Consider the following 72,089-nt stretch of genomic DNA (forward strand, 5'->3'; position numbering starts at 1 on the left):
TGTTAAGTTCGGTAATTGGATTGCCTGAAACAACAACGGGAAAGAAAGAACATCGAGCATCACTTGGAGAGCTCTTTTAGAGAACTAAAATGGAAGAAAAAGAAACTGTTGGACCTAAAAACAATGATGGAGAAAAGAGAAAGGAGAAATTTGTTGTCAATTTGATGAAAAAGATACTAAAAGGAAGAACCCTTTATCCTGGTTCGGCTGATAAAAAACCAAAACCAGGCAAGGTATGTACATTAATCTATTGTTTTAGTAAAAAGTGTTAAGTGATTAGTTGAGTATATATCCTTGCATGTTTTTTTAAATGTGGATGGGGCTTTTTACAGCTCCAACCAATGTTCCATAGGAAAGTTCACCCTGAAACTGCTGCACCTAAGTCTGACCATCTCACATTATTTCCTCTGGTGGATACTTCTGTTTATGGTAATGGGTTTCAACAGGTGAGTCAAAAACTGAAAATGTGGTGCTTTTAGAATCTCTAGCTATTGTGGTTTCTTGATGGATTTATGGACCTTTGTAGGTTGAAAGTCAAGCACATAGGCGTGGTCAAACTAAAGTAGTCAATGTTTATATATTTTGTGCCAAGGTGAGATACATTATTTACTCGTCTATCCATATAGTTTTTGGTCCACTTATGATTAAGTGTTTTGAACTATCAATGACTGTTTTTTATTTTTATTTCAGAACACTCCAGATTAGTCTCACTGGAGAAAATTGAATAGAAGTCTGCATCGTACTTCATCTAGTATAGATGGGAAGTATGATTCATTGAAGGAGATCATGGTATGGTATCTTTTCTTTATTATATTTTGGAATTTACTTTTAGGATTACATGTTGATTCATCTTTAGGAGTTAGTGGACCAAATACATTTAGGTTGCTGAGAAATTTTAAAAGAGAAAGGAACTGTCACATTTTAAAGTGAACACTCTCTTCAGAACTCACAGATCACTTGTTTATTTTGCATGTTTTGTGGAACATATCTACTTTTGAAACTTGATATTCACTTTGTTAGATAGTTTATCATATGTTTTCTTGTGTTTCTGCAGGTCGGCAATGTTTCTTTACTTGAAACAGTTGAAGAAAGAGAAGGGGATGAATATTTGTTCATTTAAGGGGAATATAATGATGAATCTTATGGCAACGAGCTAGTGAGATGCTCTCAGTATTCACATAGTGGACAGATTCAGCAGATTCTTCACACACTTCATGAGAAGGTGAGACATGTAATTTAATAGAAAAACCAAGTGAAGAGGGCCCTGTTGTCCAGGATGAAGATGAAATAGGTTGCATCTCATCACATTCTCTTCGCTTTGAGGTAAAGAACTGATATTAAATTCATAGCCCAAACGAAAAAAGAAAAAGGAAATGGTAATTGTTTGTAGTTGATTTGTTTTTTTCCAGGTCAGCAAATACACAGGAAGAATCCACTTGTATTCAAGTATCCAAGGAGTAGAAACATGGCCTGCCTTATTGTTTAAAAATTTCAAACCGGAGGAACTTGAGACAAAAGATCTAGACAAAGGCAGTACACAAACTTTAACTAGAGGGGCCTAAATGTATGTACGCACATAGTTGAGGGTGGTATTTAAAATTATTATTATCCAACAGGGTTTGCTAAAAGGAGGAAGTAAAAAAAAATTTATTTAAAAAAAATGATAAATCCTTTCTGTGATTTTGTGTAGACTTGAAAAGCTCATCAGTGATCCTACAGAGGGGAATGCATGGCATGCAGACCACATTGTGCTAGTATATCGAGGGGGAGGTAAATTGAAATCTTCCACAATTTCTTTTATGGCTTTCTCTCCTTAAACCCTGAAAAAGCCTCTGTTTCTGGGTTTTTTGGAAGATGTTTAGGTTATTACTAGTGGCTCTTCATTTGATTGAGGTAGGTGAGTATTTTACAATCCCTCTCAACAAGATAGAAGACTTTGGTGCTCATAATACAAACAGGTGAGTCATATGGAGAACTGTATTGAGTTCATGTTTTGATTTCTGTTTTTGGTCAAATTATTGGGAAAACTAACAATATCGAGTTTAAAGGTTATAGATTAAGCCAAAAGTAAATTAGAGAACACATGTTGCTACTTTTGCAGTGTTGATTGGAAGCAAAATGATAATCAATCCAAACAAACAAATCTAAAGACATCAACAAATCCGCTCACATTTTCTTTTATATAGAATAAATTTTTTGAGTTAATACACACTCTATATTCTCATAATTGCACTTTCTTGAGAAAAGGGGGGGGGGGGGGAAAGTTGGATGAGTTGGATGACTTTGGGAGTTAATACACACTCTATATTGATGGTTGGCTAAATACATGTGAAGAAAGAATTGACACCTTATCTTCCTCTGTTTCAGAACAGAACTGCTACTAGATGCAATCCGTGAAATTGAGGAAGAAGATAGAGAAGCTGTGATATTAGTTCTAGACTTTGACATCCAAGTAATCTATTTTCTATGAAAAAGACATGAATGCCCTTCTCATGTTCATGTTTGTCTGTTTTGTTTTGATAACATGTGATTGGGTTGCAGATGCTACCATGGGAAAATCTACCAATACTAAGAAACCAGGAGGTGTATCGCATGCCTTTTGTTTCAAGTATTTCTTAGACATTTGATAGATGTTGTGAATATCAAGAAAAGTCTGCATTCTTTCCTATGATTGATCCACTGGATGCATACTATTTGCTCAATCCAGGTGGCGACCTTCCTAGCACACAAGCTGCATTCTTTCCAACATTCTTTATATATGAACCAAAGGTTGCATCTAGGGTCATCGCCATGTGGAACATATGTGGATGATTATGATGTTGTATGTTTATGCTGACGGTTGATAAACACATTTTCGATCCCTATCTTATTTGTAACATCAGATATATAAGCAACAATAATTTACTACAAAGCATGGGCCCCTTATCTAATTATTATTATTATTATTATTATTATTATTATTATTATTATTATTATTATTATTATTATTATTATACTGTCAACAATTACTATTTTCTTAAGCATGTTCTTATTTTCTTTCTATATGACAGGTCACCATGCTCCCGAAGAAACCTATAGATGGAGCTCATGAGATACAAAGTTAATGCCTTGGCCATACAGAGTGAGTGAGTTACTGGAAACGCCATAGTTGATTGCTCAATAAGTTTGACATGGTTTATAAACTTTGACATGATGTGTCTATTATTGTTAAAATTATACTCTTGTCGTTTAATTAGTAGTGATGGTGGGCCACCTAGGTGGTTTTGCCCTGTTGCCTATAACAGGCCTTTAAAAGATTCTCATGTTCATATGTATTTGCCTGGTAATTTGTGTTTGGTTATAAAATTACACAATTACCATTTTACCCCTGCAAGATATGTTTATATTTACTTACTAATTGGATGTGATACTTTGTGTTGGGTTTGGACATTCTTTCTTATAAAATTTTGTTTTATAGAATCTTTAATAGGAGTATGTAAATGTTTGCTTAAAATTTTGGTGTCTTGGGACTTCCTGCGGATCATATTCAACATTTCAGCTTGTTACCAGGTAATTAATTAACTGTCTCTATCTACATGCTCTTTCACTTCACCATTGTATCTATTTTTCTTTAGTAAAAAAATATTAGGTAAAATCATGGTGTGTTGTTATGAAACAAATAGGCAGGACAAACATACGGATGAAAGTGGAAATCCCACAAGATACAGAGCTTGTGGAGCCGCTAGATGAAGCTTGTATATGGCGCCAAACAAGAGGCACTGCCACTGAAACTTTAGGAGCAGAGAAGGTTCAATTACAATTTACAAATCTGCCCTTCTGTTTTCTTAAATATTTTATTAATCCAAAATTATCATATCTGTGAAACTTAACATCAGTTGCTGGTCTTCCTCTTGGTGATCCATCAATGAAGTGGCCAACTTGCATCATGTAATAACATTTTAGGCGAAGATGTATGTATATGTTTTTTTAATGAATAATGTAATCATATGTATTAATATGAAATAAAGTTTGTTATTTAGTATGTGATAATCATGTATAGGGAGAAAACAACTTTTATTGATTTGTTTTATCTTTCCATGGATCGACTATTTGTATGACATTAAATTTTATGCAATGGATTGTATTTTTTGTATATTGTAATTTATTTTTTTGTTACGAGACATTAAATGCAAATTTAATTTGAAAATTAGTAAATCTATAAATAATATTTTTTTAAACATTTAAAATTACGGTACGCAAAACTGTGTGTCATCTTCATTTATGACATGGCCTTTCTTGACAGGGGCTTCCTTGATACGCATTGCGTGTCATAAACACGCGCGTCGTAAGGTTACGAAACGCAATTGCGCGTCGTCTTCCTTTATTACAGGGCCTTCATTGATACGCATTGCGTGTCAGAATTGTGCGTCGTAAATGCGCGTCGTAAATGCGTGTCGTAAATGCGCGTCGTCTATAGACGACGCGCAAAAGCGCGTCGTCTCTCTTTATGACAGGGCCTTCCTTGACGCGCATTTGCGCGTCGTCTGAGCGTTTTACGACGCGCAATGAGCGTCGTAAAAGGCTGTTTTTCTAGTAGTGGGGGGGGGGGGGGATACAAGTTAAAACATGCCAGTTATCATATCAATCACATGTGATTGATAACCCGCATGTACAAGGATTTATTACATTGTCAGCTGTTTTATCAAGTATGGTACTATAAATGGTTTTCCAAAACGTTTTTACTTATTTAAATCTTTTCTCAAATTATCTCTCGCGCTGTGTGTTTTACTTCAAATTCAGTTACAGCAGTACTTTAAACAAAGGTTTTCTTTACTTATATTGTTTTATCAAAGTTATAATCTAAACTTGTTTATGAATGATTTTCTTAAGTATAAAGGTTTTCCAAAGTTTTTCATCGAAGTTTTTCTTCTATGTTTTTATACCCCTACTTTGTTAGATACTACTGCTTCGTTATACTTCCACTTAGTTAATGCTACTACTTCGTAACGCTTTTACTTCGTAATACGCTCCTACTTCACAATACGCTCCTACTTCACGATACGCTTCTACTTCACGATACACTTCTACTTGTTAAACACTTCAACTTCGTTAAATGTTCCTATTGGTTAAATGTATGCCTGTGCTTGTATAGATATATATAAATAATGTTTAAAGGACTTAGGAAGGCTTATTCGCCCTATTTCCTTTTCTTCGTTAAGATGTGGTCTGGTGGGATCGGATATCCGTCCGAAGGTCGTTTGATCATTAGTTATATATTATGTATATAAGCATAGACATATAGGATTACATCGATCAGTTCACTTCCCTTGGGTAGCAAGGGCATCCTCCCACTCATCAATCATAGATCAGAGACACTAGTAACTATTATAGGAATAGTTAAGAGACTCTATCTCTCTCTATATATATCTTTCTCTTACTTTAGAATGTGACACACTATTTCCCACTACGGCGCTTCATTGCGCCAACGCCGTGTAACCAGAGTCTACGGGAAGGAGAGCGAACATCATGTGTATAGATCTATACGCGACTGACACTCCCACACCCTGACTACTAGCTACAGTCTGCGCCGGTAAGGCCCATGGGTGACATGAAGCCACTACCTCTATGCGTGACCCGGAGGGTCACCGGATACTCTATTGTCGATCAGCATGGTTACATATGAGTTCACATTCACTCTTTGTTTTAGACCTTGCTAGACGTATCATTCAGTTGATACTGTCTGGGGTCTGTGTTCACTGTTTTTAGGCCTTGCTAGACGTATCTTTCATTTGATACCATCTGGGGCATGTGTCTCCTTTTTTTAGACTGAGCCAGGCGTGTCATTCACTCGATACTCTCCTGGAGTCTATGATTTCTTTGCCTTAGTCAGCAGTATCTTCTGCTGAGGCATATGCTATTTTCCATTGTATTTTACTAGTGATATTCTTCTACTTCCTTTAAACTCAAATACCGTATTTTGGTAATGATAATATTTCAAGGAAATTCTCTTTAAAACATAACACTGTCGGGTCTTGGTAGAAGACTACTTTTATTTAAGAAAATATAGGATTTTATGGAAAGGACTCTAATACACTCTTGATTCTAAACTACTACTACTTTTATACAGTTATTTGAATAAAATGACACTAAATACTTATGGACTCACCAGCATTTATAAAAATGCTGATACTCGCTTTCAAATAACTTTATTCTCAGGTCAGCTTTAGACAGGTACATTCCAGGAGCTTTTGGATGAAGATAGTTTAGTACCAAGCTGCACCTATATTATTACTTGTATTACCTGATGTTTTCTATGTAATGTAAACCATGTAAAACTATTACTGTTAATGAATTAATGGTTGTTGTACTTTGATTACTATACTGCATATGTTGTGATACTTGACATGATGTCATCCACCCCAGAACGTTTCTGCCGTTCCGGTTTTGGGGTGTGACAGATTGGTATCAGAGCATTGTTTATAGTGAGCTAAGTATATCAATTCATAAAAGATATACATCCTATAAATACATAGGGATAAAACACTCTGACCAAGAATTATACTTTAAAATATAACCATATTTTACCAAAGTATAAGAACATCCAGAATTTAAACACTTGAACACAAGTATCACACGAAGAACAAGAATAAAAGTCTTCGGATGTTGAGCATTACCGTCAAACCTGGGCAGTTATGTAATCGTAAGCTGGAATAAATGTAACCTGATCAATTACATTTATTCGAGATGCGATGAACGTGTGCTTGGGAGTGATAGTGGTGTTGCAACAGGTCTGAAACTTACCAACTAGGAATGATAGAGCCAAGCATAAAGTTTAAAAATACTATAGGAGTATTTTGGAATACTAAAAGACTCACACTAATCCCAGAATCATATTTAGAAGATAAGAAACAAGCAAGAAATTAAAATACCATAGGGGTATTTTAGGATTCATAGACAACCTTGTGTGTAAAACTAAAAAGATCCTTATTGATATACCTACAACAACAGCCATCATTCGAGCGGACAATTCAGACGCTGGAGGACATGCTTCGAGCGTGTGTGTTAGACTTCAGGGGTAGCTGGGATGCGTATTTGCCCTTGGCAGAGTTTTCCTACAACAACAGCCATCATTCGAGCATTGGTATGCCACCTTTTGAGCTGTTGTATGGTAGGAGGTGTCGGACCCCCATTTGCTGGGGAGAGGTGGGACAGAGAGTGATGGGCAGCACAGAGATCGTGCTTCAGACGACAGAGCAGATTCAGCAAGTTAGACAGAGGTTATTGACCGCCCAGAGCCGACAGAAGAGTTATGCAGACAGGCACCGATCCGAGCTTGAGTTTCAAGTCGGCGACTTCGTTCTCCTGAAGGTCTCTCCTTGGAAAGGAGTAATTCGATTCAGGAAGAGGGGCAAGTTGGGGCCCCGGTATATTGGGCCATTTTGTGTGATTGCAAGGATAGGCTGGGTAGCCTATCGTTTGGAGTTGCCAACAGAGTTGGGGCAGATCCACGACACCTTCCATGTGTCGCAATTGAGGAAGTGCATAGCCGATGAGTCGGCAGTGGTTCCATTAGAGGACATTCAGGTGGATGCGAGCCTGAATTATGCTGAGAGACCAGTGGCCATCAGGGATCGAAAGATCAAGGTTCTGAGGAACAAGGAGGTACCTCTGGTGTTGGTCCAGTGGCAACACCGGAAGGGATCGGAAATGACTTGGGAGCCGGAACGTGAGATGCGGGAGCAGCATCCGGAGCTATTTTCAGAGTGAGACTTCGAGGGCGAAGTCTAATCCTAGTGGGGGAGAGTTGTAACAGCCCGGAATCTCAGGTATTGTTAAATTATGTTTTGGGGGTGATTAAGAGGGGACTCGGCGAGTTGGAGCCTAGACTCGCCGAGTAGGATCGCAGACTTGGTCGCGGGATCGCGACTGGACTCGACGAGTCCAGATATGGACTCGGCGAGTCTACGCTGTTTAGCGAAAACCCTAACCGTTCAGGTTTGGGACGTATAAAAAGGACTCATTGGCCGTCATTGTTCATTTTAGCCTTCTGAGAAGAACCCTAAACCGATTGTGTGCATCTGGAGCAAGGATTATAGGCCATTGTTGATCATAGAAGAGTGGTTGTGCAAGGAAGAGAAGGGATTGGCTAAAGGAGCAGCAAGGGAGTCACATTCTGAGGATTGGGGACACAGAGGATACATCATCCAGGTAAGAATTCGAGTAAACTCTGCTATGTTGATGTGATTATGGAATTAGGGTTTATGGAACCCTTTTGTGAATAGATGGAATGTTACCCTAGTCCCCTAATCGATTGTAACCCTGTATTGAGACCTTTGGAGGTCCAGAATGTCCCATGTCTGTGCATTTCGGGAATTGATGAAGGTTTTGGATTGGAATCCTTATGCCTTAGGTCAAAATGTAATTTATGAATCATAGGGTGTATCATGAGCACTGAAATGAGGACTTTACGTGATGGATCAGCCTAGGAAGGCCAGACCTAGGAATGGTCGAAGTAGTTCTGACCTTAGGATGCAGTTTGAGCGGTTGCATGGCATGGACTCGCCGAGTTCGATGAACAGACTCGGCGAGTAGCTTGAAGATTAACTGGGACTCGTCGAGTTGTTCTTCAGACTCGGCGAGTTGAGTCGGGGTGGCCCCGCGATTCTTCCAGGAGTAACTCTTCGGGTTAAGGAGGATACTCGACGAGTAGATAGGGAATCTCAGAGAGTTAGAGGACGTCTAGACTCGCCGAGTCGCCATGGCACTCGCCGAGTCTGGTCGAGTTGACCGTTGACCGTTGACCAGAGTTGACCTAAGTCTGACTCCTTAGGGATAGTCACACTTAGAAGATGTAAGTGTTAATGAGAGTTATGTGATGTTATAGGGAGGTTGTAGCTCGTCGGATTGTGCACGAGTGATTTCAGGATTTGCTAGCTTTCAGCATTCACGAGGTGAGTCTTCTCACTATACTGTACCCGGAAGGGTTTGACTGTGTGACCGGAAGGTCAGATATGATATGTGATATGTATGCTATATGTGGTAAGATATTTGTTATATGTGCTATGTATGTTATGTGGGCCGGAAGGCAATATATTATGGGCCGGAAGGCGTTGGGTTGAGGACCGGAAGGTCAGGGCCTGGAAAGGCGTATGTGCGTAAGTGTATATTGGGGAACTCACTAAGCATTTATGCTTACAGTTGTTATGTATGTGTTTCAGGTACTAGCGAGGACCGTGGGAAGGCGCCGGCGTGATCGGTACACACTGAAAGATGTTTTTATGATCTTGGGATTTAGACAAATTGTATTTGACCTGACACTTAAATTATTTATGCCTTGTTTTCAATGGAAACACTTTATTTTAAAATCAAAAATTTGTTTGAAAATTTGCGTTGTCACAATTGGTATCAGAGCCTTGGTTTGAGGGATTCGGGTGCACCTTCGGGAGTAACTGAACTCAAACCGAGGATTTGAGGCAACTTTTTTTTAAATAAAGGCATAAACTTTTGTAAATGGTTTTGTGGTAAGCAAGAAAGAAGCAGTGTGTACGATCAGTCAGCACCCGAACAGTAAAGATCCCCAAAATACCTTACAATATTATATGATATGAATTGTTATGCATGCTAGAAGACTAGGTATTCATGATAGGACTAGAGTGGCCTGATTTGTGATGCCTTAGTCTAGGGAAGTTTGCCGATATGAGATGCTTTGCTAGTGTGCGGGTAGATAGTGCATAACAGAAGTAGAGTACTCACTATCCGGGGTTTGGGGAGGAAGACTTGGGGTGAATGCTGATGCGGTGTGGTCGGTAGTATTGGGCCCGTACTACCGAAGACACCGGGTCAGTAGGAGACTCAAGTAAGAATCCCTGGATATCGGAGATTGAGTAGGGTTGCGTTATCGAGTGCGATTACACTCGAAGGAGTCTCTGATAGTTTTATGTTGTATTTCAGAGACATCATGGTTAGACCAGGCCACGGAGCGAGTTCGAGCGGTGTGAGTGACGAGGAGATTCGTCAGATGATTCACGAGGAGGTAGCGGCGGCGATCCGGGCCGAGATCCCGGAAATGTTTGGGTCTATTAAGACCACCCTGATGGAGACGTTTGATGAGCGGTACGCCGCATTGACTGAGGCTGCAACCGCTGCAGCTACCGCAGCTGTGGCCGCTGCTAGGCCACAGGGGGGTGACTCGTTGCTGTTCCGAGAGTTCAGCAACACGAAGCCACCAGAGTTCGATGGGACGCAGGATCCGATTGCTGCGATGAGGTGGATCGCGGATATAGAGGGGTGCTTTTACACTTGTTCATGCCCGGAGCACCTGAGGGTACGGTTCGCTTTGAACCAGCTCCGTCTGGGAGCGAAGGACTGGTGGAAGTTCGTGACGACGAACTTCACTTTGGCAGAGATTACAGCAGTGACTTGGGAGGGGTTTACTGCTATGTTCAGGGATGAGTACGTTCCCCCGGTGGAGAGGGAACGATTGGTTCAGGAGTTCTTAACCCTCAAGCAGGGTATTGATTCGGTGGCGGCGATCACGCGGAAGTTTCATGAGAGGGCGATGTTCTGCCCCGAGCTGGTGTCCACAGAGTAGGCTCGGATGAGCCGGTACTTGGGTGTCTTGAGGAGGGATATCCGGGAGTTTGTGTCGAACTCCACCTATCATACTTTTACTGAGCTTCAGGCGAATGCCAGGAAGCGTGAGATCGAGTTGGAGACTCAGGCCAGGGAGGAGGCCGAGTCTCAGCAGGTGGACCGGCGGCCGACTCAGTCTCAGCCGGCAGCCAAGCGGACCAAGTCCGCCGATTCGAGGACGGGAGGTTCGAAGGGCCGCACTTGCGGAAAGTGCGGCAAGGGTCACGATGGGGCGTGTCGAGCTGGTGCTTGCTACAAGTGCGGCAAGGAGGGGCACATTGCTAGGGAGTGCCCCAAGGGGTTTATGGTTTGCTTTCATTGCAACCAGACCGGCCATCGGAAGGCCGAGTGCCCTCAGCTTCGTCAGGGATCTGCACCTACTGCCAGGACTACTGAGACTCGACCGGTGAAGGTCGAGGCCCCGAGGGCTCGTGGGAGAGCCTTTCAGCTGACTGCGGAGGAGGTCCGTGTTGCGCCCGATGTCGTGGCAGGTATGCTGTAATTCATGTATTTATTTTAATGTCGAGATGTTATGCTTATGTTATTATATGCGTAGGTACTTTCCTTGTGAACTCTGTGCCTGCCTTAGTGTTATTTGACTCGGGTGCGAGTAGGTCCTTTGTGTCCTTAGCCTTTAGTCAGCATATCAGCATTAGTCGTGAGTCGTTGAGTCGACCTTTGAGAGTTTCTATAGCTGACGAGAAAGTGATTTGTGCCACGGAGGTTCTTTGGGGATGTGTACTAGAGATTTTCGGGGTTGAATTCCCGATTGACCTGATTCCTATTGCGATGGGTGATGTATGTGTCATCGTGGGCATGGACTGGTTGAGCCGATTCGACGCTGTCATCGACTGTGAGCGTCAGCTGGTGACTATACGAGACCATAGTGGGGGAGTTCTTTCGGTGTACGGCGAGGGTACCCGTTCGGGATCAGCTTTTTGTTCGGCCGCTAGGGCGAGGCAGTGTCTACAGCAGGGTTGTAAGGGTTTTGTGGCGTATGTGATGGATACGCGGGAGGTTTCCGAGAGACCGCAGTCAGTTGAGGAGGTCCCAGTGGTGCGTGAGTTTCCAGATGTTTTCCCCAAGGAGCTGCCGGGAGTACCTCCTGTGAGGCAAGTAGAGTTTGGTATCGATCTGGTTCCGGGGGCCGCGCCTATTGCTAAGGTGCCTTATCGTCTTGCACCTCCAGAGATGCAAGAGTTGTCCTCGCAGCTCCAGGAGTTGCTGGGGAAAGGATTCATTTGGCCGAGCAGCTCGCCGTGGGGAACACCTATTCTGTTCGTCAAGAAGAAGGATGGTTCACACCGGATGTGCATTGATTACCGGGAGTTGAACAAGTTGACGGTCAAGAATCGTTACCCGTTACCGAGGATCGATGATTTATTCGATCAGTTACAGGGAGCATCTTGGTTTTCCAAGATCGATCTGAGGTCAGGGTACCATCAGGTGAGAGTGCGGAATGAGGACGTCCAGAAGACGGAGTTTAGGACGCGATATGGGCATTATGAGTTTGTGGTGATGCCTTTCGGGCTCACCAATGCCCCGGCTGTGTTCATGGATCTCATGAACAGGGTATGCAGGCCGATGTTGGATCGGTCAGTGATTGTATTTATCGACGACATCCTGGTGTATTCGAGATCTAGAGAGCAGCATGAGGAGCATTTGAGGGAGGTCCTTGAGGTATTGAGGTCGGAGAAGCTTTATGCAAAGTTCTCCAAATGTGACTTCTGGTTGCGGGAGGTCCAATTTCTAGGACATGTTGTTAATCAGAAAGGGATATTGGTCGATCTGGCCAAGGTTGAGGCGGTGATGAGTTGGGAGGTGCCGAAGTCACCCTCTGAGATCAGGAGCTTCCTTGGGTTGGCAGGGTATTATCGGAGATTCATTAAGGATTTCTCCAAGATCGCAGTGCCGCTCACCAGATTGACCCGGAAGGGTGTTGCATTCTCATGGGGGCCCGAGCAGCAGACCTCCTTTGAGACACTTCGCCAGAGGTTGTGCGAAGCCCCGGTATTAACTCTCCCGGAAGGGATGGAAGATTTTGTAGTATATTGCGACGCATCGATTTCGGGACTGGGTGCAGTGTTGATGCAGAGGGGTCATGTGATAGCTTATGCGTCGAGGCAGCTGAAGCCTCATGAGGCGAGATATCCCACGCATGATTTAGAGTTGGGGGCAGTAGTGTTCGCTCTCAAGATTTGGCGTCACTACCTGTATGGGGTTCGATGTACGATATACACGGACCATAAGAGTTTGAAGTACTTGATGGATCAGCCCAACCTAAATATGCGTCAGAGGAGGTGGTTGGATGTGATCAAGGATTATGATTGTGAGATCCTGTACCACCCAGGCAAGGCTAATGTGGTAGCCGACGCGTTGAGCCGCAGGGCGGAGAGCACTCCATTGCGAGATGTATGCTTGAGATTGACTGTGATGACTCCAGTATTGGATGCTATTCGTGGGGCACAGGCCGAGGCTGTGCGACCAGAGATGCAGAAGAAAGAGCGGGTCGTTGGGTTAATTTCAGAGTTCGTTAAGGATGGATGAGGGCTTCTGACGTTTCAGGGTCGGATCTGGGTACCGTTCGTGGGCGGTACGCGTATTACTTTGATGGAAGAGGCTCATAGATCGAAATTCTCGATCCATCCCGGTGCCACGAAGATGTATTTGGATTTGAGGAAAGAGTATTGGTGGCCCTGTATGAAGAGGGACGTTGCATGGTTCGTTAAGAGGTGCTTGACCTGCCGTAGGGTTAAGGCCGAGCACCAGAGACCGCATGGCAAGTTACAGCCATTGGAGATCCCCGAGTGGAAGTGGGAACAGATCACTATGGATTTCATCACCAAATTGCCGAGGACTGCCAGGGGAGTTGATGCAATTTGGGTGGTTGTGGATAGGTTGACGAAGAGTGCACACTTCCTTACCATCAGCAAGAGTTCTTCAGCGGAGAAGTTGGCGGAGATATATGTGAGAGAAGTGGTATCTCGGCATGGGGTGCCTATCTCGATTGTTTCAGACCGTGATGTGCGCTTCACTTCCAGGTTCTGGAAGAAATTCCATGAGGAGCTGGGTACTAAATTGCATTTTAGTACTGCATACCATCCCCAGACAGACGGTCAGAGCGAGCGGACAATTCAGACGCTGGAGGACATGCTTCGAGCGTGTGTGTTAGACTTCGGGGGTAGCTGGGATGCGTATTTGCCCTTGGCAGAGTTTTCCTACAACAACAGCCATCATTCGAGCATTGGTATGCCACCTTTTGAGCTGTTGTATGGTAGGAGGTGTCGGACCCCCATTTGCTGGGGAGAGGTGGGACAGAGAGTGATGGGCAGCACAGAGATCATGCTTCAGACGACAGAGCAGATTCAGCAAGTTAGACAGAGGTTATTGACCGCCCAGAGCCGACAGAAGAGTTATGCAGACAGGCGCCGATCCGAGCTTGAGTTTCAAGTCGGCGACTTCGTTCTCCTGAAGGTCTCTCCTTGGAAAGGAGTAATTCGATTCAGGAAGAGGGGCAAGTTGGGGCCCCGGTATATTGGGCCATTTTGTGTGATTGCAAGGATAGGCCGGGTAGCCTATCGTTTGGAGTTGCCAACAGAGTTGGGGCAGATCCACGACACCTTCCATGTGTCGCAATTGAGGAAGTGCATAGCCGATGAGTCGGCAGTGGTTCCATTAGAGGACATTCAGGTGGATGCGAGCCTGAATTATGCTGAGAGACCAGTGGCCATCAGGGATCGAAAGATCAAGGTTCTGAGGAACAAGGAGGTACCTCTGGTGTTGGTCCAGTGGCAACACCGGAAGGGATCGGAAATGACTTGGGAGCCGGAACGTGAGATGCGGGAGCAGCATCCGGAGCTATTTTCAGAGTGAGACTTCGAGGGCGAAGTCTAATCCTAGTGGGGGAGAGTTGTAACAGCCCGGAATCTCAAGTATTGTTAAATTATGTTTTGGGGGTGATTAAGAGGGGACTCGGCGAGTTGGAGCCTAGACTCGCCGAGTAGGATCGCAGACTTGGTCGCGGGATCGCGACTGGACTCGACGAGTCCAGATATGGACTCGGCGAGTCTACGCTGTTTAGCGAAAACCCTAACCGTTCAGGTTTGGGACGTATAAAAAGGACTCATTGGCCGTCATTGTTCATTTTAGCCTTCTGAGAAGAACCCTAAACCGATTGTGTGCATCTGGAGCAAGGATTATAGGCCATTGTTGATCATAGAAGAGTGGTTGTGCAAGGAAGAGAAGGGATTGGCTAAAGGAGCAGCAAGGGAGTCACATTCTGAGGATTGGGGACACAGAGGATACATCATCCAGGTAAGAATTCGAGTAAACTCTGCTATGTTGATGTGATTATGGAATTAGGGTTTATGGAACCCTTTTGTGAATAGATGGAATGTTACCCTAGTCCCCTAATCGATTGTAACCCTGTATTGAGACCTTTGGAGGTCCAGAATGTCCCATGTCTGTGCATTTCGGGAATTGATGAAGGTTTTGGATTGGAATCCTTATGCCTTAGGTCAAAATGTAATTTATGAATCATAGGGTGTATCATGAGCACTGAAATGAGGACTTTACGTGATGGATCAGCCTAGGAAGGCCAGACCTAGGAATGGTCGAAGTAGTTCTGACCTTAGGATGCAGTTTGAGCGGTTGCATGGCATGGACTCGCCGAGTTCGATGAACAGACTCGGCGAGTAGCTTGAAGATTAACTGGGACTCGTCGAGTTGTTCTTCAGACTCGGCGAGTTGAGTCGGGGTGGCCCCGCGATTCTTCCAGGAGTAACTCTTCGGGTTAAGGAGGATACTCGACGAGTAGATAGGGAATCTCAGAGAGTTAGAGGACGTCTAGACTCGCCGAGTCGCCATGGCACTCGCCGAGTCTGGTCGAGTTGACCGTTGACCATTGACCAGAGTTGACCTAAGTCTGACTCCTTAGGGATAGTCACACTTAGAAGATGTAAGTGTTAATGAGAGTTATGTGATGTTATAGGGAGGTTGTAGCTCGTCGGATTGTGCACGAGTGATTTCAGGATTTGCTAGCTTTCAGCATTCACGAGGTGAGTCTTCTCACTATACTGTACCCGGAAGGGTTTGACTGTGTGACCGGAAGGTCAGATATGATATGTGATATGTATGCTATATGTGGTAAGATATTTGTTATATGTGCTATGTATGTTATGTGGGCCGGAAGGCAATATATTATGGGCCGGAAGGCGTTGGGTTGAGGACCGGAAGGTTAGGGCCTGGAAAGGCGTATGTGCGTAAGTGTATATTGGGGAACTCACTAAGCATTTATGCTTACAGTTGTTATGTATGTGTTTCAGGTACTAGCGAGGACCGTGGGAAGGCGCCGGCGTGATCGGTACACACTGAAAGATGTTTTTATGATCTTGGGATTTAGACAAATTGTATTTGACCTGACACTTAAATTATTTATGCCTTGTTTTCAATGGAAACACTTTATTTTAAAATCAAAAATTTGTTTGAAAATTTATGTTGTTACAATATTATTAAGTAATCCATAGCCCAATTGCAATTATCTTATAATTACAAATCCAATCCCCTAAGTTTAATTAATCTCTTTTAGCCACAAAATTAATTCTTAATTAATTCTTGACTAATATTAATTAAACATGATTTATCCTTTAATATATTATTCTTATAATATATTAATAAATCATAATTAAACCTTTTTCTCCTTAATTCATCTCACATATTGCTATGGTGAAGGCAACCCAAAAGGACCATGCACAATCGGGTCAAGTACATACCAAAATAGTTATGGACTTAGACACTAATCTAACAAGGTCATGGATCCATAATCATATTACTTGTTGCAATCTCTTTGAGGTATCAAGTTCATATCTTGGCTTGTAGATGTTTAGATCTCCTCATTATTGGTTGTGTTATGCTTTTGGTCCCATTTTAGGTTGATTGTAGAGTTAAGACGTTTTAAGGGCTCGTTCTTTTAGATCTGAGCTTGTGGTGGACTCCTTGAGCATAAAGGTGCAAGCTTTTTGGGATTTTTGGCCACATGCATGTATTAAGTCACTTGTTAAGTCCTCTATAAGCTTAAGAGCTTCATTTAGCCATACATGAACGTAAAGCTAGCAACTTTAATGTGATAATCCAGTTCAAGGAAGTCATATATGTCACAATAATAAAATCTCAAAATGTCAAATCATCAAATCTCCTAATCAAAAACTGTATATATATCAAACTCCAGGATCCTCTCAAATAACTCAATCTCTGATGTGTGTACAATCAAGTCGAAGCCTTCCCGTGATCCTGAGAAGTACCTGAAACACATAACACAAAACATAGTAAGCACGAAGCTTAGTGAGTTCCCCAACATATCACATACAACTCTTTAGCCACTCGAGGCTATAACTATGTAACACCTTCCGGTTAATGTGTCTCAGTGGGACCTTCCAGTCCCACAAATCTGATGGACCCTCTGATCCTAACTCTGTGGACCATCTGGTCCTAACTCTGTAACTCATAATAATACATGGCATAAATCACACAATGCAGGATTTCACAGTATTCAAATAAATACGTAAGACCCTTCGGTCACACACAACTCATATCACCACTCTAGGTATGTATAGTGAAAGATTCACCCTGTAAGCTAGCAAGTAAAAGTCTCGTAATCGGAAATCTCGAACTAGCCTCCGCCTAACACATATGATAAGCATCTCTAATTAATACTCTACTCATACTCAATTATTCCAAAGGTTGTTCTCTCTTTCTTTCTAACTCTTGGAATGGGTAAAAGACCATTTTACCCTTCCATGGTCTCCATTACTCATGTTGACCAAACCCTAAAGTCAACAGAAGTCAACTCGAGTCAACAGTCCAAGTTTGACCTGACTCGTCGAGTGCACTCATGCGACTCGTTGAGTCCACTCGTTCCTCATAAGTCTCGTGAAAGTCTAGCTCGTCGAGTTAACCCCTAACTCGTCGAGCTATCGCATGGTCCAGCTCATCGGGACAAACCCTAACCGACTCGTCGAGTCGGCTCATCGAATCGACGAGTCCCTTTGATCTGATTTCTCATTCAGATGATTTAAGGCAGATCTATCACTCTAAGCACTAGAGCTACCATCCTAAGGCTCAATTGTCATGTAAAGCTTCGATCTTTACGCTCATGCATGGTGGTTTTGCTCTAATCTACCAATACATGTTCTCACAAGGTGTTAAACAACATACTCTTCACATGGATGACTAAAGTTGGGACCTTTGGGCTCTAGGGACCTCACAAGGTCCAGATCTGATGTTTAAACCTCTAGATAACTTAGTATTCTCGAAGTCCCAAAAAAATGATGAAAACCCTAACTTCTTAAACTCATGAAATCTAACCAAATAAAAGAGGAAAGATTCAAGATTTTTACCTTCCTCTTGATGCTCTGGACGAAATGGCCTGAACCCCAACAACTCCTACTTGTTCTTTGCTAAACAAACTCCTCTTCCTCCTCAAAGATACACTAAAATCCTTCAAGGTTATCTTGGAGGTTCTCTTAGCTCAGTACACTCGTTTAGGGTTTCACATAGTAAGGTCAAGCAGCTGATGAGCCGCAAATGAGGCTATAAGTGCCTTTATATAGGCCCCAAACTCGGGTATTTAGGGTTTCACTTCCCAACGTCTACTCGGTGAGTCGACTCTCTGACTCGTCGAGTAGATGATAAATCCCACGTGGCACAATGCAACTCTACTCGACGAGTTGTAGCACCAACTCGTCGAGTTGCTCAATGGTCCTTAAAATAAATAAATAGATAATATACCTGGGAGTCCGAATGTTACATTAAATAAAAGGTGTTTTATTTATATTCAAAAGTTTTGAGACCATATTGGATTCGATTATTCTTGTGTTTCACTTTGCATGTTTTGACTTCCTGAATAACTAGATTATTCAAACTATCCACAGTTGATCATACTTTGGAAGTAGGTATTGAAGTTAGACTGTCATGAATGGGTCTGTAGATTGTCTAAAGGTGTTTAGACATAGCACAACTTTGCTGTAGTATTCATGAGTACTCCTATAATAAGATTTAGTATAGGACTAAACCCACGCTCATTTGAATCACTTCATGGATTTTATCACGAGTGATCATGAGACGATAATATCTTATATTCTTGAAACCAAGACATGTGAGTTGTAGTTTACAAGTCGGTTGCACATTGATATATGTAAACGCACCAATAACTTGGTGTTATAAAACATATTGTTGTGTGTAATTTGATGAGTAAATAGAGCAAGAACATGAGTCGAAGTTTATCCATTCCTTTTACCCTAAGAGGGATAAAAGCGATATTTATGGCGCCCTCGATGATTTAGTGATAACAACCCTAAGCGCGTGGCCAAGACTAGGCTGATTTGATTTTTTCAATTAGTCGGTCATCATAAATCAGAAATCGGGAAACAACACATGGACAGAGAGAATGATTATAATCCATGTCTCATGTGCATACAATATCTAGAATGAAGGAATATATGATCCCTTATCTAAAGGACGCGTCAGAGTTCGACAACGGTTTTAAGAGCTACGATTGCTAGTCGGGTTTTGGAGTTGTACTTGTAGTTATAATTATTAGACTTATCCAAGTGGGACACTGTTGGATTAGGTGTCTAAGCTCATAACTGTAATTGGTATGTACTTGACTCAAGAGTAGCATGGTCCTTTTGGGTTGCATTCACCAGGACAATCTGATTGGATGTATATTTGAGAAATAGGTTATTTATGATTTACTAATATATTATAAGTATAATATATTAATATATAAATCATATTATTTAATTAGTATTGATCAAGAAATTCGAATTAATTTAGTGATCAAAAGAGACTAATTAAATTAACAGGGACTGGTTAAGTCAATCAGTAATATTTATAGTTTGGACCAATGATCCATATTGATTAGGACGGACTAATTATGTGTGGGAGTCCATGAAGAGTTATTCCATAAGGCCCATCATATGGATTATTAGATTGCTTAAAGGTTTAAGTAAATGGACAAGGGTTTGCAAGTTAAACCTTAACAATTCCAAACTATATATGTGTAACCCCTTTAGCCAAAATCGGACCTAAGAGTGACATTGCAAGAGATGGACGATTTTGAGCTTCATAACTTCTCTCTCTTTATTCTCCGATTGTTCATAGTGTCCTGTGATTCCATTAGAGGTGCAACATTTGAGGCACTAAGCTCTTAAATGCCAAAATACAACAAGCCACAACAAGAAGTAATCTTTTAACTTACTTTTATGATTCATATGTCAAATTGTATGCTATTTGTAGGTTTCATGCTTTGGAAATCTTATGTATAACTAGAGAAAACTTAGATCCAAAGCTATTAGGGTTGTATGTGCACCATAGGAGTGTTATAGTACACAAAACCCAACACTTGGGAGCTAGAGTCCGAGATGCGGGAGCGTTACCCAGATCTATTTACTACAGCAAACTTCGAGCACGAAGTCTAGGTCAAGTCGGGGAGAGTTGTAACATCCCGATATTTTGCAGGTATTTCCGAATCCTCTCTTATATTATTATTTTTTTTCATTTATAGTCCCTAAGGTTAGAAGAGTCGACCCATGAGGAGCCTAAGGGCTAAAGTTGCAGCTTTGAGATTAAGACTAGTACACTAAGCGTACTAGGCGTGCCCTAGTACGCTGGACGTACACTTGTGTACGCTAAGTGTACTCGCGTCGGATGCAAACCCTAATATTTAGGGTTTGAGTGTTATATGAACGTCCTTATGAGCTCATAACCCTCTCTTACCTCAGCCTCCATAAATTTGAGCCGTTTTTCCCAAATCCTAACCTCTTTCTTGAGTGTGTGAGCTAAAAGAGTGTGCTTTGAGTAGTTAGAGAAGAAGGTGTTGCATCAAGAAGTTAGAGAAGGAGGACAAGCTTGTAGATCTGAAGTTTCTTTGTGCTCTAGAAGCTTTAGAAGGTAAAAAGCTCCAAACTTTATGCTTGTATGATGTAGATCTTGCCATACTAGCTTTATGGAACCATTTCCTGTCCCAAAAGTCCTAAGTTGGTGCATGTTATGATTTGAACGAGATAAGATGTCCTTTCAGACCCTAGAAGGGGTCCTAAGTGATAAAAATGATGTCCCAATGGCTGAAAGTGTCCCATGCATGTAGTAGAAGGGTCTTAATGGATTAAGACCATGTATTAAGAACTTTTTGGATGTCCAAAGTATTAAAGTTTGAGACTTTATGAGTCTTAGGCACATTTGGTCGATGGATCTGAAGTTTGGGCTTAAGTGCTTAAGCCATTAAGCACTTATTAGAGTTTTGGTAAAACTCGCGTACGTCCCGTGTAATTTCTGTATGCCCAGTGTATCGAGTCAACCACCCCGATGGTGGTCAACGCAAAATGGAAGTACGACCAATGTACCGGAGGAGTATGCCCCGCGTACGCCCTTTGTTGGACTTTTGACGAATCGGGCTTCAGAGTTTGGGCTGCCTTTGGACTAATTGGACTTGGGCCTTGCTGGACTTTCTGAATAATGGAGTTTTGGGCTAGTTTTGATAATGGATCCTAGAATAAGGCCCAATTAGGAAGTTGGGCCCAGTTGGGAAAATTGGGCCATTAATGGGCTTTGGACACATGGGCTTTTAAGATCATGGATTTGGCATTTGGGCCTTGGCCTAATAGAGAGAAAAGACAAAATGGATTATGTGGACCCTTAGTCAAGATTGATATCCCATGTATTGACTTAGTATTCATTATTTTGGATAGTTCGGGATTTTCGGTGAGACAGAGATCGAAGACTTTCAGTTCATTTCAGCACTACTTGCAAGGTGAGTTATCCTCACTGTACTAAGGGGTCGAAGGCACCAATGCTGGCCCAATGGATTTGATATTCCAGTAGTTAATGATATGTTGAGTATGAGATAGTTATACATGTTAGTTTTCTGTCCCAGTTTGGTAGATCTGTAGGACTACTTGTGTTACTATTTGATTATTTGTATGTGCAGCTAGCTGTATATGTAGACATGTTGTGTGGGTAAGGTTAAGGTTGCACTGCTTCGTACGGTGACCAACAAACCCTGGAGTATGCCAGATCTGAGTTGAGGGTTGGGAAGACATACCAAACTCATACTGAGGACTCATTAGCATACCAGATACCAGCTCAGGACCGAGTGGTATGCGAGACTCGTACTGAGGGATTTAGGGTATTAGAACATTCCAGTTGTGAGCTGAGGGCTAGGGGAGCATGCTAGACTCGCACTGAGGGTTGATCAATTACATTTCAGTCTTAGGACTGAAGGGGGCAAGCCAATCATAAACTGTGGGCTTGAAAGCAAACTAGACTTATATTGTAGGCTCAGAGGAAAGCCAAATGTGAGCTGTAGGCCCGAAAGGCAAGTCAAACTCACACTATGGGCCCAGGAGGTAATCTAGTCTGTAGAGTTATGGACCCATTACATGCTGTTATTATGAGAAGGCAAAGGCGTGATCGTACAACTCCTCACTTTTATGACTTTGTGTACTGGGATACTCTGACGGAGAACTATTTTGATAACAAATTTGTAATAACTGTTGGTTTCTAAATGTTTTAAAAAGTTTAAAATTTGCATGGTTTTTATGGATGTTACATTATAATTTGATACTTTTATACTTTTTATTTATATTAATTACAAACTTAACTGTTTGCAATTTGATTTTTTGTTTTTTTTGTTTTCTTACTAAAAAATTTATATTAATATGCTATTAAAAATATTTAAAATAACTCAACTATAAACTTATATATATATATATATATATATATATATATATATCAAAAGTGATGAAAATAAAATTTATCTAACACACATCGATCTTCTAAACTTAAAGACACATGCTTATTCTTGTTATGTATATCAAACAATAATAAATTAATATTAACTAGGGAAGAACCCCACTTTGCGGGGTAGAATACACCAAAGAAGTGGTTAGATAACAGATTTAATCGGACTTGTTTTAATGTTTCGTTTTGTTATGATGGATTTGTCTATGTATGTACTTCTATGGTTCCCAATGTCATGAGTTGTTCCATTGTACATAATAAGCTTGAGAATATTATTGGAAAATATCAATAATCTTGTGCATGGATAACAAACAACACGCCAAACCCAAATTACTAAAAGTTAAATAATTAGATTATAGATATTGGTAAATTACCACATAAGCTTGAGTTGAGGACCAAATGGTGACAACAAACAAAACAATGGTTGGAATTGGAAACAATTTTCAGTTTCATAAAAGCATCTAACTATAGAATAGATTCACCAAGTTTAATTTATAAAAATAGAAGATATACATAAATAAAGTACTTGATATTGATCATCGACACCTATGTCCTACTCAAGATAGCAATCGACTCCCATTCCAAACTGCATACCACATCCTATAGTATATACAGTATTTGGTAAATTTCACCATAAAAAGAATTAAAAAAAACAGTTAAATGTAAAGAAATACTCCCTCCATCTCAAATTAATTGTCCACTTTTGACTTTTGAAGTCTTTTTTCTTCAACTTTGACCTTAAATATTTTTATTGGTGTTATATATTACTTGATGAAACTTATAACATTGAAAATACATTTAAAATACAATCCATTCATACATTTGCATCAAATATTATCTATCAAAAAGAAAAATATTTAAGGTCAAAGTTGAAGAATAAAGACTTGAAAAGTCAAATGTGGACAATTAATTTGGGACGGAGGTAGTAATAAATAGGGTCTTCACTTATTTACATAGATCAACATCAAAACTATTTATGTGTTTGGGCTTAAAGTATAACTCCAGAGAGTAAAAATTAATAAAAGTAAAATATTTATACCTTGTTTAACAATAGCAAGAATCCCATCTTTAGAGCACATCATAACAGGTAAGACTCCTTGATCAGATGAAATATTAGCATTGATATACATCAATAGTAACATGATAAAGTATCAAACATAACTAAAATTTACAAAAGCACCTTAACAATTATATAATCTCCAATCATGTTTATTCATCCAGCATCGCAGATACATAACAATTATTCAAGTTATTCCATAGTGAAGACCACAAATAGAAGTGTTATTGTTGAGATGTCATAGAAAAATACATGTATACATAGTCAAATTTACACTGATACATATTGAGAGATGAGTGTAGTAAAGTTGGGGCAAACTTTCTTTGAGGCATATCATCAAACATTTGTTGCGCATGTTTTGTAAACTTGTAAATAAAACAACAGTAACCCCATTTTTCTATTAGTCTGGCAATAAATCAGCAAATCTAAGGTTAAAAAATCCTAAAAAAATTAAAAAGGGAAGCAATGAATGAACATAGGGTTAGTGTAATACTGTAAATAAAGCTAGATTTACCTCTTACTTAATAGTTTGTGAGCTTAAAAGAATAGTTATGTCATTTTAAGCTATAAGGTCTTCCGAAGATTATATTCAACACATACAGCCGAACTCAGAAATCGAAATCAATATGCCATCAATAAGAATGAAAAAACTATAAAGATTCAATCATTATTCATTCACATATCGTATGACATAGTGGCCAAGAAAGATATAGAACTCATATAAACATAAAAAGAACCGATATCAATGTTGAATTCTCATAAATCAAAATATATAGTTATATACAATCAAAGACATATTTTTCAAACCTCATGAAGATGATGCAACCTTAATTGCTCTCTGCAATTCACTCTCCACATCTATCGAAGTCAAATTCTTCTTAGTTTCTCTCTGCCCATTAGGCTTACCACTGCCGCCACTCTTCTTCATCCTCCACTGCTCAAATCCATCGAAATTTTCAACCACCAGCACTGGCCTCTTTCCTCCACCACCACCTCCACCAGTGGCAGCAGCGTATCCATTGTAATTCCTCATTGACTATAGCGATTTCATGTCCTCCAATGTGTGTCTCATCTCTTTGTTTTCCTTCTGTAAATAACTCAATTCTCTGCTCATCCAAGAATACATGCCCTTCAACATCTCAAACTCCGGAATCACCTGAATTCCCTGCTTCTGATTCCCTTTCTCTTCCACCACCTCATCAATTCAAAGTATCTCCACATAATAAGGTTTGAAAGATTGGACAGATTTGAGAAAAAGCTCAAAAAAGATAAGGATCTTAACCTGTTGATCGATGTTAGAGACATGAACAGTTCTCCTAATCACATCTTTTCGTTGTGCCATGGTGGTTCTGTTATTCATCCTTCGTTTCCCATGAGTAAAGTTACCCTTCTTCTAACCATTAACATAAGAAACTCAGAAGAGGTGTTCGTTTTGGAAATGATAATCGAAGAAAGTAAATGAAAAGAGAAGACAAAAGACATACCCTTCTGGTGGAAACGCCATTGATGTTTGGGAAAGGGATTTAGTTAGTTTGAAGGACGAAATCGTTGACGATAGAATAACCAAAGTGAGCAGCAGCAGCAACAGATGGGGGAAGAATTAGAGCTCCGGTGTAATTGTTGTTGGTGAGTGAAGAGGGGACAAATTCTTCAACCATTGGATTTAATTTTGATGATTCCAATCTCATTGCAAAAATCTGAAATCAACTTATCGTCACATCTCTGCATCAAGCGCAATTCAGAATCTAATTAGAATCCATCATGCCAAAAAAAATTGGCATGGTTCCAGCGGTGGATTCATGTTAGGAGTCGCCGATTTTGGAGGAGGAACAATCAAGAGAGGACAATGGAAAGGGAAGGATATGGTTTATGTCAAAGGATCGATGATGTATACAGATGAAGGCGGTGGGAGATACCTGGAAGGTAGAAGGAAACGACACGTAAGGACGCGTGGAAATAACAAAATAAAATAATGAAAAGTAGACCAAAAAGAAAAAAGGAAAACAAAAAAGAAAAAACTCATCAATCACAGAAAAGTATTGTTTATCTGGTACTTCTAAACTAGTATATATATATATATATATATATATATATATATATATATATATATTCAACTTGGAAATAACTTTGTTTACTATGATGTATTTTTCTTATATGTGATCATAAAATTAATTTACTACAAACAAGTTATTTTTTGTGAGATCAACATTGTTAAATTAAATCAGTAATATATGCCAACGAAAGAATTAAAAAGATATTTAAAATCTATTAAGAGAGAGAGAGAGAGAGAGAGAGAGATGGAACGTATAACCTATGTATGAGTTTTAATTAATTATCTTTTTAAAACGGTAAAATTACAAAACAAAAAAAAAAACATATTTAAAATATTTAATTTAATATTTTCGACATCACCCTATATAACATATGATCAATATATTAACGATTAAACTACAATATACGACTGTATTACAATATCCAAAAACGAAGAAAATATAAAAACGAATCAGTATAACACACTTACAAATTAAAAGCTTTAATATAATATTATATCTCCAAAAGTGGTCATAAAACCTCAAACCAACACAAAAAACTTTAAGTTTGTTTTTTTTCCTGAAATTTATATATTATTTTTATGCATGTCTTCCAAAAAGATTGAATTTTTTATAGTAAACTTTTCACTAAATGTTAATTAAACATAATATAAATTATAAAAACTTTGATTGTTAATTCATAATTAAGAAAACTTTTGATTTGCATTAGTTAAAAAAATAGGGTTTCAAATGAATGTAGTTTGAGAAAGTTAAAAAAGAGGGTTTCAAATGTATGAGATTCAAGAAAAAATGTTAGCTTTATATATATATATATATATATATATATATATATATATATATATATATAAAACAAAGATTGAAAACTAAGTATTTTAAAATTGATAGGGATCTAAACAGAAAATGCATAACAAATATTATTGAAAAGTATGAAATGTATTTAAACCTAAAAATATTACTGAATTGTTTGTTACTAATTACTTTAATATAATTAAAATTATGATTTATTATATATATATATATATATATATATATATATATATATATATATATATACAACAAGATTGTAAATAAAATATTTCAAATTAAATAAGGATTTAAACAGAAAATGAAATATAAAGTAGTGAAAATGACCTTTGAGGGTAATAAAGTGTTCGCCTTGTATTCATTAGGTCCCTTATCTTTTTTTTGTCTTTATTATACCATTGAACTTAGTATTCCTGCTCACCAAAATCATCGCGACCGGTTGTTGTAGGTTATTGCTTATGTGGATATTACGTGACATTATGTGGCGTACACTTGGCTTATTAAATGCAATTCATACAATATTAAGCTACAGTATATGTCATTCTCATCAATTGTGCCCTAGATCAACATGGATGCTTCTTCTTCTTCTTCTATCTCTTCCAAACGAAATGTTGAATTTCAACCTGAAAATCCTTATTATTGTGGGTTACCATCTCGTGTACGAATTTCACGAACTAAAGACAATCCAAGAAAAAAATTCAGATTGTCCCCTAACTCAATGGTAAATCAAATGTTTTATCTTTTTGGTTTAATGTTCTTTCTTTAACCAATTTGTTACTTTTTCAAGAATGAAGGACCAAAATGCAAGTTATGGGAATGGTTGGAGCCTGAAACCCCTGATAATGAAGTCGGTTCTGGGAAGGACCAAAAAGAATTATGCAATTTAACCCTCAAATTTTCTACATTGGAAAACCAGATCAGCATATGTAAGATGAAGATGGAACAAGAAAATTTGGTTGTTAGACAAGAGTTTGAAAAAATCAAATGGAAGCTATTTACTCATACAGTTCTGATGATTGTGTTCTTTCTGTTCTTTGTGTTTAAGAAGTGGTTAGTGAAGTTGTATTCAAAGTCAATGCTGTATTTTGTTTGATGTATTAAGACTAAATCTTTTTAAGTAATAACAATTTGATGTTTTGAGTGGTTTCAAAGAAATATTAATGTGTTTAACAGGTTAGTGAATTGTACATGATGCAGGGGTAAAATGGTTTAGATTAAGTATAACATCAATCAATTGTTAATGTGTTAATGTGATCCAACGGTAAAATGGTCCAGATTAACCACAACAAAATCAAACATTTATTAATGTTTTAAGACTAAATCTTTTTTACTAATGATAGTTTGATGTTTTGAGTGGTTAAAAAAATATTAGTGTCTTTAACAGGTCAGTGAATTGGACATTATGCAGGGGTAAAATGGTCCAGATTAACCACAACAAAATCAAACATTTCTTAATGTTTTAAGACTAAATCTTTTTTACTAATGATAGTTTGATGTTTTGAGTGGTTAAAAAGAAATATTAGTTTCTTTAACAGGTCAATGAATTGGACATTATGCAGGGGTAAAATGGTCCAGATTAAGTATAACACCCAAGCATATAACATACATAAAGACAAACTTGTAAGATTCCATTAGCATGTGCACCATTACAAAAGTTGTGCCCACATTTGTCCTAATATGTCAAAAGATGTGCCATGACTAAAAGTTTTCCCAATTACATAATTAAAAGACTAAAAGTTTGTCTTCCCAAAAATATTAAAACATAAATTCATTCCAACACCATTGGTTGATGATCAATGCTTCCATCTTTCTTCAAAACCTTCCTCTTCAACCCAATCTTGGTAATTCTTTCTGAGTATTTTTGTGTCCTCTTCCCAGTTGCAACAGGTTGAGCAGGGACATCATTAACAGGATCAACATGTGGAGCAGGATCTACTTGAACATCATCAACAGGTTGTGCAGGAGCATCCACTTGAATTGGATCTACTTGAACTGGTTCCACAGTAACTGCTATACAAAGGTGTAGTTAATGAGTTGGATATTGCAGTATAATTATATTGTTTTAATGACATACCTTTCTTTGTTTTACATTTTTTAGCTTTCTTCTTTTTTGGTAGTAAAGTGGATGCTGCATCTTCTAGTCTTGTAGGACATGTTGATCTATTGTGGCCTGTTTCTCTAGAAATGGTGCATCTCATAATTGCACCTGCTTTTGAGATAGTATGCCTTGTTTTCCCCTGGCTTTCCATCTCAGATTGATCCCTTTTCCTTTTAAGGGTTGGCCTTCCTGGTAACCTTCTTTTTGGGGAGGCAATGGCTTCATGTAGGGAACTTCAGGCCACATGGAACTACCATTAAGTGGATTAATGGTATGGTTGTAACAAGTCAAGAACATGGCTGTATGGAACCATGGTGCAACATAATCCTCTGCATTCCTGTTGAGGTATGAAATGGTTGCCACTGCATGCACATATGGGATAGCTGATACTTGCCAAGATCTACATCCATATGTGTTGTTGTTAAGGTCTACACCATATCCATCATTTCCAGTCCTAACCTCATATTATTGTATCCCAGAAGGTATAACTCCCCAAAATCTGCCCACAAAAATAATAAGTTCTATTAATCTTATAGATGAAAAAATAATACTTATAAAATAGAAGTTATATCATACCTTTGTTGTTTCTTTATCTTTGATATCTTTAATCTTATAGATGGACATATTTTTAAATTCCCCCAACTTTGTCCCTCTAGCAACATTTTATACGTCCTCTCCATTGCATAAATCCTAATCTCTTCCAACATGGTGAGGAGTGGCCTCTTCCTAGCAAGATCAATAACAGAGTTGAAACTTTCTGATATGCTATTCTCATAAGCATCACAAGCCTGTCCACTTCAAATAATGCCCTGCACCAACTTTTAGGGTCCCTTTCCATGAGGTGTTCATAAGCTAAAGGGTCAATTTTTTTATGGAATTCAGTTCTGCCTCAAATTTAGGTTGAGTAGTACTAGCAGTTGCTGCCCAAAACAACTTCCTATATTGTTCACCTTTGAATATTTTCTTGAAGTTAGCATAGATGTGCCTAGCACATTGTCTATGATTTGCTCCTGGAACCCTTTCTTTGATAGCCTCTATTAATCCCTGAAAAAACATGAAATAGATGACATAACAAAAACATTCAACTCAAACAAAACAAAAACATAAATATACCTTTTGTTGGTCTGATATGAGGGTCAATCCATGACCAATTCCCATTTTAGTGACATCCAGAATGAGGTCAAGAAACCACTTTCATGTTTCCTTATTTTCAACTTCCACCATAGCCCATGCAATAGGGAAGATGTGGTTGTTTGCATCCCTACCCATAGCTGCTAACAGTTGGCCTCTACATATACCCTTTAAAAAACAACCATCTGCCCCTATTACCATCCTACATGCTGCAATCCAACCATCCTCCACACCCTTAAAACAAACGTACATTTTAGAAAAGTATGTGGTGGAATCAGGCATGACATTCACATCTATCTTTACTGTTGAACCAGGATTTGTCCTCATTATTTCTTCTCCATAACTCCATACCTTACCATAATGTGCTATCAAACTAACCTCTATCTCATCCAAAGCATATCTCCTAGCATTTCTACATTGAGTGACACTAACAATCAAGTTAAAATTTGTACTTACTTTGGCTTTCATTTTCCTTATGTTCATTTTGGGGTTCTTCAAAAGTTGATTCTTAAAATGCTTTCCAATCCATTTATATGTTATAATGGAACCAAGTTTGAAGACTCTTGAACAATTATGGTCATCAACTAAGGACTTAATCTGGAAAGACCTTTCACTACTCATCCAGGAAGCCCACAGTCTAAAAGGACAAGAGGGGTTCTTGTTATCTTTGCAACATCTCACTAATAACCTTTGACTATCATTTTTCTCAAAATAAAGGTTGTACCCATTCTTCACTGCATAGTTAGTCAAACAAATTTTCAATTCCATGGGGTTAGAGAATCTAATACCTAGAATTGGCACCACTTTGTCCCATTTCTGGTTCTCATTATGGACAGGGTACACTGGTTTGTCATCCCCATTCTTGGTTTCAACCTCATCAGTTTCAGCCTCATCATTTATATCCTTACACATACCTGACACCCGGTGTAAGAATTCATCACCAATAGTCTTGTCAAGAGAAGGAATGTAATCATCTGCTTCATGCTCATATGGAATATCATCATAAAGTTGTGAATCATTATCATCATTCGAGTCTTCCTCAGAATAATGCCCTTCATCATCTTCTACTACTTCCATATCAGCCCAATCAAGTACAGGTTCATTTTCGTGGTCTATATACACATTGATTCTTAGACCACCTTCATCACTATAACCCGTTTCAATAAACTCAAAGTAGTCAGCATCATTCCCAATTCTCCTAATACCCTCTGCCAATGGTTCGATTCTAGTGCAGTAATATACAATATCGCAACTGCCTTCAATCAACTTAGTAATGAACAACTTAAACTCTTTGAGATCCATTGAACCAAAATCGACATCACAGATTGAAATAGAGGTGTCAATCGGGTAAATTTTTCGGGTTTCGGGTAATTCGGGTCGGGTAATTCATGTTAAAAAATTTACCCGTTACCCTACCCAAACTAAATTCGGGTAGTGGGTCGGGTAAGGGTAATTCGGGTATTACCCGATTTTTTTTTTTTTTTTTTTTTTTTTTTTTTTTTTTTTAATGGGACCTAAAAGTAAATTTAATGAAATAAATATATCGTGCTCAAATTTTGAATATTGAGATTTTTTACTCAATAATATTTGAGATATCAAGTATTCGTTTAACGATTTAATCAAATCTAATAAGATGCTAAAAAAAATACTTAAAAGAAATAATAACAACCAAAGTCAATCATTTAAATTACTTGATATCAATGTATATGCATATATTTTGCATTTACCAAAAAAACTCACGTCGTAAATCTAGAAAACATAGAAATCCATTACATATTACGAAAATAATAACATTCAAGTTCCAAAAGACATTCATAATATACTCGTCTTCTTGCACCTACTCGTTCTTCTTGCACATTCACTACTTCGTCTTGCTCAATTCTATATAAAAAAAGTCACATAACGTTATTATTAAAAGGAAAATATATAAATTTACAATAATTAAAATAATGAACGATAAACAATTACCTTTGTCAATTTGTTGATTTTCTTCCCAATCTTTTTCATAATCAATTGTGTCACTTATGCTACCCCGAATCCAATCTTGTGTACAAATTAAACTTTCAACAATCTTAGGAGTCAAAGAACTCCTAAACGGATCCAACACCCTCCCACTAGTGCTAAAAACGGATTCCGAAGCTACGGTTGAGACGGGAATGTCAAACACATCTCTTGCCATCAATGATAGAATCGGGAATCTGAGACTATTCACTTTCCACCAATCTAGAATACTAAACATTTCTGAGTCGTCTTCAACACTTTCTTGCAAATACTTTTCTAACTCCCCAATTGATTCAACTATGTTCGTCTTCATCTTTTCTCTTAGTTTATTTCTCAATGGGGGATTAGGTGCCATAAAATCCGGGTTTTGGCGTTTCCCTAGTATCGATGATGAAGTGGTAGACTCAGCAGTATTTGAAGTAGAACTTGAAGAATGAATTCTTATATAATCATTATATAATTCATACATAGAATCCATGATATATTTCTTTTTGGCCTCCACCCCCATTTCTCCATAACGATCCTCAAGTAGTATAACCAAATACTTTACTTTGTTCCTCGGATCAAGAATCAAAGCAAAGTAGAGCAATAAATTCATTTTTTCTATGTCGCCAAAATACTTATCAAACTTCAACTTCATGGCCAATGCAATATCACAAAGACTAGAATCGGAAATAGCATCATCCAAGAGCGTACGAATGGAATATATATCTTCAATGCATGTGTTTGATGTTACATAAAGTGTCCCGGAAATCCTCAAAGTAACATCATGAAAAGGTTTTAAAAAATGACATACATTCCTAACCCTTTCCCAATCGCTTGATGAAGGTATAGACAAACCCGCCTTTCAATTTCGTACCGAAAATCAAATTCCTCAAGATCATATCTATCAAAAGTTTTTTTCGTAAGCTTGGGCAATTTCCAACATATGGTAAGTGGAGTTCCATTTTGTTGGCACATCTCTCTTCAAATGTTTTGTTATACCGGGATTAGCAACCTTAGCAAACTCGGTAAACTTATGAATTCTAGAAGGTGATTGCCTAATACATTTAACTGCCCATCGAACTATCTCAACCGCCTTATCAACTTTTTTTATGCCATCTTGCACCACTAAATTTAAAATGTGGGCAACACATCGAATGTGCATCCATTTCCCATTTAGAAGACACTTGTTGGAGTTTTGAATTTTTTTTTTTCAAGAATTCAATTGCCACATCATTCGCATTTGCATTGTCAACAGAAATTGTGAAAACATTTTCTATTTCCCACTCCATTAAACATTTCTCAACCATTTTTCCAATATCAACCCCACTGTGACTCTCTTGAGATGAAAAACACAACACTTTTTTTTTTCAATTTCCATTCGTTATCAATAAAATTGGCGGTGAGACACATATAACATGATTGTTGTTTAGAAGTCCACGTATCAGTGGTCAAACATATTCTACCAACATTTTTTTAATAAAGTTACAAATTTTTTCTTTTTCGTCTACAAACAATTGGTAGACATCCGTTGTGCTTATACTTCTACATGGAACTTTAAACAATGGTTGATTAACACTATTGTAATACCTAAAGCCCGCACCTTCTACAAAGCTAAAAGGAAGTTCATCAACTACCAACATGTGAGCTAGAGCTTTCCGACTCTCATTTTGATCAAATTTCCAAGCTGACAATTTGTTTTCATCACCATGTTGGAAAACTAGTTGTTTTTGTCCACTATTAACTTTATCCAAGTAAGCTTTACATCTAGTTAAATGATAACCTAGATTTTTGGTCCCATAACTACCCGATTCGCACTTGTAATTACCGCCACCACAATGCTTACATTTGCATCTTTGAACACCTTTTTCGTCCTTATACCTTTCAAATTCTTTCCAAACTTTCGATCTTGGATTAAATTCTTTAGTTTTTTTTTTCTTTTTCTTGTGGAACTTGATCATTGGTTGGGTTGTCAACTTCAATCGTCTCATCTTCCACTTCAATATAGTCTTCGTTTTTGACATCTAAAACAAAAAAAAAATAATAATAAAAAAAACAGAAAAACTCTTAAAAAACAGAAAAATCAAGAAAAAAAATGATAAACAGAAAGAAAAAACAGACATATAGGCTAGCAACATATTTTATTTTCGTTAAAACTTAAAAGTATTTGTTACATATTTCATTAACAGTGAAAAGATGTAACTATGTTAGTATGTTCAACTCTCCTTTATGAAGCTCAAGGTATGTTTCAACAACAATCATATATACACACATATACATAGTTATATACATGCACAAACATATAAAATATATGATAGTCATATTTAAAAAGTACTTCACCTAGTCAATTAGTGGTTAATTTTTTTATTTTTTTATTGTTTTTGATCAACACAACAGTAAAGTTAATGTAATTTCCATAAACAAGGTTGAGTTTCACTTGCACAAGCACATCAAAACACTTGAAACACGGACAAAAAAAAAACATTGCATCAAATTTAACAGTATAAACCAACAAACATTTATGCAGAGAGGGCATTTGGTGACAACTAAGTGGATCTGAATAGTTGTTTGTTTGACCCAGTTTTACTATTTTTTAATTGATCTGATAACTTATGATAAAGTTGGGGATTCCATATGGAAGTTTCTACATATACACTCATATTATCATATTCCTTCTTTGCCCCTTCCCCAACATTTTGGTTCCACATCACTATTCTTCTTTTCACATGCTGTATTTTTGAACACATCACTATTCTTCTTTTCACATGCTGTATTTTTGAACGAAGAATTTAATTATGTCAATTAATGTTCCATTTTCATTACTTCATTTTGTGGGGCTTAATCTATGTCTCTTGATTACTTTTGTTTCCAAATAAGATTTACAAAAATGAAGAACTAAAGCCAAATTGATAATTCAGTAATAGACCAACCTAGACATCAAAATTTACTCTACGAACCCTTGATACTTGGTGCTTCTGTTTTTCACTAACCTTTGAACAAATGATAATAGTTTCTCAAACGCACACAGGCATGCCGCCATTCAAGTAATGCTTTTGCTTTTGCTTTTTCTTTAAAGCGACAAAAGCCTCATTCAAAGTTGCAACAGATTTCTAATTTTCTATGTCAAAAACAGAATCAAATCAATTGGTTGTTATCACTTACATTCAAGTTTGAAGTCCAAATCCAAGATTTTTGCCTGTAGTGGTGATGAGTTGATGATTGCGACGCGAGCAGACGACCGACGAGGCAGCGACGAGCCGACGACCAATAGACCGGCGAGGGGGCGGCGACGACTAGCTGAAGTTGATTGATCGGTGATGAAGGAAGTCACGTATGAAGAGCTAGAGGGTTTTTTGCCTGGAGTGGTGATGAGTTGATGATTGCGACGCGAGCAGACGACCGGTGAGGCAGCGACGAGCCGACGACCAACAGACCGGCGAGGGGGCGGCGACGACTAGCTGAATTTGATTGATCGGTGATGAAGGAAGTCACGTATGAAGAGCGGGAGGGTTTTTTGACGTAGAGTAAATAGAACGACGGATGGGATTTGGGAATAAGGAGTTAGGGACGGATGACAGATAAACTTATTGGGCCATTATTTGTTGAATATATTTCGGGTAATCGGGTATACCGGAAACCCAAAAACCTTACCCTTTACCCGACCTGAAAAAAAATCGGGTTACCCAATTACCCGAAAAAATTTACCCGATACCCGAAAAATCGGGCGGATAATTCGGGTAACGAGTATTTTCGACAGGGCTAGATTGAAACAACAACAACGTTCAAGTACACTAATGATTTTGGTGCGAACAAACCATTATAATGTATATAAACTGTCAAATACTTACATTGTTTGGAATCGGAGGCCATCTTCTTTATTATAACACTCGCATTCACCAGTTCTCTTCAATTTCGTAACCGTATTCTTCGATTAAACTGTTTTCTTCAATTTACTGAACCCTAACTGTAAGGAGAAAGGGGGTGAAAGAGAAACGGGTATGAAGTGTGTTCTAATTCCACGTAATATGACATGTCATCTCTAATTAAATGTGGTAACTGATAAAACAGGTGATAACCGGTCGCGATGGTTTTGGTGAGCAGGAATACTAAGTTCAATGGTATAATAAAGACAAAAAAAAAGATAAGGGACCTAATGAATACAATACGAATACTTTACTACCCTCAAATGTCATTTTCCCTATAAAGCAAAGGACTCAAATAGTAAAAAATTTATTCTACTGGGTTTTGGTGTTTCGGAGACTCATTGAATGGAAAATTTATTTATCTAATGGTTTTGACTCCATATAATAGCGGTTTTGACTTTTTAAAAAGCGGTTTTGATACTAATAACAACAGCACCCCATAGTTTCATGGCTAAAATAATAAAATAATATTGTTTATAAAGTTAATGCATTTCAATAAACAAATATTTAGTGTTGCTTTATTCTTATCTTATCAATTATGATTATTTATTTATTATCCAAGAGGCACAATTCCATATACAATATTCAATCTTTCCACTTCCTTACGTTGATATATCCGCCTTTTTTTTTTCTCTGGTTTCAACTTTCAACTCATTTTCACGTTCATAAGTTCCGATTTCATGTATTCGTCTCCAAATTTCAAGCAAAGTTCCTAAGATCGCCATGAAATCCCTGCTCCACAACACAATCCCCTCAATCAACCGTTCGTCTGGAATCAAATCCTCATCGATTGAATCCAACAGTCGAGCGTATTTACAGTTTCCCCGAGCAAACGGTGCAAAATTTCTCTTATCCCGACAACAGAAACGCCAATTAACCGTCAATTCCGTGGTTGATTCAGCTTCAGTTGATCAGTATTATGGACTTACTGAATCAGATGCACGAAATCCTACATTGTCAACTTCGTTTCGGAGTCAGAGGGATAGGAAACCTAACCCGACGGTGTTAGAAGCTCAGACCAGGGTTTGTACAGGGCCAACACAAACCAAACCACTTACAGAAGCACAAGCTTTCAAAGTTTTAGATACTATACTACGATCTGGTAAAATATTTTCCGCTTACTCTTTGGAGTGTGTTAGTTTCTATGATTAGATTATAAAGCTTGCTTAATTTCATGAACATTATATCTTTCAATTCTTGCGTTGTATCAGTTCAATTAAACTCAAATGAAGCGATTAGTCACTAGATGAGTAGATGCTAGCCCGTTTCCGGACACAGTTTCATTTTTGAGATCAAATGGTTTAATTTTTGACTTCAGATTGACATTTGGTTCTTCAGATTTCAGATGCATTCAATCACAACATAATCAATAAGATGCAAGTATTAGAAAAAGAATATGATTGTAACCCTCCTAGTCATGAAACAAATTCAAATTTTAGGGTGTCCAATGAGTATTACAATACTTCCATGTTTGAATTTCTTTGAAGTTATCAAACTTGCCTGTTTGTCGACTTTCATCCATTAATCTCAAACTGAAATGGAGTTAGGAGTATTTAAGTGATTCATGTATTAACCTTATGCTTATGTCAGCAAAGGGAGACCTAAAAGATGAAGAACAGGTATCAAAAGCTCAACTAGGAGCCTTCTTTGCAGCCATGACAATTCGTGCAAATACATTTCCAGAAGCAACTCAATGGAGTGAAGGAGAAAGGCGTGCAATGGATGCATATTGGCCTCATTTAGTTCGAACCCTTCCTTCAGACATAATCTTTCTAGCTGATCCAGAAGGTTCCATAATGAGACTCGGGAGTTCAATTGGGCCACAATATGTTGGCAATGGGAGTCATGAAATGAGACTTGTGGGTGCCCTAAGGGAAGTTTTAGCAGGTGGGCATCTTGGGTATGAAGAGGTTCAAGGTGTTTTAAAAGATGTTCTTCCTTTATTGGAACATGACACTGTAAGTGAGTCTCTACTATCAGCATTCTTGATAGGTCAAAGAATGAACAGGGAGACAGATCGTGAGCTTAAAGCATACTGCCTTGCATTTGATGATGAGCTTGGTACTGATTAATAAAGTGGGTAATTGAAAAGATTATATAAATTTAAATATTTTATGTTTAATGTTATTATTATTTTGATTAAATCTTTAGGTCCTGTTCCAGTAGCTGATGTTAGATCATTGACTCATTATGGTGAACCTTATGATGGAAACACACGTTTCTTTAGGAGCACACTCTTTGTTGCTGCTGTAAGATCTTGTTACAATGAAGCATCTCTTCTCCATGGTGTTGATTGGATGCCACCCAAGGTATTTTTTATTTTCTTGACTTTGTAATAATTTTAAACATTAACATTATGTGGATATAAGAGGTGTAATTTCGAATAAAAGTTTTCCATATAAAAAATCAATCATATTAATTGGCTTATCATGTGCACAGGGTGGCATAACTGAGGAGCAAATGCTAAAATTCATGGGAGCAAATACTTGTATAACACCATTGCAAGCTAAAACGCTTCTTGAGGTCTTTATTATTGTTATTTTTACATTTTATTTTCAATTCCATTGTTTCTCTGTTTCTGTATTTATGTTACTTTTAAAATTTTGTCTCTTCAGGATGAAGCAGTTGGCTTTGCTTATGTGAGTCAACGTGAAGCTCGCCCCTCTTTGTAAGCAGACATAAAAAATATATATTTTAAATTCAATGAATGAAGAAAAAAACCAGAATCCAGTGAATTCAATTCCAATGCAACAATAAAAATCATTTTTGGTCCCTGTACTTGGCTGTATTTTAATCTTTGGTCCATAAAGGAATCTTTTTTTTCACTTTCAGTCCCTATGTCATTGTTTCATATTGTTTTTGGTCCCTTAGTCATCAAATGTAACAACTTTTTTTTTTTTTTTGAAAATGATCATTTTGCCCTTGTTTTACATTTTTATTCAATGCCAATGCAATATATATAGCAAGATTGCATCATGTTATATGAATAAGAGTACACCACATCTTTGGTCCCTATGCTAACTTGTTATTTTTTTTTCATTTTGGCCCATATAACTGTTACATTTGTGAAAATGACCATTTTGCCCTTTTCTCTTTCATCTCCTGACTCTCGATTTATACATTTGTTCAGATATTCGCTGATTGAAATGAGGGAACATATAAAGAAACGTCCACCACTGGCAACAACCGAAAAGGTTCAGCAATTTGTGAGGGTAAGTTTTCATTTTCATTTTCATTTAAAATCATGTGGATCCCTTATATTATATAACACCTTTTTTTTTTTTTTTTTTTTTTTTTTTTTTTAAATATATTACAGGCTACAGGTAAAGAAGCAATGGTTGCAGGATTCTACCATGAAGGTTATGAAGAACCACTTTTAATGCTAATGAGACGAAGAGGTGTTCATGCTGGTTTGGTGGTGAAGGTATGTATGATTTTAAAAAAGAAATATTTAAAAAAAAAAAAAGTTATTAAGTTTAATTTAAAAATGTAGGGGGAAGAAGGAGCTCTTTCAATGACAATGAAAATGCGATCGATTAATGCATCAAAAGGGCTTCCTGTCAACTACTGTTCGGGTTTTCGTTCACTCAACACCCCACCACATTATGATGTGGATGGTAACTACATAAAATTATTATTATTATTTATTATTATTATGTCTTATTTAATGATATTTTAATTTTGACAGGAGTGTCACGTGAGAGTTTTTCGTTAATAGTGGATGCAAATGAATATGGTTTCGAACCCTCGGAAACTCCAAGAACAGATAGATCTGTAAGAATTTCATCTCTTGATTTTAACTATTTGGTTGACATGATAAGGAATAATGAATTTTTTTTTTTAGGTTTCGAAAAACATAGAATTGGGGTTAGATGCGTTACGTGGAGAAAAGGGGCCCGCGTATGATCGGATTGTATTAAACGCCGGAATGACAGATCATCTACTTGGATGCTCGGGTGCAGAAGATGTGTCAACTGCCCTTGATAGAGCCAGGGATGCCATCGATAGTGGCAAGGCACTTAATCGATTCTTGAGTTACATAAAGATTTCCCATAAACTCAAATGAAATTTTTATCTTTTATATATATTTTTTTCATCATACACACACACACACACACAATGTGCCTTCGACACTGAAAAGGATTTTGTTTTTGTACTAAATGTTACAGCTTCTTAGGGTGTGTTTGTGTTTTCCTTGTGGATTGTTTTTGTGGGATTTGGAATCAATCATGTAAAATTTTGTTTGCTTTGTAAAATCTGATAAAGGGTTTAGAATTTGTATATGGTAAATCACAAAGTTGTGATTTTGTGGGATTTGAATTCCATTGTAAGGAAAAAGTTGTATACATCTACCATTTCTCAATGCATTCTTTAGACAAAACTCCATTTTTCCTCTAATCAGATGGAAAATATTTTTTGGAACATGGAATTTTAATCAAACCCATGTTTGAATTGAAAACGGATACCACAAAAGTTCTTCCCTCTTGATTCAGATAGATTCATATACGAAAGAGGTTGATGAAGAGTGGTTCTTTTATAAATAACTTATAAAAACAAATTGTGGATGAATGAATGACTAAACTATATTCTTGTTTAATAAACCTCTTTAAAACAATTTAAATCAAGTTGTCCTACCTAAAAATGTAAAACAAGGACATGCTATTGATATTTTTTTTTAAATGTCCTTGGTATGAATCCCAAATGCTTACCTACTGTAAAAAAAAAAGATGTCTTTATCCTTGCCACAACAAACATATGAATTATGATTTTGTAGAACTGACAAAATAGCATACACGAATAATCTCGTTTGCTTGGTGACAAAAATCTAGATTTATTCACCACCTAAACAACAATGAATGATGCAAAATTTGGGACCACTTTTGGAACCAAATACTCTATAAATAGAAAAAAAGAGAATAATAACAATTAACAACAAAGAAAAAAGAGCTTATATTTGCAAGGCAGCTGCTATGGAACTAGCAAGACTCAAGACTTCAAATGGAGGTTTGTTCTTCACTTCCTTCACTGTCAAAGGACACGAGTCCGTAATCCAAAAGTATGTCAATCCGCTATCCGGACGCCCTGACAAATTCAAGAACCATATCACCTAAGTTTTTAATGAGGGCATTTTTGTCTTTTTCCACATACGAGAGATCAAGAGTGAGTCGACTACTCTCCTACCTTGCTCCATCTTTTTTGGTGGGACAAAAAAGAGTAGGTGGCAATTATTTTACTACTCATATCAGTCTCAATCCAATACATGTCAAACTCAGTGCAACCTGTTCTGTTTGTTCTGTTTAGTCATGTCATGTCATGTGGAACCAAAAGAAGAAAATGTGTACCTCCAGTATCATGTTTGAAACGTTCCCATGACCTTTTGGGAAAAACACCATGTGTCACGTATGCACTAACTTTTTTTGCTCCATGTTCTGCTAATACTTTCTACAAAAAGAAAAAAAATAACAAAGGCATAATCATTATTTATAATAAGCCATGAATAGATTGAGAGAATTTATGAGTGCTGACCTGGCATTCTATCAGAGTTCCACCTGACTGAACAAGATCATCAACTATGACTACATGGCGTCCTTTTGGATCTCCCTCTTTAATGCGTACAATTCTTTGGTCACCTTCTCTAACTTTTGCACAAATAATCTACCACATACAACAATACCAACCAACAATGAAAAAATAAATTCAAAATAAAAAAAAAGTAATTATTTCCATACCACAGGGAAATGCTGCAACTGCTTGTGAAACCGTTTCCAAGCACCATCATCTGGAAAAGCAATTGATATCTATTTTTTTTTTCACAAAAGAGAAAGATTGTAATTTCAAATAACATCAAGCTTCAATCAAATATAACAGATTGTTTGCCAAGAAAAGAGCATTACATTTTCAGAATCAGGGAGCTGTTGAAGCCTACTTTTAAGCAAAGGAATCCCACTCTCAAAACATGGTAACACATTATCATCAAAGTAGAATCTTTCCTGCAAAAATCCATGAATAGGAAAAAGATATGGATACTTATATCCAAACTAGTTGACATAGGCAAGAAATAAAACCAAAGATAACAATTAACAAGATCAAAATTTTGAAGAATGGAATTGGAACCAACCTGCAGGGCATGAATATCATAGATTACCACACTAGTGGGGCCTCCTCTTGATATTGGAATGTTTGACAAGAATCTAGCAAGAGTGAAAGCTGTTGCAATATCCCCTTCATCCTCCATTCGTTCAGAAGTGCCAGTAGGGAAGAAAGGAAGGACTAAAGTGAAGGAAGAAGTGAACAATTTTGGCAATGCATAGCTAACTGAAAGTTGCTCAAAGATAACTCCAGGAGAACTAAATGATGCAAGAAAAGCTACATGCTCTCCTCGGATTCCATGGGCATTAGGTATTGATAAGTTTGGAAATCCATCTTCAAATTTTCTGTCATTCAATGTTTATGCAATATGATTATCTAAGTCGCAATAACTAGTTTCTAGTGCTTTATCTAGGTCGAGTAATCGGGTTTGATACTAGCAACAGCAAAAATTGATCATCAAATGGTGTAACAGAATGTTCTATATACCTAATTTTACATGTTACTTCTTTAAATAAACCCTAATCTGCATTGGAGTCAATTGGATCGAAGAAGTTAACGGCATACCTCCAACTGATACTACGAAGCTCAATTGCATCGGATTGGGCAGCAATCCTCTGTGCAAGCGCCTCCATTTCAGCGGCATAAAAGAGGCAAACCTTTTTAGAGTTTTTCAATCCGGAATTCATCGGCATCGGAGATGCTTTAGAGGAAGGAGGCTTGATAATAATGTGAATCGGATCACTTCCAGTGACGCAATCGACAGTCCACTGTTGTTGTTGTTGTTGGGGTTGGAGGTGATGGGCCCCGTTATCGAAGCTGCCGTGTTCACACTGAATGTGAACCCTCCTGCGGCTGAGAGATCGGCGACGGTGTAAAGAGGAGTGAAATAATGCAGCCGTGGTGGTGGTGATGGTTCTAATTAGGGGTTTGTTTGGGTGTGGCAGCGACGGAGGCGGTGGCGACGGAGAGGCTGCCATGTGGCGGAGGACTGGGCGGTGATACGACGGTTTTCCGAGTTTTCTGATTGTTTTTTTCTTATCTTGACGCGAATTTTCCGGTTATTGAAGCTCCTCAGCCTGGTAACGACGATATCTTTTAATAATAATAATAATATTATTATTATTATTTTATAACTTTATCGTATATAAATTGTACATTATGCACCAAGATATGTAACTTTCTCTAAATTTGCCTCTTCGAACTCTTGATAAGTCTCCACTTTTATGAATTTTCACATCTAAAATGTAATTTAACTTTAAAGAGAGATTTGCATGTTTTTGTAATGTTTAAACTTTCAGCATTATTCCCGATAGGGGTGAGCATGGTACGGTTTGGTGCGGTTTTTTGCCAAAACCGAACCGAAAACCGCAACTTCGGTTTTTTAAAGTTCAGAAACCGCACCGTTCGGTTTTTATGTGGTTCGGTTTTTGCGGTTTTTTATTCGGTTTATTGCGGTTCGGTTTTTCTTTGCGGTTTTTTGTCAGTTTTTTTTTATTTGGTTTTTGTTTTGCCTTTTTACTAAAACTCAGGTAACTCAACGAGTTACTTTGACTCGGATGAGAAGTCTTAATCATTTTTTGAGAAACTTTATGTAGAGATGAGGAGCGTTAAATTTTTCATCCCTAACAATCTACGACTCTTCAAAGATGTGAGTTAAAAGCCATAGATTTGACTCTCTTATATGAAATGTGAGAATGGTGAATATTTTATCTCAAATGCGATGAGCGATACTCTTATAAGACTGGAAAAATTAAAGCTCAAATGATATTTTCGAGATGAACCAATACAACCACCTCTTTAAATAACATAACCACTCATCCAACATGCTTCTAATACTTGAATATAATACGGATTAAATATAATATTTGTTTCACATGTACATACGATAGTAGCAATTAATGTATTCATAAAAATGATATTATCATCACTAGTACTTTTAATACTAAAATGTTAAAAAATATAATAACATTATTTGTTCTTGTAAATATCGCTATATGTATGCTTAAAAATATACAATCATTCTCTGATAAGATAGATATTTATGTTTATAGAAACTTTAATTGTCATGAGTTCTTCGTTCTTACAAATATCAACACTTAATATATATATATATATATATATATATATATATATATATATATATATATATATATATATATTCGGTGCGGTTCGGTTTTTTGCGGTTTTTGCAAGACTAGAAACCGCACCGCACCGAACATTTTCGGTTTTTACAAAACTAAAAACTGCACCGTCCGTTTTCATTTTGGTTTCGGTTTATACGGTTTTTTCGGTTTTTTGGGTTTGCGGTTCGGTTTTTGCTCACCCCTAATTCCCGAATTCTACTTGAGAATGGATATGGACACAGACGGATGAATGTGGAGCCTAGGGTCTGAGGCCACCAATCTTATTCTGTTGTAAGAGGGTGTTTGGGAGTGCCTTTTTAAGTAGAACCTATTATAGTGATGGTATTAGGGGTGGTAAAAATAGTTTTTTAAAAAATGTTTAAATAAGTTTTTATAGTGAAAAAGTCAATAAATTAAAAAATGTTTGGTTTAAAAAGTGCTTTTTGAAGTTATTTTGGCTGAAAAGCCATAAGCAGTTTCAAAAAGCCATGTTTTCCATGTTTATTTAAAGGTGCTTGTGGAAAAGCTATTCTGAAAAATGCTTTTGAGTTTGTCAAACACTTTTTTTGGCTTATTAGCTTTTCAAAAAACCAATAAGCAAATAAATCATTTTCAAATGCAATCCCAAACACTCCCTAAGTGTATTTTTTTTCTATTAGATGTAATCTCTTTGAATATGAGTGTCGCTACTATTTTACATTTGTTCAAAAAAAATTTAGTGCCACCACTATTGAAGTGATCTGTGTCCGCCACTGGATATGGCTGAATATGGAAGGAAGACGAGAGATGTCGAAAGAAAATTGTGTTCCCGAGTTTAATTGATGGAAAGAAACCGAAGGGAAGAAAAAAAAATTGGAGCCATATTTCTCTTTAAATTTTTTCTCTTAAATTTGGCGCATTCAAGAAAAAATGGAGGAAAAGGAAAATCCTTTAGTTTTATTTTCTTTTCTCTCCTAACCACAAAAAAATTTCCCTTCCTTTATCGAATTTACAAAAAAAACTCAGGGACAAGGCATAAAGTGTATATATATATATATATATATATATATATATATATATATATATATATATATATATATATATATATATATATATATATATATATATATATATATATATATATATATGGAAAACAAAAACACTAGAAACTTTAAAAATGCATACAAAAATATTTTCTCCTAAGTTATTCCCCTTGCATTGGGTGTTTGTGACTCCATTAGAGGTGCAACACTTGGGGCACTAGGCTTTCAAAAGTCAAGATTAAGAATGATTAAACTTGTTATTGCTACATAACAAGAGAGGTAAAGATTCTAACCCTAATCATATGTGTGACAACTCGAAATTTCTATCTTATAACAAACCCTGCATTCAATCAAAGTCAAACTTACTTCTGCTAACTTTTAGCACTTTTGGAGTCAGTTTGGGTATTTTAATCTTAAATACATGATAGGTAATTATAGGAAGTATACTCTAGAGTTAATTGTGCAACACTTAAGTCTCAAAACTCCAAGAGTTTGGAGTTTACGGCCATAAAATGGAGTTTACGGTCGTAAACTCTAAGGTATAAATATGACACTTAGTCATTTTATGTCATTTTTACCATTTTCAAGCCTAGAACTCATTCTCTCTCAAGTATCATCCGAGTTTTTCACTAGATCTTCAACTTGGTAAGAGTTTCTTTCCTTGATTAGTTGATATACTTCAATATCTAGTGTTTGTGCATGATTTCATCCATGAAATCTCTTCATTTGATAGATCTTCAAGTATTCTTCATTTCACCAAGAACACCAAGAACACACACTAGTGTTCTTGGACCTTAAACACTATTACAAGCTTCCTATAAGTAAGTACACTCCTCTTAACTAGTTATATGCTTAGATTACTTGATAAACCATTGAAAAACACCAAGAATGCCCAAGAACATATGGGTTTACAGCCAAGGCAATCTCCTTGGGCCGTAAACACCATTAAGTATTGCATATGTGCCACCATTACTTCCTAGGGTTTGGATATTGGACTAGAACCCTTCATACTTGAGCTATAGACCTTAAAATTCGAAATGGTAGGAGTTACCATGGGTTTACGGCCGTAAACCCACTAGGTCCGTAAACCCTAGGCCGTAAAACTCCATGGGAGTTGGTCCTTGGGTCGTGAACTCTAAAGCAATGCCTTACACCCCTTTGATGCAACCCTATGATCCTCTAACACTTAAACCAAAGTGTTTTCCATGTTCTAGGGTGTCTATAATTGCTTAATTAGTGGTATAATCACTAATTAGATACATGTATGTGTCATTATATGCTAAATAGGATCCGTTTGTGCTCAAGTCTTCATTTGACTCTTAGCTTCCTATCCCGATGTTACACTCGCATCACTCACTTCAGGTGAGTTCATACCCCTTAACTTACATTTTAAATGATTTTAAATGCTTTAATGGGGGGGGGGGGGGATACAAGTAGAAAACATGTTAGTTATATAATCAATCACATGTGATTTATAACAATGTTTCAAACAAAGGATTTCATACAGTTCAACTGTGTTTCAAATAAATGATTTCTTATACAAAACATCTTTTAAAAGTTTTAGTTTCATCATTCACTTAACCCTTGGTACAAGTTGAGCAATGGGTTTACATTCATACTCAGTAACAATTCAAGACGTACATATAAATTATTATAGGTATAATTTATGATTCGTAGAACATTTTTACACAACTCAAGTATTATAAAGTACATAGTTATTCAATAACAAGTTAAGAATACTAGTAAAGAACATGCTATCAATCATTCATTTCAGAATGATTGGGTTTTCATAACTAAAATACATGTAATGTTTATACTTTTTATGAGATATTTGATACAGGTTGTTTACTTCATTTTAAACAATATAGTTAAGTCCTGATATTATAACCAGAATCGCCAGCAGGGGATCGAAACAATGTGTGTGTAGATCTATATTGGGATTGACAATCCCACACTCAGGCTGCTAGCTACAGTCAGGCATACACGCATACGAGTGACAATTGTTATCAACAGTTTTCAATGCATACATAACATTGGGTTATGCCATCTAGTCAGTATGGTTATAATAACTCATATAAAAGATATTACCAATACGTTAACGTATAATTAGCCATTCATGAGTACAATTCCAGAATATTGAATTGCAGACAGAACGAGTTTATACAAACAAAACTACTTTTCATACACTACAGAAAATATATCAGTTTTTGGGAAACATTCATCTATTCAAAGAAATAGTAAGCATTCTCTTAACATAAATACTTATGCACTCACCAGCTTAAATGCTGACCTACGCTTTCAAAATAACTTGTATTCTCAGGTCATCAGTAGACAGGTACCGATGGCAGGTTTTGAGAAGACGGAGTACAGTCAAGACTCGTCATTTATTTTGATCATTCATTTTTGGTGTCTAATACATTACAAAGAACACACATGTATTATAACTTTACTATTAATGCAATGGATGATGTTGTTGCTTGTTTACTACTTTGCATTGTTATGATACTTTACATGACGTCCGTCACCCTCGAACGTTTTCCGCCGTTCCGGTTTTCGAGTGTGACAATATGTGTTTTTCGATATATGTATGCTAGTCATAGGGTTATTGCTTTGGTATTCATAGTTGTATGCTCAAATTAAAAAAAACCTAGATCCAAAGCAATTAGGGTTGCATGTACACCATATGAATAATGCTATACTGAAAACCCATCAGTGGTATCAGAGCCTAGGTGAAACATCCCAAAAATACGGTCCAAAATTTTCATTTTTAAATCATTAAACAACCCATAATTATCAAATCATTTCTTTCATAAACATAATTTGTTTTCTCAAAACAAAGTATTAATTCAAAACATGCTTATTTTATCAGAGTAAAACATCCTAGGCTAAACTTCTTGGTGTGTGCGATGCAGTCATCCCGAGCTCTTCCCTCGGCTACCGGAAATATCTGAAACCAAATACTGAAAACCGTAAGCACGATGCTTAGTGAGTTCCCCAATCTACCACATACCATACACATAATCACGTATTGGTCCCCCGGCCACTGCATCGGGACTTTCCCGGTATCGGACTTGCTCCGGCATCGGGCCCCGCCCGACATCAGGCCCCACATGGCATCGAGCCCCGCTCGGTATACAAATATGTCTCTCTTAGGCCCCGCCTGTCTCTGGGCCTCGCGCACCATACATATACAATCATTTAAACATACTAATACCTAAAGAAACATACTCTACTGTACTCCTGATCTAAGGCCTCGCCTAACTTGGGCCCCGCCCTTGGTCTGCTACTGTTGAGTTATGGAACCCCGTCCACACTCCTGCTAATAGTGAGATACGGGCCCCCACCCACACTCACTTCTCTCCTATCACGGGTGTAACACTCCAAATTAGGTATCACCTTATAGCCCTTGAAGTATTTCTAATATATCATAAGGGACCCTTAAGTACGTTGGGCGTACTTGGCAAGGAGGATCGCGGAGGGGTAGCACGTACGTTGGGCGTACATGCCAGGATGTTTAAACCCTAAAATCTGGACTTGAGCCCTATATAAACACCCTTAACTATTTTGAGCCTCACCCTTAACAACCTCCTCCACCTTCAAACGGCTCTGAAAACCCTAATATCATTTGTGAAAGCATTTTGAGCTTTAAGAGTGTATTTGTGGTCCTTTTAGTGCTCATCCAAGAAGAAGAAGTTTTCAAGGAAGCTTGGAGTGTCTTTTGGCTTCAAGAATATGCATATTGTCGACCTTGAGGAGCTTCTGGAGGTATAAAGCTTGAACCTTTTCACTTAAATCACTAGATCTAGCTAGGGTTTTCAAGTTTTGTTCCTTTGGTTGATTTTGGACCTCCTCTTGTGATATAAGCAACTCCAGAGGATGGAAATGACAGATCTGAGGTCCCTTGGTCCTTTTGCATCATAAGAATGGAGTCTTGGTGGGTGTTTTGACCCCATGCATGGGTTAAGAACCTTAGAAAGGTGTTAATGGGGGTGTTGGGAGCACATAAGGCATGCAAAGGCATAAAGTTGCCAACTTTATGCCCTAGGACGTCTTAATAAGCTTAGATCTGACTTTTGGACGTAAGAGAATCGGGTATTAAGCACTTAATGGAGAAAATGCTTAACTATTAAGTACGTTGGGCATAACCTAGCGTACGCCGCGCGTAAACCCCTGAGACGTAGTACGCCGCGCATACTAGGGCGGTACGCTAAGCGTACGCACCACAAATGGACTTGGATCTATTTTGGGCCTATGATCTGTTGGGCTTCATTTGATTATTGGACTTGGTTGCATTCTGAGAAAAGTGGGCCATTTTATATGTATTGGGGCATTGGTGTTATGGTAGGGTCTTATTGGGCCAAGAGGTCCGTTAATGATTTTGGACATGGACTTTGGGCCTATTAGCAAAGGAAGGACATTTTGGGCCTTCATGGAAGGACTTGGGGTTTGGGTTTCCCTTTGATTATGTGATGTCCTAACATGGGTTAATATTATTATTCAACACAGGAGGTTACAGACTCTTAGGAGAGCAACTTTCACATTCAGCAAATAGAGGTGAGTCTTCTCACCATACCCATGGGTCTAAGGCACCAAGGCAGGCCTATTATGTGATTATGGTTTATGTGTTAGTCATTTTTGTGATTTGATATGCTATGTGATTGTGTGTTATTGCATGGAAGACCTCGGGGAGAGCCCATGGCATTGGATGTAAAACCATGTGGGGTAGCCCATGACATTGGATGTAAGACCATGTGGGGTAGCCCATGACATTCCTAGGTAAAGACCATGTGGGGCAGCACATGGCACGAAGGTGTAAGACCCTGGGGGGATCCCATGGCATCCTTACAGGTTTATGTATGCATGGCTTATGTGTTATATGTAGCTTTTATAGCTAACATGATATGTGTATTGTGTATTGTGTGTGGTATGCTCTGGGAAACTCACTAAGAATTTAGCTTACAGGTTGTGGATTTGTTTCAGGTACTTCAGATCCCAAGGGCAAAGGCAAGGCATGATGGCGCGGCGTGCACTCTCTCCCATGCGTTTTTATGGACACTTTGATATTTGGAATAAAAGTTGTATCTAACATATGTTTTGAAAACAATTATGATTGGATTTCTTAAATCAGGGAAATGTATTTGACTATTCACAAATGAAGATTTTCTTTGAACTATAGGCTACGTTTGTACACTCATTTGGTGCCAAACGAAATGTCTTACTAGATCCTTAATTGAATTTACGTGAATAAACATGAAAGGTATATTTCAGACCTAATAAACATGTAAGTGGACAACTAAGGCCCACTAAGCATGTAAATTATATTCCAGGCCCAATAGGCATATAAGGTATATTCCAGGTCCAATAAACATGTAAGTGGACAACTAAGGCCCACTAAGCATGTAAATTATATTCCACACCTAATAAGCATATAAGGTATATTCCAGGCCCAATAAACATGTAAGTGGACAACTAAGGCCCACTAAGCATGTAAATTATATTCCAGGCCCAATAAAAGTATAAATGCCATGATTGATCTGTGGGTTGTTACGTTGGTTGTATAAGCTTCGTTGTTTACCAAAATGACATAAAACGCTCACTTTTTGTAAAACGACATTTTTGGTCCTAAAAACCAAAAATTTACAATTATGGCACATTTTTGGTAAAAATGACATTTTAGGTCCTATAAGGCCAAAGTTTGCATTTAATGTTAGTTTTAGTAAAAATAACATTTTTACTCACTTTTGTCAAAAATATCAGTTTTGGTTAGTTTTATGAAAATATGCATTCTCGGCCCATTTATAAATAAATTTACCTTTTTGGCCCAAGTTTTAATAAATTTACACTTTTAGTTCTTCTTGTAAAAAATTTACGTTTTTGGCACAACTTTGTTGAAAATGACACTTAAGCCCACAAAGGTCCAAAAATTTACAATCTTGGCTCAAAATCCGTAAAAGTCCAAATGAGGCCCATTTGTGATAATTTTACACTTTTAGCCCTTTTAAAATCACAAATATCATAAAGATTCATGATTATCAAAAATAAATCTTTTTTGGTCCCTTAAAACCCGTGAGTCACATTGATATGTGCATATTTAGCCATGTGTTTAGTATAGATTTTTATCAATTATTAGCTAATTATTTGCATAATATGGACAAAAGGTACTTAATAATGTCTAAATTATATTTTCAGTCCAAAAGACATGCTTGGAAGCAAAAAGGAAGAAGGAGAAGCAATCAGAAGCTGGAGAATGAAGAAAGAAGAACAAACCTAGAGCTACTCGGCGAGTCCAGAAGCTACTCGGCGAGTTCCAATGAATGTTCGCGAAGTAATGTCCAGAATCCTTGCCGTACACGTATTTCTCAAAGGAACTCGGCGATTTGGATACCTACTCGCCGAGTTGCCCCTGTTTTGAGATAATTATAAATAGGAGATCTAATTCCGAATTAGAGAGTTTTTTGGCTTCTCTGGAGAATAACTTGCGACTGAGGAAACCCTTGGAGACCTGAAGAACCCTAATCTTTGATCTTTAGAAGACTCAAGGCGAATTAGGTTAAAATTTCCACTTATTCTTAGAAGTGAATCATGTCTAGATCAACTAAATTCGTTTTTAGCTTCTCTTATACTGTAATCATGAGCTGAATTTTCGTAGTTTCTATTTAGGAAAGACCAAATTACTCCTATGGGTTGATTCATACTTTGATTGAATGATTCTTGGTGATTTTATTAAATTAAGTTTGTTAAAGACCCTTATGCATTAACCATAACTATTTTCTGTTTGTTGGAAGACAATTAGGCTGCATGGACATCTCTTAATTGTTAACCTCATATGATTTATGTGAACACTTTATTATATGCCTAGGATTAGTGAATATGAAACTAGGATTAATTAGAGAATGGGTAAATTAATGTGTGAGCTTGTTTGAGAAACCAACAAACAAGAGGTTAGTTGAATTACTAATTTGATTAACCAATTACAAGTCTTATTTAATCCAAATAATTGAACTAGGGAATTAATTAGTTTAAACACTTGATCACTGCTTGAATTGATTAATTTTATAAGGGTTGGTAATAGCGAATGCGAATCTAATCACTATAGTTGGTAACCAATAACAATTAATTTATTACTTTTTTCATAAAATTAACCATAGGAGTGAATTGGTTGGACCTAAACAGAAACCCTTTTATTAAATTTGGTGAATTTTTACTTGCTTTAGTTGATTAGTTAATTACATGTTAGGTGGTGTGTTTAAGTTTCTAGTCTTGTAAAACTGGAGAAAACCCTTTACTTTTATTACTTGTTTAGTTAAAATTAGTTATTAGTTTAATTTCCGTTCCCTGAGTTCAACACCCTACTTATTCAACTATACCACTAAAAGACATGTTCACTGCATTTGTGTGCTAAATCTATATTTTTAGAGTAGGAATAAAACCAGTGCATTTTACACACATCAAGTTTTTGGCGCTGTTGCCGGGGAACGGTTCAAAAATTAAATCTAATTCCTAGTTTTATCGATCCTTTATGTGAGTTTATCTTACACAAAGTTATTTTTTTAGTAATTTAGTAATTAGGTTAAGTTTTGGTAATTATTAGTTTTTAGTCGTTTTTATTTCATTTTATCTATTTTAGAGTATTACACAGTGAACTCGCCAAGTGCAGTCGACCCTACTCGGCGAGTCCACTGCTGATTGGTAGTTTAGTTTTTATTTTCGTTATGTTTCATTTTTTTGTTCTTTTTACACATTTTTTCTTGTTTTTGTTGCAGGATTTTCATGACCAGAGGATCCATCACTCCCCTGGTTCCCCCTTTTGAAGACCCAGAATCCGCGTTGAGTAAAAACAAAGACAAGGACGTTGAAAGCTCGAATACACCTAAGAAGTCACCTTTGACTAGCTTGAAGACGGTTTTTGGGAAGAAGAAGAACAAGAAACCAGGAGAGACCAGCAGTAGAAAGAGCGAAGAAAGTAAGCTAGAAGATATTGAAGACAATTCAAAAGAAGCCGAATTCGAATACGACTACGAAACCGAATAGGAAGAGGAAAGCGATCAAGAAGGAGACTTGGACAACACCATGGAAAACATCGATGAAGTCCCCATGGGTGAATGAAAGAAGAGGATACGAGATGATACCGGCTCGGGACTTGTGCAACCCGTAATTCCCGCAACTGCCACTTTTGAGCTTAAGGGTCACATACTTGCTCAACTAAAAGAGACCCCCTTCTACAGAAAAGACCACGAAGATGCTTACAAACACTTGGATGAAGTCAATGATGTAGCTGATTATTTCAATGTTCCAAACATGCCTCGCGAAACTCAGCTACTTCGCATGCTCCCGGTTACATTGAAGGGTGTTGCAAAGGATTGGCTCAAGTCACTTCCCCCCGGATCCATCACTACATGGTCCAAGATGAAATAAGAGTTTATTGATCAATTTTGACCACCCTCCAAGATATCTAAGTTAAAGAAAGCCATTGCCAACTTTGAACAACAAGCTGGAGAGTCACTTTATGAGGCTTGGGAGAGGTACAAAAGTTTACTAAGGAATTGCCCAGATCATGATCTTAATAGTCAAAAAGAAGTCTCCATTTTCTATGATGGAGTGAATGTTACAACAAGGCAATTACTTGACTCGCAAGGTCCACTCACAAAGAAAGCACCCCCGGTGATAAAGCAACTAATTGAAGAATTCTCTAAGTATTCTAGAGAATACCACAATCCAAGGAATGATGTGACGAGGGGATTAGCTTATGCAACTTCAGAAGATTTGTGAGCAGTTATGGCTATGTTAAAAAACATGGATAGGCGGATGGATAAAATGGATCAAACAATACATGCTATTGGGTGGGTTGTGAGAATTGCAATGGACCTCATCTTACTAGAGATTGTGACTTGGATGAGAACGGGAATTAGAAGGTGCAAGTGTGTTATTCAAGTGGTGACAAATATGATGATGATTGGCGAAAACCCAAAAAAGAATGGCTTACTTATGATGAGTACAAGAAGGCTAAGGAGGAGAAGTATAAACAAAAAGGAAGAGGTTTTTACCAAAAGGAGGAGTCGGCGCAAGAAAGAAAACCAAGTTTGGAGGAAATTTTTACTAAATTTGTAGCTGCTTCAGAAAAGAGACACAAACACAATTACCATGATGCTGCAATACAAGAGACGAGAACAATACTTAGAAATCAACAAGCATCTATCCACAACACTGAGACGCAGCTGGGGCAACTTGCCCAACAAATTAATCAAAGATCACTGGGAGAACTTCCTAGTAAAACCGAAAACAACCCACGAGACGCACATATAAATATTGTGACAACTAGAAGTGGGAAGATAATTACCCCTTTGGCCCCTATTCAGAATGAAGATCCCAAGAAGTTACAAAAGGAGGATGCAGAAAAACAGAGCCAAAATCAAAATCAGTTGAACCCAGACCCTACTCACCGAGTCCGATACCTGATCAGAAAAGTCAGCCTCCTGCGAAGCCATATCAGCCTCCATTGCCATATCCAACTCGAGCTAGGCAAGAAAAGAATGAAGAAGACTACCGGAAGTTTCTAGACCACATAAAGGCTCTTCAAATTAATATACCATTCATCGAAGCAGTTGCACAAATGCTGAAATACGCCAAATTCCTCAAGGAGCTTCTAACCAATAGAAGGAAGATGGAAGAAGTGAAGGAAGTGGTTCTTAATGAGAATTGCTCAGCTGCCATGTTGAAAAATTACCGAAGAAGAAAGGGGACTCGGGAAGCTTAACATTGCCTTGCCAATTTGGGAATTTGGCCACCATTCATGCTTTGGATGATTCGGGAGCAAGTTTAAATCTCATGCCATATTCGTTTTTCAAGAAATTAGATCTCCCGGAGCGAAGGCCAATTCGAATGGCAATCCACTTAGCAAATAAAACAGTTACATTCCCAAGAGGAATATGCGAAGATCTGTTGGTGAAGGTTGATAAGTTCGTGTTCCCCGCGGACTTTATAATTTTAGACATGGAAGCGGATCCTCAAGTCCCGATCATCCTTGGAAGACCTTTCCTTAACACCGCAAGCGCTATAGTTGACATGCAAGATTCAAAACTTACTCTACAGGTGGGAGATCAATCAGTCACTTTCGGGGTTGATCAAGCCATGAAGCATGCAAGGAATAGTGATGACACGACATTTTCGATTGATATGTTGGATGAATTAATGGAGGAATGGCATAATGAAGAACCAAACAAGTCCACCATCACCTTTGATGAAGAACTTGATGTTGAAAGAGACCTACTGGAAATAGAGAGACTGCTGGAAGAAGCTGATTATAATGAATTAATAAAAACCATTGAGCATCCTACTCACCGAGTAGCCCCGATCTACTCGCCGAGCCCATTTGAAGAACCCAGAGTTATCGCGAATTCTGCCCAGGACTCGACGAGTCCCTCTACTAGACTGACGTGTTCACCATTCAGAACACGAAAATTGAGCTGAAATCACTTCCAGATCACTTGGAGTATGCGTTTCTTAAAGAAGGCCAACAAAAACCTGTAATTATAGTTGTTGATTTGGCCAAACATGAAAAAGAAAGTCTTGTGGATGTACTAAAGAAGTGGCAAGATGCTATAGCATGGAAGATTACCGACATCAAAGGAATTAGTCCAGCCTATTGTTCTCATAAAATTAACTTAGAAGAGGGGGCTAAACCTGTAGTTCAACGCCAAAGAAGACTAAACCCGAACATGCAAGAAGTTGTGAAAAAGGTGGTGGTGAAATTACTAGATGCCGGGATTATTTATTCGATTTTCGATAGCCCATGGGTGAGCCCGGTGCAAGTTGTACCAAAGAAAGGAGGAATGACGGTAGTGGCAAACGAAAATAACGAATTAATTCCAACAAGAACGGTTACCGGGTGGCGTGTTTGCATCGACTATCGAAAACTAAATGATGCCACATGCAAGGACCATTTTCCGTTACCATTTGTTGATCAAATGCTCGAGAGGCTGTCCGAGCATCTTTATTATTGTTTTCTCGATGTTTTTTTAGGTTATTTTCAAATCCCAATTGACCCACAAGATCAAGAGAAGACCACTTTTACATGCCCAAGTGGAACATTCGCATATAGACGCATGCCCTTTGGGTTATGAAATGCACCAACTAATTTCCAAAGGTGCATGATGGCCATCTTCCATGACATGATAGAGAAATTTATGGAGGTTTTCATGGATGACTTCTTAGTTTTCGGGTCCTCCTTTGAAGATTGTTTGTCCAACTTGGATTTAATGCTAGCAAGATGCGAGAAGACCAAACTTGTCCTTAATTGGGAGAAGTGTCATTTTATGGTAAAGGAAGGAATTGTGCTAGGACACAAGGTATCGAGAATGGGGATAGAGGTGGATAGAGCAAAGGTGGACACTATAGCCAAACTACCACCTCCAACAAATTTCAAGGGGGTAAGAAGTTTTCTAGGCCATGCAGGGTTTTATAGGCGCTTTATTAAAGATTTTTTTTGAAGATTACAAGGCCCTTGACTCAACTACTTTTGAAGGATGCACCATTCAACTTTTCTAAAGAATGTCACGAAGCATTTTATCTACTAAAGGAAAGATTAATTACTACTCCTATTATGATAGCACCAAATTGGAATCTTTCTTTCGAACTCATGTGCGATGCTAGTGACTTTGCTGTTGGAGCTATTCTGGGGCAAAGAATTGACAAGCATTTTCAGCCTATCTACTATGCAAGTAAGACCTTGAACCCAACACAAGAGAACTACACTACTATAGAAAAGGAGCTACTCACAATGGTCTTTGCCTTTGATAAATTTCGCTCATATTTGGTTTTGTGAAAAACCATAGTTTTTACCGATCATTATGCCCTTAAGTATCTCTTTACTAAACAAGATGCAAATCCCCGATTGATACGATGGGTCCTACTTTTACAAGAATTTGATATTGAAATACGCGATAAAAAGGGAATGGAGAATGTAGCTGCCGACCACTTATCAAGACTAGAAAACCCGCATTTGGAAGCATTGGAAGAAGATAAAATTGGAGATGACTTTCCGGACGAGTATATTTTAGTGACCATGGGGGAGGAGCCATGGTTTGCAGATATAGCTAATTACTTAGCTACCAAGTATACCCCAAAAGATTTTACCCACCAACAAAAGAAAAAAATTCTTTTCAGAAATAAAATACTACTTTTGGGACGAGCCATATCTTTTCCGAAGCGGCACATGGGATCATAAGGAGATGTGTATTTGGGAATGAAAGCCGAGAAATTTTGGAGCATTGCCATAGCGGGCCCACCGATGGACATCATGGAGCACATTACACGGCTAAGAAGATATTTGATATTGGGTTTTATTGGCCCACAATTTTTAAAGATGCTACCCAATATGTCAAAGGGTGTGATGCATGCCAAAGAGCGGGAAACATATCATCCCGAAACGAGATGCCCCAACATAGTATTCAAGTGTGTGAAGTGTTTGATGTGTGGGGGATCGATTTCATGGGACCGTTTCCAATATCAAAAGGGAACAAATATATTTTGGTGGCGGTTGATTATGTATCCAAATGGGCGGAGGCACAAGCTTTACCAACTAATGATGCTCGAGTGGTGGTGCGCTTTCTAAAAAAGTTATTCTCAAGATTTGGAGTTCCTAAAGCTCTTATTAGTGACCGGGGCACTCACTTTGCCAATGATCAATTAGAAAAAGTGTTAAGAAAATATGGGGTAACCCATAAATTCTCTACATCTTACCATCCACAAACTAGTGGGCAAACTGAAGTGACGAATAGAGCATTAAAATGAATTTTGGAGAGATCGGTGGGTAGCAATCGAAAGGAATGGTCGGATAGGTTATATGATGCACTTTGGGCCTTCCGAATAGCTTTCAAAACACCTATTGGTACTACACTATATAGGCTAGTTTATGGGAAGCAATGTCATTTACTGGTAGAAATTGAGCATAAAGCTTTTTGGGCTTTAAAAATGTGCAATTTTGATGTAGCTGAACTTAAAACCAACTGGTTGATGCAAATGAATGCTCTTGAAGAACTTAGGAATGAGGCTTACACTAGCTCCTTGATTTACAAAGAAAAAACCAACAATTGGCATGACAAAAGAATCAAGGGTAATAAGGACTTTCACGAAGGGCAAAAAGTGTTACTTTTTAATTCAAGGCTCAAACTCTTTTCGGACAAGCTAAAGTCACGATGGGATGGTCCATTTATAGTGAAGAAAGTTTTTCCACATGGAGCTATCGAGTTATTATCAAGAGATGACACTCCTTTCAAAGTTAATGGACATAGGGTGAAAAAATATGAAGAAGGAATCATGAGGAATGAAGAACTTGAAGAAGGGCTACTACTGGAAGGCATGGCAGAAACGTAGAGAGGGAAGGAGTCCAACTAACGACTCCTTAAAAAGAAGCGCTTCCGGGAGGCAACCCGAGTTTAGAGTTTGCATTTCTTTTCCCTTTATTTTTATTTTTGTTTTTCACTTTTAGGATCTGTTTTTTTCAATCTTCTTCTGAAATTATGCTTAAAATGATTGCTTGAGGGCAAGCAATGCTCAAAGTGTGAGGTGGTGGCTTTAAAAAATCGAGTTTTTTTTTTCAAACTGAATGATGAACTCGCCGAGATCATAAACTACTCGGCGAGTATTTTCTGAAAACCATGAAAAATCGCAGACTCGTGTATCTACTTGGCGACCAGGTGTTCCTACTCGATGAGTCCACGTTTTTACTTGAATTTTTACAATCTGTAAATAAGGGTTTCTTTTACCCTAATCATTTTCACCAGTCGCCTCCCAAGCATACTCGCCGAGCACTGTGTTTTCTCTCAAGCAACTTCTTTGATTTCTTGCTGAATCTTCATCTACAAAGCCAAAGGTAGGATTTTTTCTTCAGATTCTTGCTAAAGGTCACAACTTTAACAGTTTTTAGTGCTTATTTTGCTAAAATCCGGATTTGGGGGATTACTCCAATTCTAGGGTTTTGATTTTAGGATAAATTAGGAGGATATGGACAAAATTTCTTGCGAATTTATGCTTAAAGGACTTAGAACAGCAAACCCCTGTGCAAATATCTGTGTTTTGTTGACCCAATCTGGACCGAGAGGGGAACTGCACTCGCAGTTCATACTACTCGCCGAGTAGTTCATGAACTCGACGAGTTCATGTCATGTTGGATCTGTTATGGTTAATTTTAATTTTATGGGTTTTGTTTGTTGTTGTTTTCTTGATGTTGTTCTGCAGAAATCATGTCCAGAAGAGGCCAGAGCTCTAGAGGAGAAGGTTATGGAGACATTCCATGGCTTGCCTTCCCACAAATTACTTTAAGGTCTTTGCAAGCTCGGGCGAAAAACAAAATGGAGACGCTGAAACAGAAAGAGATTTACCTCCCCAATGCAATTAATTGGGATTGGCTAAGTCAAAATGGGTTGGAAGAGGAGTTAACACCCTATTTGGTGAAATCTTTTGAAGTGAGAGGAACCACGATAATCTGTGATGGGTGATTGTAGCTTTTCAAAATACAAGAACTCGTATTTACAGAACTGTGTTGGGAATTCTTTGCTACTATCTCATTCCGGGGTGGTAGTGAATACTATAACCCAAATGTTATCACTTTTTGCCTTGGAGGGGAGCTGCGCCAGTGCAGCATAGCAGAACTTGCTTGGAGAGTAGTTCTTTATGATCAAAACGTCATTATGTCGGAGGACTTTGAAACACTTTTGGAGCAATGTCATAAGGATCTTCTGAGGAAGTCGTTGCCTCTACTTGGTGGAATAGTATTGCAAATCGGGTTTATATTCCCTCTTTTGCTCAGGAAGGCCATATCCATTCTCCGATCCATCATCTCATCCACCGCCTCATTGCTAGCACCATCAACATGAGGAAGGATGATGACAAGGTCCCTACTCTCGACATTTTCTACTTGTGGAGCATAATCACCCCGGAAGTTTTTTGCAACTTTCCTTATTGTTTGGCAAAATATCTTGCGGAAGGAGCAGTGAAGGAAAAGATTACCTCCCAAATTAATGGAGGTATGTTTGTAACAAGACTAGCAAGATCGTATGGGATTTTGGATATGCAAGAGGCGAGGGCATTAACAATGATTTCTCCTCTTCTATTTAGCATTACATTATTCCGGAGGGAGAGGACTGTGGAAAAGTTTGGGGATTCATTTGCAATCCCACTTGAAGATGAGGTGATTGTTCCCAAGGAGCTAGGAAGAAGAGTTAGGCATAGGAGGGAATGGGCCCGAGAAGACCCACCGGTTATCCCGGTGGAAGACAAGAATGAGGGATGGAATAATGTGGAGTATAGAAGGTATTTGGATGATATTGGCCAAGGTGTTAACTATAATAATGAGTCATTCACCTATCTCTTTCAACAAATGAACATTGCTCCAAGGCCCGGGCCCAGATATCCATACATAATGAGTTGGGAGGAGCGTATGCAAAGGAGGAGCAACCAAGCGAGTGGAAGTGGAGCAGGAGGAGAGGACATGGAAGAAGAAGCTTGAAATTTGCTTTTATTTGGATGTTTTTATTTTCTTTTGTTTTGTTTGATGTTTGAACTTTGATGTACCCAAATATTAATTAGGATCTTGTTTGTTTTCTTTCACTTGTGGTTGTTTGTTTTTCAGGTTTGAAGATTAGGATGCATTTAGGAGTCTCATTGGTCAAGGCTAAAGTGAGGGTTGGTTTAGATGAGAATGTGAAATGTTACATTTAAGGTTGACTCTGTTAGGAATAAGAGTGACAAAATACGTTATTACTGAAGAAAATAAAAGAAGAGTCACTGAAGTGTCCTGTTTCAGCACCTCAGCCAAGGATAAACAACAGAAAAATTTATTTTCGACTTAGCGACCTACTCGCCGAGTGCACCTACGGTACTCGCCGAGTTTATGTGTAATTCCACGACTTTCTGCTGGGGGCCGGTTTACTCACCGAGTTCACGTTTGATTCACCGAGTCCCTTAATGTTTCACTCTCAAGATCTGTTTTGGGCACATTCACTGCAGCTTTTATCCATATTTTCGTGAAGATTCATTCCTGGAAGATTTCTGAGAGCTTTGTCCTAAACAATTGGAGCTATTTAGATGTTTACCACACGCGACATGATACCCAAGGCATGGATGAGCTGTTTCCATGTCTAAAGACATTTGAAGTTAGAGCTTTACATGAAGAATATCAACCTCGCGACTACTATCCTAGGGGAGTTTGTTCTAATTCCCGCTATATTTTATATTTTTCCTTTTCATGCATAACATGCAATGGGGACATTGCATAAATTAAGTGTGGGGTAGGGGGTTGGTTACATTTTATTCAACTTAGAATCCTACTTTAGGCTTAATTTTTTCAAAAATCTTGCATAAAAAAATTGCTTAGGACTTAACTTAGAAACCTATGGTAAAAGTAATTAGGATTCCATGTTAGAATTATGTTGATGATTGCATGAAGACCCAAATGTTTAGTTGAGCCTATATACGTTCTAGTGTATTTGTGGCCTCCTTATTCTAGTGAAATCATGGGACAAAAACACGACCTTGCTTAGTTTGAAGGACGCAATATGTTTAGCATCGTGTACCAGAAATGTATCCAGGAAAATTTTATTTTTAACCAATAAAGGTTGAAGTTGAACGCCCCTGCTTAAGCATGTAGGTTTTTGAGTGATAAAAAGTGAGGTATATGTAAAAAAAGAGAGAATTACAAGAAAAAGTTTGAAGATTTTTTGGAGCATCAAAGTCAAAGTATGAAGATCAAAGATTAAAAATTCAGAAGAAAGTCAAAAATTGAAGATACCCAAAAATCAAAGATCAAATTGTCAAGGAAGTGAAGAATTCCAAAGAGCTCTATAGTGGTATCATAAATTGTAATTTTCTAGATTATGTATGCTTGGGTTGCTCAACCAAAAATACCTTGAGGTTAGGAAGTTTTTTGCGGATGGATTCGGAAGGATGCATAAAATGAGCATTGTTCGAATAAGTGGGCTAATGTTTGTGAGGATTGTGAGTATTTAGAGTATTGGGGGGTCTTTAAAAAATTTTAGACACAAATGCATGCGTTGCGGTCTTGGCATAATGGTTGGGTTCAATTGGAATTGTCTTATGTGATTCTAGTGTGCTAAAATTCGGTTTTGCTTGGGGGCAAGCAAAAGTCAAGTGTGGGGTATTTTGATATGTGCATATTTAGCCATGTGTTTAGTATAGATTTTTATCAATTATTAGCTAATTATTTTCATAATATGGAAAAAAGGTACTTAATAATGTCTAAATTATATTTTCAGTCCAGAAGACATGCTTGGAAGCAAAAAGGAAGAAGGAGAAGCAATCAGAAGCTGGAGAATGAAGAAAGAAGAACAAACCTAGAGCTACTAGGCGAGTCCAGAAGCTACTCGGCGAGTGCCAATGAATGTTCGTGAAGTAATGTCCAGAATCCTTGCCGTACACGTATTTCTCAAAGGAACTCGGCGAGTTGGATACCTACTCGCCGAGTTGCCCATGTTTTGAGATAATTATAAATAGGAGATCTAATTCTGAATTAGAGAGTTTTTTAGCTTCTCTAGAGAATAACTTGCGACTAAGGAAACCCTTGGAGACCTGAAGAACCCTAATCTTTTATCTGTAGAAGACTCAAGGCGAATTAGGTTAAATTTTCCACTTATTCTTAGAAGTGAATCATGTATAGATCAACTAAATTCGTTTTTAGCTTCTCTTATACTGTAATCATGAGCTGAATTTTCGTAGTTTCTGTTTAGGAAAGACCAAATTACTCCTATGGTTTGATTCATACTTTGATTGATTGATTATTGGTGATTTTATTAAATTAAGTTTGTTAAAGACCCTTATGCATTAACCATAACTATTTTCTGTTTGTTGGAAGACAATTAGGCTGCATGAACATCTCTTAATTGTTAACCTCATATGATTTATGTGAACACTTTATTATATGCCTAGGATTAGTGAATATGAAACTAGGATTAATTAGAGAATGGGTAAATTAATGTGTGAGCTTGTTTGAGAAACCAACAAACAAGAGGTTAGTTGAATTACTAATTCGATTAACCAATTACAAGTCTTATTTAATCCAAATAATTGAACTAGGGAATTAATTAGTTTAAACACTTGATCACTGCTTGAATTGATTAATTTTCTAAGGGTTGGTAATAGCGAATGCGAATCTAATCACTATAGTTGGTAACCAATAACAATTAATTTATTACTTTATCATAAAATTAACCATAGGAGTGAATTGGTTGGACCTAAACAGAAACCCTTTTATTAAATTTGGTGAATTTTTACTTGCTTTAGTTGATTAGTTAATTACGTATTAGGTGGTGTGTTTAAGTTTCTAGTCTTGTAAAACTAGAGAAAACCCTTTACCTTTATTGCTTGTTTAGTTAAAATTAGTTATTAGTTTAATTTCCGTTCCCTGAGTTCGACACCCTACTTATTCAACTATACCACTAAAAGACAGGTTCACTGCCTTGTGTGCTAAATCTATATTTTTAGAGTAGGAATAAAACCAGTGCATTTTACACACATCACACATATAATGACCTCATTTTTTGTTTATTTTGTCATTTTTTGGCCCTCTTATGCAATTTTATTAGTATTAAACAACTTTGAAATGTTTAATACCTTTCTTTGCTTAATAAGTTGTATTAAGTGTTGTGTTCTACAATTATCCTCATATTTTAACATATTTTCAAGTTCATAGAGTTTATAACACATAATCACACATATATCATAAACAAACACACAAAATCATGCATACATACATAGATCTACACAAAACAACTTGTATTCTCCCGAAAACATAGTAAAAACCAAAAATAGTGTGTATGAACTCACTTTGATTTGGAGATTTTGGGTTTGGAAGGAAATTTGGAAGATTTTTTGGCCTAGCTCACTTCTTTGAAGAGATCTTTGAATTCTAGGAAGTCTTAAGAGCATGATCATGAAAACATGTGTTCATGAGGATGGATCTACCATAAAATGAAATAAAACACTTTGAGTTTACATGATCTTACCTAAGTATGAAGCTTGGAGAGATCTTCTCTTATACACTCAAACTCACAAAATTTGGAAGAAATGGATGGATTTTTGCTTGGAGTTCTTGGAGGAATGTAGTAACTTTTTTTGGAAACGGCGAGGAATGTTGTAACTAGAAATGAAAATGAAGGTGGTGGTGGGAAGAACCTTGGTCGAGAGATAGATAAGAGGGAGAGAAGAGAAAAGTTGTGACAAGATGGTTGCATGGGAGTATGAGAATGCCTAAATATTTGTTATGTAATGCATGGGGATCCACTAGACAAACATGAGGTGTCAAGTTGTTATATCCATGGACTTGTCCCCTTTTTTTATATCAAAACCGAGAACGAGGGGGAAGGAAAAGAGAAGGGAAAGGGTTTGGGCCTTGTTTGCTTATTTTTGAAATCATGAGGCCTAAATTGAAACTTTTTGGCTCATTGGGCCCATGTGAGGGTTTATAGCCCAATATTGATAAGGTAAAAGGGGTTTATGGCCCATTAGGGTTCAAGAAACCATTTATAGCCCATTGAGGCCCATGATGACATAGTGAGACATTTTAGGCCCAATAAGGCCCATGAGAAGTCTTATGGCCCCACATGTAACTATTTAATGAATAAGGGTCTATTTAAGGCCCAAATAGGGTTCCTTAACCCAAAATAACCAAATTGAGAGTTTACTGGCCCATTAGGCCCAATAAGAGGATCCTGGTCCATTCTGAGTTTGAACTCAGATATTAACGTTTCAAACCCATAGTTAAGTATATGAGATGCATTGAATTAGGTTTTGAACTTCACTCAGGAAATTTTGGTTCGAATAGTTGATTTTGAATGAGCACAGTACATGATAGCAACTTAGATTACAAGTTATACAAGAGTTGATTTTCACACGAACACATCATTTCCTAGCTAAAAATGCTAGTTGTGACAACCGCCAAGTTTCGAGAGCGAGCTTTGTTGATCCCGCAATATACTACCGACAAGGACATGATGATGACGAGGTATCATTTCATGCTAAGGGATGATATCTGGGAGTTTGTGAGCTTCACAAGGTGCAAGACCTTGAACGAGATGGTTGAGAAGACCCGTGAACGGGAGATGGAGTTAGACTTCCACACCAAGCGGAAGCCGGAGCAGGCACATGTAGCAGTGGGTCAGGCTAAGAATTCGAAGACTTCAGACACTTCCAGCAGGGTCCAGCAGGGTTGGGGCCGATGTGCCAAGTGTGGTAGATTTCATAGTGGGGCTTGTCGGACAGCCAAGATACCAGGTTGTTACTCTTGTGGTCAGCAGGGCCACTTGAGCAGGGATTTCCCCAAGAAGAGCTTGATATGTTTCCACTGTAACCAGATTGGCCATAAAAGGCCGACTGTCCGAGGTTGCAGGGAGGGGGAGGAGCAGTGGCAGTGCCTACACCCTCCACTCTGAGGATCACCGATGGCCGCCCTGCTAAGGCGGATGCCCCGACGGTGAAGAGTCGTGCATTTCAGCTGACTACCGAGGAGGCTCGGGTAGCGCTAGACGTTGTGGCTGGTACGTGTCTATTATTCTATGTTCTTATTAATTTTATGACTTATGTGTACTATATGCTTGTATAGGGACCTTTTTGGTCAATGGTATGTCTGTTCATGTTTTGTTTGATTCGGGTGCTACCCGATTGTTTGTGTCGCTTGAGCTTAGCAAGAAGTTCCAGGGCGCACCGATAACTTTTGATTCCCCGCTCGAGCTGGAGATTGCAGACGACCGCACTGTGAGTGCTGTGAGGGTGTATCTGGATTGTGTCCTGAATGTGTTGGGTGAGAGGTTTCGCGTGGATCTAGTTCTGATACCGCAACGAGGGCTTAAGGTGATTATAGGGATGGACTGGTTGGGGGCCAATGGGGCCATGATTGATTGGGAGCGCCAGTTGATTAGGGTTCGAACCCTAAGTGGGGGAGAACTGGTTATCCATGGTGAAAGGGCCTCGCAGGGGGCCAACTCTCTGTTTGGCAGCGAGGGCTAGGAGTTTTTTTGCAGCACATTTGTACATGATTTCTGGCTTATATCTCGGATACGAGGGTATAGACCACAATAGATGTGGTCAGTGTGTCAGATGTGCAAGACTTTCGGGATGTGTTCCTCGAAGAGTTACCAAGAGTGCCTCTAGAGAGGTAGATGGAGTTTCGTATCGATTTGGTGTCGGGTGCTGCCCCGATAGCAAAGGCCCCATATCAGTTGACACCGCCTGAGATGCAGGAGTTATCTTTGCAGCTTCAGGAGCTGCTAGACCGAGGGTTCATACGTCCGTGCAGTTCCTCGTGGGGAGCACCAATCCTTTTTGTGAAAAAGGAAGGAGATGTGCATCAATTATAGGGAGCTGAACAAACTAACAATGAAGAGTCGTTATCCATTGCCAATGATCGATGATTTGTTTGATTAGCTGCAGGGTGCGTGTTGGTTTTCCAAGATTGATCTTCGGTCATGATACCATCAGATGAGGATTCGGGATGAGGATATATCGAAGACGTCTTTCAGGACTCGGTATGGGCATTATGAGTTTGTGGTGATGCCGTTTGGGCTTACCAATTCCCCAGCAACGTTTATGGATCTCATGAACAGGGTGTTTATTGATGATATCCTGGTTTATTCTAAGACCAGGGAGCAGTATGAGCAGCATTTGAGGGAGGTACTGGAGACCCTGAGGGCGGAGAAGCTTTATGCAAAGTTCTCCAAGTGCGATTTCTGGCTGCGGGAGGTACAGTTTTTAGGGCATATCATCAATCAGGAGGGCATTTTGGTTGATCCAGCCAAGGTTGAGGCTGTGATGCGATGGGAAGTACCGAAGAACGCATCAGAGATTCGTAGCTTCTTGGGTTTAGCGGGCTATTATCGGAGGTTTATCCAGGATTTCTCCAAGATTGTTGTACCATTGACCCGTTTGACCATGAAGAATGTGACCTTTCGGTGGGGCATGGATCAGCAGACGACTTTTGAGACCCTGAGACGAAGGTTTTGCTAGGCTCCGATCCTAGTACAACCCGAGGGGTTGGACGGTTTGGTGGTGTACTGTGATGCATCGATTTCAGGGTTAGGTGGGGTACTGATGCAGATGGGGCACGTGATAGCTTACGCCGCAATGAAGTTGAAGCATCATGAGGCGAATTACCCCACTCACAATCTAAAGCTGGGGGCAGTGGTGTTCGCCCTCAAGATTTGTAGGCATTGTTTTTTGTGCCATTCCAGTTAAGTTAACTATGCATGTGAGTCCTAAGAGTTCTCAATTGATTACATAAGTTAAAGCACCTTGATTGGTGAAAGTTTATTGATATGTATGGGTGAGCTGCTTGACTACTTGGAAGACATGGTAGGCCCTTGTGCTGCCAGATGACAAGATATAAAAATTAAACAAGTTCAGTCCATATGAGTTTGGATTTGTCACAAACATTGTCTTGTGATAATGGTTATGACAAATTCACATGGATAGGAATGCATACACCATAAAATCTAAGTGGTAAGGTTTCTCTCTACTTCATGAAAATGATTGTGAGGAAACACTTTCACTAAGAAGATTTTAAGGAGATTGCAAGTGTAAATTGCATTCTCTAATTCAATTATGATACGACATCCCTCTTCATAGTTCGAAATTTGAGAAATGGAAAAAGGTTTAAACATTTGGGACTTATTGATATAAGTTCTGAAATAGTTTAGACACACATATGAGCTTTCTAATAAAAGGCGTATAAGCTTAGATAAAGTCTTATCGAAGCATTACGTGTCAGACTTATGAACCTTGGTAATGAAAGTCAATAAGTATTGATTTCTAGAAGTCCAGTTGATTTCTGAGTACATGTCAAAGCTAGTGGGAGCATAAGTGTTATGATGGTAAGGATATAATTATCATGTTAGTGGGATCATGACTATTATGTTAAGTGTTGTGAGTTAGCAATATTAATTATAGAAAAAGTTTCAATTTGCAAAGTTGCAGAGGTTGAAAAGTTGTTTTGCTATAATTAAGGGAGAGAAGTTTACACTTCCTTTCAAATCTAAAAGCTTAGATCGAGAAATTTTAATCAAATTTTGTCAAAGGACATATATAAATGTTATGTTGAAAAGATTCAACATAAGGGAATTATGTATATAGCAATATTATAGTAGGAGACTGGTAAAGTATCATGTCTTTATGTATCGTATGCCATACGCTTCGGGTATAATGTAACGACCCGTTTCCGGTATGATGATTCCTTGGTATTTATTTTGAAGTTTTGTTAAAGGGACTCGGCGAGTTCATAGCCTGACTCGCCGAGTAGGGACGGGATTTCGAGCACGTGTTAGTTGGCGACTCGGCGAGTCCATATTCCGGACTCGGCGAGTCTGTACGTCTGGGAGAAACCCTAAATCCCCGGGTTGCCCACTATTTAAGTCACCTTATAGCCCCCAATCTCGCCTCCTTCACCCTCAAAAGCTGTGAGAAAACCCTAATTCGTTCTTGAGTGATTCTAAGTGATTTTGTGTGCAATTGTGAAGGCTTGAAGAAGGAGAAGAAGAAAGGAGCAAGGAGTAGGATTGTAGAGCAGAGATTCAAGGGAAAGCAAGAGCTCTTTGAGGTATTCTTCAGATTTCCTTCCCTTTTGTGCTTTAAAACCCTTTCTAGATCTTGTTAATGCCTTTCTCAAGCCTTATGTTGTTTTGGAAGCTCTATTATGCCGAGATATCCTTAGATCTGTTCATTTAGGAGTTGTAGAGCCCAGATCTACTACCTTTATGGAGCTATTTTGCATACTAACCCTAGATCTACCCCTTTTAAGCATCTTTTAGCCTTTATTCCCTTGTTCATGTGTTTGTACATGTAAAGTTGGAAACTTTACATGGTAAATCAGCTTATTGGACTCAGATCTATCATTTGCATGTTTTGGATTCGAGCAGAATCGAGTGTAGAGTAGTTGCATGGCAGTGACTCGGCGAGTCGGAAGAACGACTCGGCGAGTCGAGTCGCTAGTCCCCGATTTCTTCCTTTTTCGTGGTGTCGAGTGGGACCAGTGAGTAGTGGATTGGACTCAGCGAGTTTGAGGGTAGACTCAGTAATGGAGGGACTCGGCGAGTTGTTCATACAACTCGGCGAGTCCAAGGCAATCTTCTTAAGATCAAGAACAACTCGTCGAGTTGTTCATAGGACTCGGCGAGCCGGATGAAGATTGTCTGAGTTCTTGGATCGAGAGGGTACTCGTCGAGTCGATGCCATACTCGACGAGTAGCAGTGAGTAGGGTCGAGGAATGAGAATAGGGACTCGGCGAGTTGGCGGCCCAACTCGGCGAGTCAGGTCAACTGAGAGTTGACTTTGTCCGAGAGTTGACTTTGACCAAGGGTAAAAGAGTCATTTTACCCAGTACAGTGTTTAGTATTTGATTGAGTGTGTTTATGTACTTGTAGCCAGGGAAATACCGGAGCAGCAGCAGTTAGCTTCCAGAGCCATACACTCAGCAGCCAGTTCGCGAGGTGAGTTTCCTTTCAGTAGGAGCGGGTCTACGGCCACAATGCTGGCCCGTTTAATTATCAGTAGCTCTGGACTTTGGTCTGATGCAGTAGTTAGAGTGCTTGATGTCTTTGTGATACAAGCATGTTTGTGTTATGTGTTCCGGACTCTGTTCCGATGCAGTATGCAATTTATGTGTTTATAATAGTTGTTATGTTTTATGCTATGCCATGATCAGTCAGTTCCGGACTTCGGTCCGATGCAGTTAGTTCCGGACTTCGGTCCGATGCAGTTAGTTCCGGACTCCGGTCCGATGCAGTCCGTTCCGGACTTCGGTCCGATGCAGTTAGTTCCGGACTCTGGTCCGATGCAGGGGACAAGGTCCCAGTCAGTTCCGGACTTCGGTCCGATTCAGCTTGTTCCAGACTTCGGTCTGATGCAGTGGGCAAGGCCCAGTATGTGCTTTATATATGTATTGTATGGTATGTGGTAGTTTGGGGGAGCTCACTAAGCTTCGTGCTTACAGTTCAGTTTTGGTTTCAGGTACTTCCGCAAGCAGAGGGAAGAGCTCGGGATGATGGCATCGCACACACCATAGCTTCAGGTTTTATCCTGGGAGTTGATTTAGTTTCTTTGATTTTGATATGACATAGATATGAGACAGTTTTTCCGCACAGTGCTTGATCATGTTTGGGATACATCACGTATGGTTTTATGATATGACACTCAGATTATAGTTTTTGGTTATAATGAAAAATGAAATTTTTGGGTCGTATTTTTGGGATGTTTCATATAAGATCGATTACATATGTTGTAATATTCGACCATTCTGTCTAATCCAAATGCCTAGGGCGTTAAGAGGGAAAAGGACAAGAATCGGATATGACTAAAGTAAATTAAACAACTGTCAAGTACGATCTAAAGTTCGCAAAAGATTGGTCACTTGTGGGCAGTTGGAAGTATAATATTAGATGGACCATATTGACATCATTATGAATAGATATGATTCTATTACGAATGAGTTGTCATATGACAAATATGGAAATGTTTCCATGATGGGAGTTGGATATTAAGAATCTATGTAGATTAAAAACTTTTATGTAAGAAGGATGTTCAAAGAAATGTACTTTGAATGTTAGACTTCATATATGTGGAGTTGTCTTGTAACAATCTCCAATAGAGCACTTTGTAATATAATTGGCAAAGTCTTTGTAAAAGGATCATGTCACATCCCAGAAGCAAAGTCTAAAAATTTCATTTCATTTAATAATAAAAACCATAGTCAATAAACCGCATATAAAAATCATAAGCAATTTATCTCAAAGTATTATAACAACTGTCAAGTATATCAGAGTATAAACATCCCAGGCTGAACAAATGGTGTGTGCACTGCAATCTTCCCGAGCTCCTCTTTTGAAAACTGAGTACCTGAAACCAAAACCAAAACTGTAAGCACGAAGCTTAGTGAGCTCCCCCAAACTACCACATACCATATAATAACATATAAACACATATTGGGCCTTGCCCACTGCATCGAACCGAAGTCCGGAAACTGCATCGGACCAAATTCCGGAACTAACTGGGACCCCGTCTCCTGCATCGGACTGAAGTCCATAACTAAGTCCGGAACTGACTGGAACCCCGTCCCCTCTTCGGACCGAAGTCCGGAACTGACTGGGATCCCGTCCCCTGCATCGGACCGAAGTCCAAAACTGAATGAACATAGCATATCGTAAACATATCAACTAGCATGAATACATATACTGCATGCTGCATCGGAACAGAGTTCGGAACACATAACACAAAACATGCTTGAATCACAAAGACATCAAGCACTCTAACTACTGCATCGGACTGAGGTCCGAAACTACTGCTAACTAAACTGGATGGCATTGTGGCCGTAGACCCGTTCCTAATGGAAGGAAACTCACTTCACCCTGCTGAAGTCCCGCAGACTCAATCCCACACTGCTGAAGTTCCGCAGACTCGACCCCAACTGCTAGATGACAGATTCCCGATCTGTCAACATCAAAATAACACCCAATTAATGATTGGGTTCCACTACATAACTATAATTACATACTTTGGATAATTACTACATTACCCCAAGCTTGGCTTACCCAAGCCCAAGGTCCAATCCATAGGCCCAAAGTCAACTAGGGATCAAAGCCCAACTTATGGCCCAATTTTCCAAATTGGGCCCAAACCTCTACATGGGCTTCCCTTAAGGGCCAATCGTCCAGTCCAGTCCAACATGTCCGTTCTAAGGGCCCAATATCATACAAACCTCTAGGCCCAAACAATGGTCCAATTTTCCAAATTAGGCCTAATCTTCTGTTTGGGCCTTACCCTAAAGCCCAATTAATTACCCTAGTCCATTTGATTATTCTTGGATGGCCGCCCATTAATAACCCAATCATTAAGGCCCAATAATATACCCAAGTGAAATTAGGGTTTCTCATAAAATGACGATTAGGGTTAAGTGTTTCTCACTTAACCCATTAAGGGCTTAACCCACTAAGGACTTAATCCATTAAGTCCATTATTGCTTAGATTAATTTTTGCCAATGATTATTATTTAATATTTCACTTATTAAATAATTCTGATGTGTGTGTCCTAATAAATTCTCAAATATTAGGATTTTCTCAATTAGCCCATTAAGGACTTGATCCATTAATTCCTTTACTCTACTAGATAAATGGTATGGAATAATTTGGGCTTAATTCACAATCCAATCCCAATGGCCCACAAGTGGGCCCAATAAGTCTAAGTCCCAATACTCATAATTAGGGTTTTCCACCCAAACATGGCCCAATAGGCCCAAAACCAATCTCTAAGCCCATTAGGGTTTTCTAGCAGGGCACCACCCACCACCTCCTCGGGTAGTGGTGGTCAATGGCGGCACACGGCGGCGGCCACCACCTCACGATGGTGGT

The 72,089-nt window shown here is 38.4% G+C and overlaps 3 protein-coding genes and 1 non-coding gene across 4 annotated transcripts; 1 reads left to right on the top strand and 3 right to left on the bottom strand.

Annotated features, from left to right (window-relative positions):
- Nucleotides 1-31,282: 31,282 nt before the first annotated feature.
- LOC145070816 (zinc finger BED domain-containing protein RICESLEEPER 1-like) lies at nucleotides 31,283-35,110 on the bottom strand. Its single transcript, XM_079017772.1, has 3 exons — nucleotides 34,694-35,110; nucleotides 31,517-33,555; nucleotides 31,283-31,429 (listed from the first exon to the last, which is right to left on the bottom strand). Exons 2-3 carry the CDS (start codon nucleotides 32,187-32,189, stop codon nucleotides 31,410-31,412), a joined length of 693 nt encoding a protein of 230 aa, XP_078873898.1. The 5' UTR covers nucleotides 32,190-33,555; nucleotides 34,694-35,110; the 3' UTR covers nucleotides 31,283-31,409.
- A 927-nt stretch (nucleotides 35,111-36,037) lies between these two features.
- On the top strand, nucleotides 36,038-39,817 carry LOC145068328 (anthranilate phosphoribosyltransferase). The gene is made up of 10 exons (XM_079015280.1): nucleotides 36,038-36,556; nucleotides 37,045-37,515; nucleotides 37,606-37,763; nucleotides 37,894-37,977; nucleotides 38,070-38,122; nucleotides 38,585-38,666; nucleotides 38,771-38,878; nucleotides 38,948-39,071; nucleotides 39,143-39,228; nucleotides 39,299-39,817. Exons 1-10 carry the CDS (start codon nucleotides 36,178-36,180, stop codon nucleotides 39,518-39,520), a joined length of 1,767 nt encoding a protein of 588 aa, XP_078871406.1. The 5' UTR covers nucleotides 36,038-36,177; the 3' UTR covers nucleotides 39,521-39,817.
- A 369-nt stretch (nucleotides 39,818-40,186) lies between these two features.
- On the bottom strand, nucleotides 40,187-42,657 carry LOC145069719 (ribose-phosphate pyrophosphokinase 4-like). Its single transcript, XM_079016668.1, has 7 exons — nucleotides 42,109-42,657; nucleotides 41,573-41,888; nucleotides 41,349-41,444; nucleotides 41,184-41,252; nucleotides 40,981-41,109; nucleotides 40,797-40,896; nucleotides 40,187-40,536 (listed from the first exon to the last, which is right to left on the bottom strand). The coding sequence occupies exons 1-7, from the start codon at nucleotides 42,519-42,521 to the stop codon at nucleotides 40,403-40,405; spliced, it is 1,257 nt and encodes a 418-aa protein (XP_078872794.1). The 5' UTR covers nucleotides 42,522-42,657; the 3' UTR covers nucleotides 40,187-40,402.
- A 10,486-nt stretch (nucleotides 42,658-53,143) lies between these two features.
- LOC145071704 (small nucleolar RNA R71) lies at nucleotides 53,144-53,250 on the bottom strand. The gene has a single exon (XR_013690711.1). It is a non-coding gene; the product is annotated as a small nucleolar RNA R71 (small nucleolar RNA).
- Nucleotides 53,251-72,089: the final 18,839 nt, after the last annotated feature.

Source organism: Lactuca serriola, chromosome 8 (assembly GCF_051521515.1).
Source record: "Lactuca serriola cultivar US96UC23 chromosome 8, Lser_US96UC23_V15, whole genome shotgun sequence".
Taxonomy (NCBI): Eukaryota; Viridiplantae; Streptophyta; class Magnoliopsida; order Asterales; family Asteraceae; genus Lactuca; species Lactuca serriola.

Bases quoted from the DNA above. Each gene is read 5' to 3' on its own strand.
- LOC145069719 (XM_079016668.1), bottom strand. From the start codon at position 42,521: ATGGCAGCCTCTCCGTCGCCACCGCCTCCGTCGCTGCCACACCCAAAC. The intron at 41,889-42,108 runs GTATGCCGTTAA...ATTGAATGACAG, and splicing joins CTTCGTAGTATCAGTTGGAG to AAAATTTGAAGATGGATTTC. The intron at 40,897-40,980 runs GTCAGCACTCAT...TTCTTTTTGTAG, and splicing joins GAACTCTGATAGAATGCCAG to AAAGTATTAGCAGAACATGG.
- LOC145068328 (XM_079015280.1), top strand. From the start codon at position 36,178: ATGAAATCCCTGCTCCACAACACAATCCCCTCAATCAACCGTTCGTCT. The intron at 37,978-38,069 runs GTCTTTATTATT...TTGTCTCTTCAG, and splicing joins AAGCTAAAACGCTTCTTGAG to GATGAAGCAGTTGGCTTTGC. The intron at 38,123-38,584 runs GTAAGCAGACAT...ACATTTGTTCAG, and splicing joins CGTGAAGCTCGCCCCTCTTT to ATATTCGCTGATTGAAATGA.
- LOC145070816 (XM_079017772.1), bottom strand. From the start codon at position 32,189: ATGAAGTTGAAGTTTGATAAGTATTTTGGCGACATAGAAAAAATGAAT. The intron at 31,430-31,516 runs GTAATTGTTTAT...TTTTTTATATAG, and splicing joins AAATCAACAAATTGACAAAG to AATTGAGCAAGACGAAGTAG.